Source organism: Mustela nivalis, assembly GCF_964662115.1.
Source record: "Mustela nivalis genome assembly, chromosome: 2".
NCBI lineage: Eukaryota > Metazoa > Chordata > Mammalia > Carnivora > Mustelidae > Mustela > Mustela nivalis.
In genome coordinates this window covers 167929095-167998885 of record NC_139021.1, presented here as the reverse complement: position 1 = coordinate 167998885, position 69791 = coordinate 167929095, and the positions used below count along the sequence as shown (strand labels likewise).

At 53.2% G+C, this 69791-nt stretch overlaps 5 long non-coding RNA genes across 6 annotated transcripts in view; 3 read left to right on the top strand and 2 right to left on the bottom strand.

The window, feature by feature from the left end:
* Positions 1–382: 382 nt before the first annotated feature.
* On the top strand, positions 383–6065 carry LOC309859479. The gene is made up of 5 exons (XR_014308724.1): positions 383–526; positions 1425–1508; positions 3040–3089; positions 3194–3343; positions 5562–6065. It is a non-coding gene; the product is annotated as an uncharacterized lncRNA (long non-coding RNA).
* A 10826-nt stretch (positions 6066–16891) lies between these two features.
* LOC309858815 lies at positions 16892–33968 on the top strand. Of its 2 annotated transcripts, none has more exons than XR_014308351.1 (5): positions 16892–18143; positions 18230–18331; positions 29329–29418; positions 31461–33271; positions 33306–33968. It is a non-coding gene; the product is annotated as an uncharacterized lncRNA (long non-coding RNA). The 2 variants fall into 2 exon arrangements; XR_014308352.1 differs by adding an exon at positions 18917–19000 and having other exon boundaries at positions 31461–33968.
* Positions 33446–36104, bottom strand: LOC309858816. Its single transcript, XR_014308353.1, has 3 exons — positions 36029–36104; positions 35655–35835; positions 33446–33681 (listed from the first exon to the last, which is right to left on the bottom strand). It is a non-coding gene; the product is annotated as an uncharacterized lncRNA (long non-coding RNA).
* Positions 36105–38632: 2528 nt separating this feature from the next.
* On the bottom strand, positions 38633–40557 carry LOC309858817. The gene is made up of 3 exons (XR_014308354.1): positions 40477–40557; positions 39550–39703; positions 38633–39143 (listed from the first exon to the last, which is right to left on the bottom strand). It is a non-coding gene; the product is annotated as an uncharacterized lncRNA (long non-coding RNA).
* Positions 40558–62226: 21669 nt separating this feature from the next.
* LOC309859477 overlaps positions 62227–69791 on the top strand; it is a 173127-nt gene continuing 165562 nt past the window's right edge. The window contains exon 1 of the long non-coding RNA XR_014308721.1: positions 62227–62568. This is a non-coding gene — a long non-coding RNA (uncharacterized lncRNA). The remainder of the gene's footprint in view (positions 62569–69791) is intronic.

Here is a 69791-nt window from a genome sequence, read left to right as displayed (position 1 = left end):
AAAAAAAGTGTTTGGTGTTTGCCTGAAACTCAGATTTAGTTGGGTGTCCCTTTTCCGCCCCCCAAGGCTGGCCATCGCAAACCTGGGGCATGCAGGAGAGGGAGACAAGGAGGAGGAGACATGGGAAGGAGCAGGGGCAGGACTTGGCCGGGCCCTGCTCTCAGTGGCCCTGGCACCCGGGCTCCACTCTGGGCCTCCTGGGTCTGAGGAGGGAGTTGCCTGGGGACCGACTGGAGCTTCCCTCCCAGACCCAGGCTCTGCCGGAGGAACAGGGCGCTGCTGCCAACTGAGTTGTTTGCACTTCACCCGCTCCCTTGGGCACAGACCCCTTCCTGCTTAACATCCTGGAGGGCAGGACCAAGCACAACAGCCCTTTTCCCCTGAGGGAGGTTGACATGCAATCCCAGGAGCCCTGTTGGTGAGGATTGGGCCTCTAAGGCCCACAGAAGACCAATCCCTCTTATTACAAGAGGGTCCCTGAGAAGCGAGGGGCCTGTCCAATGTCACAAGGGGAGTCTTGCTGGAGGTAAGCCTACACGGGGGTCCCTGGACATCTCAGTCCCATTCCTCCATGCCTCCCTGATTATCTTCCTGTGCCTGCTGGGAACAGTTGTCACCGGAACCATTTTTAATCCTCAGACTCAACAAGCCTCGAACTAGACCCATCCTCTCCCTTCTCCTCTTCCGCGCCCCGCTGCTGTGTGTGCTGCCGACCCACTGGCCACCCTGCCTCGCCCTACCCACCTCCAGGGCCCTCTGCCCCAGCAGCAAACGCAACACGAATCCGAGCGTGCCAGCCTCCACTCTCCCATCTTACAATTTCATCACTGGCTTCTTATTTTTAGGACCAAAACGGGCCTCCTTCGACGGCTTACAAACTTCTTTACCATCGAGGCCTGACTGCGTCTCCCACTGCTCTTCCCTCCCGTGGGAATCCCCCCCTCCACCATGCAGGGGACACCCACCTCCCTTCACCCCTTCCACGGACCAAGCTCTCTCTTGCTTCGGGGCTTCGCACGTGCTCGCCCACTGCCCGCCCCCCTCCTCCCAGCCTGCCTTCCTCGGCGAACCCCTACCTGTCCAATCTGTCCATCAGACCTTTGTGTAGGCTCCGTGTCCTTCAGAAAGCCTCCCCTCATCCCTGCCAACCTTCTGAGGCTGAGGCAGGGTCCTCCCCCAGGCCCCACGAGGGCAGGGCCCAAGTCTAGCATTTTCCTGGCTACATGTATAGGAACCAGTGTGGTGCCTGGCTCGCTAACCACGGCTCGCTAAACCACGGCTCGCTAACCGTGGCTCGCTAACCGTGGCTCGCTAACCGTGGCTCGCCGTCATGATGATAACTGCCTGGATCCTGCCAGATGGCAAACACTGGGAAGAGAAAGGAGAGGAAGGGACCAGGGAGCTCAGCCGTCTTTCCTTTTCAGCCACAAACAGATTTGCCTGGGTTGCTTCACAGAATTACTGATGCCCGGATATTACTCCAAAGACTCCCATCCTTTCCGTCGGAGGTGAGAGCAAGCATATGGGTATTTTTGAAAACTCTTCAGAGCTTCTGATGGGCAGCTGGGGCTTAGAGCCCTGGGTGAGTTCTCAGTCCAAGCGCGTGGTCTCAGCTCAGTAAATTCTGGCTGACTGGTGTCCAGGCCTACTCCTCCTTGTTGGGGGCGGGGCGGGGGGGTGGGGAGGATGTCTGCAGCCATTTAGCTCTCTGCCCTCAGATTCCCTTCCTTGAGGAATGGCTCCCTGGGCTGAAAACCACAAGTTCCCGTTCTGCCCAGCCCATATACACCCTCCTCATGGGGCCAGTCTGGCAACCCAATGTTGGGTCTGTGGGGAGAGAGCAGCAGGCTGGGTTCTCCCTCTCCTGCCAGAGTTGGCTCCAGGGAAGGTCAGCTGTAAATGTTTGCTGAGCACCCAGGCTGAGTCGGGTTCACTGCCAATGGCAGGGGAGCCAGTGAATCCCGTAACTGAGTCTGACTGAGGATCAGTCCCATGTTTGGCCCTGGGCAGGGGCTCGAAGAGAAACGGGCTGGGGAGTGGAGGTGGCGCTGGCTGTCATCACCATGAGTGCCTAAATCCACCTCCACTAGCATCTGAGCAAAGAGGAAGCTCTGGGAGCCGCGTCCCCACTCCTGCTGCCTTCAACATCTACTACAGCCCAGTGTGACTGGAGCTGTTGCATCCGAATCTCCTGGGAAGCTTGCTCAAAACACAGGTGCCTGGGCCCCAGCTCCAGAAATCTGATTTGGGAAATCTGGGGTGAGGCCCAGCGCTCTGCATTTTCAGCCAACTCCCCGAAGGATGCTAATGCAACAGGTGGTTGGCGATTTCCGTAGGGAGCTGCCTTTAAGCCCCACGACCATATCACTTCCCCAGACTGGTTGACGCCTTTTGGGGGAAGAAAGGGGGTGACAGCAGCTCAGGGCCCCAGCCCTACCGGGTTCTGACTGACTCGCTTCAGAGTTACCCTTCCCCAAGTTTCTACGAGTGGGCCTTGTGGGCACGGGGCTGCGTGATTTGTTTAATCCTCACCCCAACCAGGAAAAGCTGGTGTTATCCCCAATTTATAGACCATAAAAGGTCAAGTTACTTTTTAAGGTCACAGAGCAAAGAGAACTAACTTGGGGTTCTGGCTCTCAGGTTGCTCACAGATCCGGGGAGACTAACTTGCACAGACCACCAGCGGCTTCAAGCAAAATGAATCAATGGGTCAGGAGATGTAAATGCTAAGTGCTCAGCGAGTGCTGAGAAAGAAGCAGTTAATGCCTATCAAGAAATAGCAGGGGTGAGACCCCGAAATAGCAGAGGTGGAGGCACCGAGCTGGATCTTGGTAGATGAGCCAACTTTGATATTCAAAGAAGGAGGGGTGAAGGGCTCCCGGGTGACACAGTCGGTTGAGCGTCGGACTCCTGATTTCGGCTCAGGTCATGATCTCAGGGTCGTGAGATCAGGCCCTGCCATCAGGCTCTGTGCTCAGCACGGAGTCTGCTTGAGATTCTCTCTCCTTCTCCTTCTGCCCCTGCCCACCTCTTTTGTAGATAAATAAATGAAGAAGGAGGAGGAGGAAAACCCAGGCAGAAAACACAAGGTGAGTGACATCACGAGGTGAAGAAACTCACGACTGGGTGGACAGTGGGTGGGCTGATGGGCCACAGCGGAACGTGCCAGGAGGGACATGGGTGTGACCACCAGGAAAGGTCCACCAAGGCCTCTTTATGTGGTGGGCACGGCGGAATGACCAGAAAGGTCTGGATGGAGGAAATCACAAGGCTGATCTGGCTTCTGGAAGGTGATTTCAGAAGAGGAGAGGATGCTGACGAGGAGGCCAAGCACGCAAGCATGGTGAGCACCTCCACCTCTTTGGGTCAGTGGGTTCATCTCTAAAATGGAGATGATTGTCTCTCCTGGACATTTGTCTCGGGCTTGTTGTGAAGATGGAAGAAACTGGAAGGTGGGAGAGGGTGTTGGTGAGACTCCTGGCCCCGGGAAGGTCAGCATCAGGGGGTGGGGAGCCGTGTGGACAATGATGCACTTTGGCTGGAGACCCTAGTGGCACAGCCACATGGCACAGGGGCAGCCAAGGATGATGCACGACCAGTGTAGGAGGAGGCATGTGTCACCTGAATCCACAGAGAGAGAGACAGACAAAGAGAGGCCGAGACAGAGGCACACAGAGAGAGTTCAAAGGCCCATCTGAAGCAGGACAGCGAGCAGACCTGTTTCTCCATCTGAATAGACCTAATGGCCAGAATTTTGTTTCCTAGAGATCCTTACTGGCAGCAGCCTCTTCTCCAGCTGGAGAGACCTATGGGAGACACTGGGGCCAGAGGGGCTCAGGGTCCCTGGGCAAGAGTGATGTAAGGATGACCTGGTTCAGAGCAGTCACCGGAAGTGTCCAGTCCAACTTCCCACCTTGGCAAGAATCACTCCCGGCCTGTCCCCCAAGAGGGTTACCAACACCCCACTCTCGCCAACCCTGCCCCAGCCTCTGAGTCTCATCCCCCTTGGGACCATTGCTTAACCCATGGCAGCAGCTTTAAGCCTCACAACTCCAGGAAGTGAGTTTTTCAATCCTAATCTTCCCAGTGAACCAATAGCCTCAAGAAGTCCACACAACTAGCTCTTGGAAAAGCTGGGATTCACACCCAGGCCTTGGATGCCAATGGCTGGGCTTTTGCCCCTGTGTCATGTACCTACCGCTTAGACAGGGGCTGGGCTGTCCTTCATAGACTACACATCTGGAGGTCAGAGCGCTAAGAAGCCGCTTATGTAAGGCAAGGTGTGAGTTGGTGAGCTCCCGGGGAAATGCTTCCTGGAGGAGGCGGGTCATTGTGGAGGAGGGAACTAGCAGGCCAGTCCGTGGAGGCCTTGGCCTCTCTGGGCCCAAGCTCTGGGTTTGCTCCATTTCCTCAGGGGTAGGAAGTTATCTTTCCAGAGAGACACAGCCCTGACCCAGGCCTGTTCCCTCCTCCTACCTGGATTCCTTGTGGGTCTCTGGGTGTGCAGTTCCCAGGAGTCTGGAAGAACACACACTGTCCCGAGACCTTTGATATATCTACATATGTAGGCCCCTTGTTCTCCACAGAGGCTGGTGTCGCGTCATGTCCCTCAGGGCCTCAGGCTGCAACGTCCCCAAAGTCCAATGTGTGGGCCTCACAGTGGATGGTCGAGTCCAACAATTCATACTGCTCAATGACACACCGGCCCTCATGGTGGAAATTTGCCATTTGGTGGAGGGACCACACCTGCGTTTTACAGTTGTGTAACCAAAGGGCCCATTTGGTCATTTCCCCCCAACAAAGGGCAGGAGATTTCAGAAGAGCATGACCTTTTCTGTGGAACGACCACACTTTCTTTTCTTTGCTCCTTTATTGTTGTTTTTCTTTTTTTAACTCTCCCGCCTTCTCATATCTTCATCAGTCCCACGTGAAGCCACCATTCTTGCCATGTCCCTGCCCAGCCGTTGCCTCAGTTCAGGCCTCCTCAGCTGTCTCTGTTCCACTGACAAGGGACACCCCATCTCTCAGGCCCCTGTTCTCTGAGCAAATCCTGTTCCGCTCTGTCTCACCATACCCTGAGGCCAAAATTGTCCTTCTTGCTTTCGCTTTGGGTTTTACTTAATTTTTTTCTTATTAAACTCTTTTCTTTATTTCTCTTTTTATTTTATTTTATTTTATTTACTTATTTGACACGAGAGAGAGAGCACAAACACGGGGAGCAGCAGGCAGAGAGAGAAAGAGAAGCAGGCTCCCTGCCAAGCCAGGAGCCCGATGCGGGGCTCTATCCCAGGACCCCGGGATCGCAGCCTGAGCCAAAGGCAGATGCTTGACTGACTGAGGCCCCCAGGCACCCCCCGTTTTAGGAACAATTCTTGATTTCTGCCCTGGGAGACAAGTTCTTTCACTCCTCTGGGCATCATCTCCACTCCCTTCCTCTGAGCACAGCAATAGGTCATTTGGTTATGTCATTATTCACAGTTGACCTTTTATAACTATGTAAAACCTATGGCCAGCTGAGCCACATACGGGACTAGGATTCTTATTTTCCACCTTTTCTTTAGCTGTGGGTGGTAACCAGCTCCTGGGGAGGATCGGGCATTGCCGCCCAGTGACAATCCAGCTCCACAGCCTCAAGTCACTGACATCCTCACACCAGACCCCAATTTCTTCTCGTGAAACCTTTGCAGTCAAGATAATGGTGACTATGAAGAGGACATGTGCCCCAAACCCACTTGTGCCTCCTTGCCTTGTGGGTCACTAAGAAATCACTGCATGGTGCTCGGAGGTAGATTTCGGAGTCAGAGTGCGTGGGTTTGGATGTGGCATCTGCCCTCTGTGGCTTTGAGAATGTCAGGAAGTTCTATGTCCCTTTGGAGCTTCAGTTTCCTTATTTGTAAAATGGAATTAAAAGTCGGAACCATCGGGGCGCCTGGGTGGCTCAGTGGGTTAAAACCTCTGCCTCCGCCTCGGGTCGTGATCCCGGGATCCTGGGATCGAGCCCTGCTCAGCAGGAAGTCTGCTTCCCCCCTCCCCTCAATGTCTCTATGCCTGCCCGTCTGCCTACTTGTGATCTTTCTTTCTGTCAAATAAATTAAAAAAAAAAAAATTTTTTTTAACGTTTTAAAAAAAAATGTTGGGGGGCGCCTGTGTGGCTCAGTGGTTAAGCCGCTGCCTTCGGCTCAGGTCATGATCTCAGGGTCCTGGGATCCAGTCCCGCATCGGGCTCTCTGCTCAGCAGGGAGCCTGCTTCCTCCTCTCTCTCTCTGCCTGCCTCTCTGTCTACTTACGATCTCTGTCTGTCAAATAAATAAATAAAATCTAAAAAAAAAAAAAAAATGTTGGAACTACCGACTTTATGGGACTCTGACTGGGATAAGACGAGATGATACAGGCCACATAGCACATGGAAAGGCAAGCAAGTAGTGAGCTTTCTTATTGCTACCAGCTTGGTTATTAGTAGGTATCCCAGAATGAAGAAACCGCATGCCCTCAATTCTGTCCAGACTTGCACAGTGCGTAACAGTCACGCGCCTTGTCTCCGGGAGAGCCGAGGAGCTGCTCTGAGGAGCACAGTCCCCGAGAGCTATGTGCAGCCCCGGCCCAGTGCTGGAGGAGAGAGGTGTAGACTGCTAGGATCCCTGTCACAGGGAATCCTTCCACAGACCCCACTGCATTGTGGTTGGAGCACTGCCCCCCAACGCACGCCTCCTTCCTAGAGTCGTGCTCCCTCTCCTTCTCCCAGGAGAAGGCTGACCACCTGACCCGTCCCAGTTCCAGGATGTTAAAGCAGATCTAATATGTGCTAAATTTAAGAAATTCAAACAGAGGCGCCTGCGTGGCTCAGTGGGTTAAGCCTCTGCCTTTGGCTCAGGTCATGGTCTCGGGGTGCTGGGATCGAGCCCCACATTGGGAATTTCTATTCAGTGGGGAGCCTGCTTTCCCTCTGCCTACCTCTCTGCCTACTTGTGATCTCTCTCGCTCTCTCTCTGTTAATAAATAAATAAAATCTTAAAAAAAAAAAAAAAGAAATTCAAACAGTGCAGTGCAGAAGTCTATCACATACAATTAAACATCTTTTGGGGTGCCTGGGTGGCACAGTCAGTTAAGCATCTTACTCTAGATTTGGCTCAGGTCCTGAACTCAGGGTCACGAGATCGAGTCTTAGGGTCAGCCTCTGTAGTCAAAGCAGAGTCTGCTTAAGACCATTTCTCCCTTTCCCTCTGCCTCTACCTGCTATGCTAGCATTCTCTTTTTCTCTCTCTCAAATAAATAAATAAATCTTAAAAAAAAAAACTTAAACATCTTTTTTCCATCCTAGTGGTGGCTGCTGTAAACAGTTTTGTGCTGTAAACACAAATCCTGTGTTCTCCAGGATTTTCTTTTCTGTCCTTCAAAATGTGTGTGTGTGTGTGTGTGTGTGTGTGTGTGTAGAATTGATTCATACACCACACTCAGTTACATATTACAACATACATATAGTAACAAAATGAGATCACACCATACATTGAATTCTGCTACTTGCTTTTCACACTTGGACCACTTTCCAGGTTGATGTGGTTATCTTTGCCAGCATGCTGTATATTTGGGGAGGGGCAGAGGATTGCTTCCCATTTTTTTTTTTTTTTAAGATTCTTATTTACTAAAGAGAGAGAGAGAGGTGAAGTCCACAGCAGGGGAAGGAAGCAGGCTGCCTGCTGAGCAGGAAGTCCGATGTGGGCCTCCATCCCAGGACCCTGGGATCATGACCTGAGCCGAAGGCAGATGTTTAACCAACTGAGCCACCGAGGCGCCCCAGAAAGCCATTTAAAAAACTGCATGTTTAGAAGAAAACAATGTTGGAGAAAAGGATTTAGGAAGGTATTCCTTTTATCTTTCCTGAATACTTTACTTTCCCTACTTGTTAAAAAAAAAAAAAAATTAACATATAAGATATTATTTGCCCCAGGGGTACAGGTCTGGGAATCGTCAGGCTTACACACTTCACAGGATTGCTTCCCATTTTTACCAGGACAATCTTGTAACGAACACACTTTTGGGTATGTCTTTGCATATTTGCGCTAGGATGTTGTAGAGCAGAGCCCTCGAAGGTGGGTTTCTACAGAATGAAGATGAAAACAGTTCAGGAGTGACTCATCGGTGATTTCCTTATCCACCTGCAAGACCATCCTTCCAGCTTCCCCATCTCCCACCTCACTGGCCTCTACCAAGCCAGCACTTTCCTAGAGAATGTCGGATCTCGGCCAGGCCGAGACTACTGGAGCGCCTGTTGTATACGGCTGCGGTTGTCCAATCCTCCCTTGCTCTCAGTTCTTGTGGAAAACAAAGAGGTGGGGAACCCTTTGAGAGGTCGGGAGCCTGCGGAGCCTCAGCCCACGACAGAGCCTGCATCGTCCCTCTGCCTCCGAGGAGGCTAAAACGGCTTGCAGACCGGAAATGACTGCGTGCCCTCCTTTGGCCTTTCCACAGTTCTCCCAGTTTCGTCAAACGAAGAAACTGAAACCTAGAGAGGAAGTGGTCTGCACAAGGCCTGCCCCTTGACTCTGGGTCAGAATCTGGGTCTGAGGACATACAGGAGGCGTGGAGGGAGAGGGCAGGTGCAGGAACAAAGCTGGGGAGGGGAGCAACAGGGCAGGCCCTTCACCGAGTTATCCCAGGCAGCTCCAGTTGCCGTGCCATGAGATCCAGGCAGCGCTGTTCCCATTTTCCGGGGGAAGAAACTGAGGCAAACTCCTTGGGCGGGGCGTTCCTCCCTGGGACTCTAACCTCCCGCTAAACTCGATCTGTCAAACAATCGTCCCCTGTCCTCCTTCTTCCTTCAACCTCCAGAGGCTGGGCTCTGGACAGTAGCCTTCAGGTCTGCAGGCTCGAGAGAACCAACAGCCCTTCCAGCTGTTTCTCCCCACAGGGCTGGATTCCAGGAAAGACACCTGCTCTGTTCCCAGCAGGGCACACGCATGGAGTGTCCCAGCCAGGCTTCTGGAAGCCTCATCTTCCCACACACAGAGCCAGGGATACAGTCAGGCGGCCCAAGTGCTCCACCCCCCATAGGATCCGAACACGGGGATCCCTGGTCTCCTCATCCCTTGGTGGGCACTGCCGGTGACTTCTCAAACATCACAGAGCAGAACAAGATCCAACTGGCTGGAAGAACTTCCCATTTCCTCCTTCCCCTTCCCTTGGCCAGTAAGCCAGCTTGTCCCCTCTCGAGGAGCCTGCCTAAAGCAGGGGCTAAGGCAACCCCGACCTGGGCTCTATCCACTTGCCCTCTGGTCCATGGGAGCCGGGGACTCCTTGGGCAGGGCGTTCCTCCCTGGGACTCTAACCTCCCGCTAAACCAGCAGCCTCAGTTGCCAGGCACTGTCAACAAAACTGTCCCTACAGGCCAAGGCCTTGCTGGAGACCGAGAACAAGGGTGTCCAGGGAGCAGCCCTGGTTCCTGGGCTAGCTCTGAGGGAGAAGTGGAGCTAGCCGCCTTGGGGTCGGGAGCAGTCTTCAGGAAATGTGAGCACCTCCTCAGGTCTCCACACCTCCTTCCTCCCTCACACCTCTAGGAAGGGTGGGCTACCCAGGCAGAGAGAGAGCCCCCTTTGGACCCCAAGCAGCCAGGATGAGCCTTCTGAGGGGAAGCGGGTCTGGTGGATACCAAAACCAGCTCGTCCTCACCCGACCTGTCTGGCTTGGGTACAATTCATGGTCCCCTCAGTGGCCTCAAGCATCCACTCCTGCCCTCCCTCAAGCTGTTCTACGGTTTTACAATCCTCAGTACTTTTTTCCTGATGACAAAAGCAGAATAGGCTCATTATTAAAAAAAAAAAAAAAAAAAAAAAAAAAAAAAAAAAAAAGACCGACAGGTTTAAAGTAGCGGGTAAAGGGAGCCCCTCTCCCCGCCCTGGTATCCAGTAGGTGTGATAGGCTCACACGGCAGGGACTCGATCGGCAGCTGCTTCAAGGACGTTTCCTCGAAACCAAAACCCCTCATGTTGCCTCCATGCTGAAATCACCACACAACTTCCCTCCACTCCCAGATAAAGAACATTCCCTCCCTTGGCGACAGGCCCTGCTGCCTCTCCTGTCCGGTCTAGTGAGACCCTCCGCTCACTACCGTTCTGTCAGGTATCAGGTGTCATCTACACCGCTTTTCTGTCAGGCCCCTGGCCTCCCTCCCCCTCCTCTCTCTCTCCCTTTCCCCACTCCCCTACTTTCCTTCCTTTGCACAGCCCGTGTCCTGACCGTATCCCCACCTGGAAAGCTATTCACCTAGGGAACACCTGTTCCTTCAGATCCCAAGGGACTGCTTCAGAGAGCCCTTTTCTGAGCTTCCAGCCCATGGAAAAGCCCTGCGCTCTGCCATCACAGCAGGAATTAGAAATTTATACATGACTCTCTGATGGTCTTGCTCCCCAGCCAAGTCCAGGAGAGCAGGCATCTCTTCTGCTCACTATTGTCTCCCTGTGTCTGGCACATCATACAAGAGCAACAAACAAAACTGAATTGGTGGAGGGGTATGTTCATACTAGTTCAAAGGCTAAAATTAACAACACAGGAAACGACAGATGTTGGCGAGGATGCAGAGAAAGAGGAACCCTCTTACAGTGTTGGTGGGAATGAGAGCCAGTGCAGCCATTCTAGAAAACAGCGTGGAGGTTCCTCAAAAAGGTAAAAATAGAATTACCCTACAACCCAGCTATTGCATTTCTGGGGGTTTACCCAAAGATACAAAAATAGTGATTGAAGGGACACATGTGCCCCAATGTTTATAGCAGCAGCATTATCAACCATGGCCAAATTATGGAAAGAGTCCAAATGTCCATCAACTGATGAATGGATAACGAAGATGTGGTGTATGTATATGCCATGTCTTCCATATATATATGGAATATTACTCACCCATCAAAAAGAACTCAATCTTGGCATTTGCATGATATGGATGGAGCTAGACTGTATTATGTTAAGTGAAATAAGTCAGAGAAAGACAAATACCACATGGTTTCACCCATATGTGGAATTTAAGAAACTACACAGATGAATGTAGCAGGGAAGAAAAAGAGACACAAACCAGGAAACAGACTCTTAACTACAGAGAACAAACTGAGGGTTTCTCGAGGGGAGGTGGGCAGGGGATGGGTCAAATGGGTGATGGGGATGAAGAAGGGCACTTGCCATGATGAGCACTGAGTGTTATACATAAGTGATGAATCACTAAATTCTACTCCTAAACCCAATATTACATAATATGTAAACTAACCAGAATGAAAGATTTGAAACAGCAACAATAAAATCCTAGTTCACTCATGGCTTACATGGATCCGGGACTGTGCTGGGTCTGGGGGCTACTCAATGAAACAAGTTGAGGGCAGGTTCTCAAAGGTGGAGAGGGGATGGGGATGGGGGTGGGGGAGGCAAGGGCTTGGGTCAGTATTAGAATATCATTTTAAAGGGCTACAAGGGTGTGGATTTTGAGGTTACTGTGTGATATAGTTGTTATTGCCTCATTGTCTACTCTTCCCATTAAACACAGGGCCCTGGAGAGAGGGGCCTTTGCTTCTATTTCCCTCCACTGCTCCCTGTGTCCCTCCCCCTTCCCTTCTCCTCACATAGCCCAGGGCGAGGTCTACAGAGTGTGTTAAAAGGATGATGGATAGACGGATGGATGGATGGATGGATGGATAGATGGATGGACGGATGGATGAATCAAGGAGTTGAAAAGCAAGGAGGTCCTCAGAGATCCCTTATCCACATTCTGACTTTTACAACGAGGAAGCTGAAGTCTAGAGAAGTGGAGTGTATCTTTCATCACTTCCTCTCTTCCAGAATATCTGCTGATTTCTTCTCTTTGACCTATAAACATGTGGAAACGCCCTCCAACCCAACCCAACCCAACCCAAACAAAACAGCTCTTTCCCTCTTCCCTGCTCATTTTCCCTGAGCTAGGACTCCCCTCTTTCCTTCCTCTGCCAAACTTCTTGAAAGACTTATAAACTCACCCTCCATACTTCCTCATCTGCCACCCCCAGACCTCTCAGTCTCTGCCCTCCACCTGCATCACCACAGCAACTGCTGTGAAGTTGTCACTCACCAGGGACCTTTGGGCCCTGAGCCCTTCCTGGGCCCCAGGCAATGTTTGGGGCTGTCACCAACAATTCCTCCTAAAACCCCCAGGCCCTGCTTGGGGGAGGGGTGGATCTCTCTTCCTGTCTAGAAGAATGCTCTCTTCTGGGAAACTCTAATGGCTTCTCCTTCCCCCAGCATCCTCTGCCACAGTTTTAACCTTGGCCCTTTCGTGGCTCTCATTCTGAACTCAACTGTTATTGGGTGCTTTCTGTGTGCCCGGCACCATCTGAGGCTCTTAGGTGTGTCACCCCCGTGTAATCCTGACGCCCACCCCTGGCGTGGGTGTGTTAGTTTCATCTGCACTTTGCAGAGGGAGAAGCCCAGACAGAGTGAGGATGAGTAAATCGCTCAATGCCACATAGTTGGTAAGTGGTGTCTTTGGGATTCAACCGTGCTCTTGTTATTTGTAAGTCTGTGCTCTTAGCCTCAGATCCACACCTTTCTCCTACCTTCCTCACCTATACTCGGGACTCATTTGGGTTCTTACAACTCCCAACTTACTGTTTTCAGAGGTGACCTCCCTCTGAGGCTTCAGACCGCCTCTTCCAAACACATGAGATTTTTTTTTCTTACATCTTCTTCCAAAATCTCAAAGCCAGACTCCTCAGATCTCTTGCCAGGTGGGTCTTACCAGTCCTGTGCTCCAAACCTTGTGGTGGTTCCCCAGTGCCCATTGATCTAGGGGCAAAGTCTTCCCTGCCCCCACAGGCTCACCTGCAATATGGACCCCCCCCCCCATGCCCATCTGCCACCATCTTCTCCTGTTTCCTCCTGCTTCCGACTCTGTTTTTGGAAAGATCTAGTACTCCCCGCAGCTCAGAGAGGACCCTCCCCTGCCTGCCCTTCACTCATGCTCCCCTTGGCCACCAGAAACCCTTTGGATCTAGAAAATAGTCTGGCAGGAAATAGACTAAACATGAGTAGGGGTTACTTCCAGATGCACGGGATTCCAGGTGACTTATTTTTACATCTGTTTTCCAAATTTCCTGTAGTATGTTTTACTGTAGAATCAGAAAAGAACTTGTTAAAATAACTTCAAAAAAAAAATTCTTATTCATCCACCCGCCCACTTCCTCTTTCCTCTCTAAGGCTTCCCTAAAGGTCATGGGTGGGGCTGCCGTGGCTTGGGAGTCAGGTGGCCTCCTGTGCAGTGCGATCCCCCTTGGCCCCAGGGGTCCCCTCCGCCCCATGCTGAGTGTACTGGACACGGCAGAAAGGTAGGAGCAACAGAGTTAAGACAGACACGTTTCCAAGAATATTCATCAAAGGTTGCAGAACATTGAAGACTCATTAACTGCCTACCAGGGGGGTCCCAGTTAAATGGCTCCTGGTCGGTCTAGGGGCTTGTCTGTTAGTCTTTAGGTAAAAGGACATGGATTCCAGCTGCCATTATGAAATAATTTTGAAAATTTGTCATCATTAAGTGAAAAATAAAAGTTCCAGAAAACTGTATGTAGTTCGCTCACATTTACATAAAAAAAGGATAGAATCTCACACACACACACACACACACACACACACACACACACGTATATGCAGAGAGTATCTCTTGAAGGATGCCCCCCCAAACATTTGTTTCAGGGAAGGGACACAGGGGCCAGGAGAACTGGGTAAAAAGGATCAGGAGTTGGGATCAGTTGTTTCTGTTGGGTTTTTAAAAACTGTTTGCAGGAGCACCTGGGTGGCTCAGTGTGTTAAAGCCTCTGCCTTCAGCTCAGGTCACGGTCCTGGGACCAAGCCCCGCATCAGGGTCTCTGCTCGACAGGGAGCCTGCTTCCTCCTCTCTCTCTGCCTGCCTCTCTGCCTACTTGTGATCTCTGTCTGTCCAATAAATAAATAAAATCTTAAAAAAAAAAAAAGAAAAAAAACACAAGATTAAAAAAAAAACAACAGGGATGCCTGGGTGGCTCAGTTGGTTGAGCAACTGCCTTCGGCTCAGGTCACGGTCCTGGAGTCCTGGGATCGAGTCCCGCATCGGGCTCCCAGCTCCATGGGGAGTCTGCTTCTCCCTCTGACCTTCTCGCCTCTCATGTTCTCTCTCACTGTCTCTCTCTCAAATAAATAAATAAAATCTAAAAAAAAAAAAAACCACCACAACAAACGTGTTTGCGTGTACCTTTGACAAAGAAGGACAACTTATGAAACAAGACGAGAATTTTGAGCGCCCCTCGCCGGCCCCTGCGTTGAGGAAGTGGGTAGACTCTCAGCTTGGTCCCTCTTTCCGTCCTTCCCTCTGAGGGAGCTGGGGAGGAGCGTGGAGAGCCAACACCAACCAGCTCTACATCTGCAGATGGCAGGGGACCCCTACTCCAGCAAGGACCCTGGGCACAGAGGCCCCATGAGCTGTTGCTCTCCAGAGGGAGCTGGGGCTGTGAATTGGGAGCCTCCCCACCCAAAGCAGGTCATCTCAGGCCTGTTTGCGTGAAGTGGGCATAAGCCCCTGGGCCCTTTCCCCAGGCCAGGAGCACCAGCTAAGAACAAGGTGCTGTGAGCAGGCACCTGGCAGGCCCGCCCCCACAGGAAGTAGCTGTGTCCCGCACTTGGGGCGCACGGACATGTGGTGGGAAGGACAGCTGAACCCTGGCGTCTCCTCTGTGAGGCAGGACACCCTGGGCCAGGCCTGAGGCCCAAGCGCTCTGGGAACCATTTATCTTCTCCAGCCCAGAAATCACTTACACTTGGGCGGGGCGGGGGTGGGGGGGCGTTTATCTGAGCACTGCAAACCTCAGGTTTTGTTTGAGAATTTGGCTGGACCGAGAGTTTAGCCACCAAAGGAGAGGCAGGGCAGACCCTTCTACCTCATTCTGTCCTGCTCCTCATCGGGGCCCACACACCTACCACCTTCCTCAGCCCAGGCTTTGTCCCTGTGGACCTGCTATCAGCCACAGAGAGTCATAGACAGTCTTTGTCACCTAAGGAGACCACTTTGGCTGATAGCTAGAGCTCCCGGTGCCAGCTTCCCAAGCCTGTGGGCGGCGCAGCCCACTGCTCAGGCTGGGCGCATGGCCTGGGACTCAGCCGACCTGGGTTCTCATTGCTGCGGCCACTGAAAGGGCCCGTCCCTTCTGCCACCTGGGCCTCAGTCTCCTGACTGACAAAATTTGCCAGGGTTGCAAACCGTGCTCAACAAAACACTGGCATTTGGGGGTGGGAGAGCTTCATGGAAGCTCAATTCAAATATGGTTTCTAGAACGTATTTTAAACAACTCAAATATTGGTAATACGCATCAAAGTGTCGATTTAGAAGTGACACGTGATTTTCACACCTCGGAGCCCACTTGTCTTCACACCGATTTCATTAGCAGCGCGGTAATATGTTAGCAGTTCGAACTTCGAAAATTGAAATGAATGGAGGGCAGCTCTTGTCAACTGCCTGCACAGGGGCCCTGGGCTCCGTCAAGTTTTGTTCTGGACAAAGGATCTGACAGGCATCAAGCTCTGTCACCAGAGAGGGACAGGAGAAGGGATCAAACTAGTGCTTCCCTGCGGGATGCCATCTGTGTCTAGCCCCGACCCTGGGGTCAGGGTTGGGGGGCTCCCCAGGGGATGGTGGAACATCTTGAGATCCTAGTCAGAGCAGTATTCCTGACCAGCAGATTTGTGAGGCCAGTTCCGGAAGTCACTAGCAGGTGACAGCTCTAGGCTGATCTGGAAGAGGTAGGAATAGCTTTCAGCACCCAAGTGGAGGGACCAGAACTTCCCCGGAGCTGCTGTAAGCCATGGGTCAGGCCCCCAGGCCTGGGGCCAGAAGCAGAGACTCATAATGCCAGGGGACACTTCCGAGGTGCCAGGCACTGTGCTGCCCATCACCTCCCCTGTGAGAATGTCTTGTTTCTCACAATTGCATGAAGAGGCTTAGCCCCATTTTACAGATGAGGAAACTGAGGCAGAGCTAGGGTTTACACCCTCCAAGTCCTGCAGCAGTGCCAGGAGTCAAACCACAAGCCAGCACGGGGCCCAGGGACCTGCCTCTGCCCAGTAATTCAGGTGACCCACAAGGAAATCCTTCACTGCTTTGGACAGGGTTCCAGGTGCTGGGATACTAGGCTGAGGCACTAATACTTCTGACCAGTGGTGGCCTTCTCATAAGCATTTCCTTTCTGCTGACTTTTCATCCATGCGGTGGCTGTGGTTGAACCATGTCGGAGAGGGGTCTCTGACCCCTGGCACAGGCAACACAGGCAAGAACCCGCTCCTCCCTTTGCTTCCCTTCCCCGACCAGTAAAGGGGGGCAGGCTGGACTTGACAATGTCTAGATGTCCTTCCTGTTCTGACGTCCTTTGACCGATTGCCAGCCTGGGTGACGTGGGAGAGGTCAGGGGTCGGAGTGGGTCCGCCGGCTAGGGAGACGCACTGGCTTCATGGGTCCGCTGGTGTCCAGATCCCACAGTCTTAGCTTCCAAGCAGTCGCATCTCCGACGGCGAGGTTGTGGGAGAGACCGCACAGGCACAAGATGGGGTGTATGGTGCACAGAAACGTTAAAAACAACAATGAAGCCCACAGAAAGCGACGCACAGGAATTCTTCACAATGCCAGCGATCCAACGCTGCCCTCGGAGGAGGGGGCTGCTCTTGCCCCAGCACTGCCCCTCAGCCACACTGGGTTACCTGAGTGACTTGCCAGAGGAAGGAGATGGGGGTACCCTGCTGGGGGCGGCCCCCTGGGATGAGGTCCCCATCCAGTCGCACCAGCTGTGACAAAGAGCCACAAGGGAACGTGGTCTGGGTGACTGCGGAGCTCATTTACCTCGGGCTAAATATAGGTGCCTTCTCTGCAGCCGGTCGGTGACTCAGCGAGCCCCGGGAAAGCTCCTGGGCAGAGAAGACACGAGGCCCGGAGGCCTTGCTTTCCCCTGAGTGCCGGAGCTACAGGAAGGCTGATGCACGGGAGCAGAAAATGAGGGTATGTTTTGCAAGTCCTCCTGGGCTAGCTGAGTTCCTCGCTCCCCTCCCCAGACTCTCCGATCAAAAGCCGTGAGATTGCTGTTCCAGGCCCAGTCTTGTGCCAGCTTTCTCCCAAGGGCTTAAAGGGTGAGGAGAGCATGAGGGGTGTGTGTCGGTGGGTGGGTGTTCATCCCCCCCCCTGGCTGGGGCAGGGGGAGAGAAACAGGCCAGGCAGTGTCTATACCGTGGTCTGCCTTGGCCTCGGACTCCCACCCTGGCCCCCGCCCACCTGCCAAGAAGCGCAGGGAGGGGGCTCTGCTGATGCCCTGATCATTCTCTACGATGCTCTGTGCCCACAGAAACGGTGAGTGCTCCCTTCTTCCCGTCTCAGACTCTTCAGGAAGCAAGCGCAATCCTGGCCTTCTACATTCATCTCCAGAGGCTCTGCAGAAGCTGAGGAGTGAGGCAGTCCTTTGGAGAATGACGGGCAGCTGTCTGAGCAGACTGCTGGAATGGGAAGAGGCGGGACCAGGCACCAGGAGAGGCTTCTGCCAGGCATTTGCTGTGTGACCTTGAGCAAGTCCATTTCCTCTCTGGTCTCCAGTTTCTCCTCTGTTTATCCAGCTATGTAATCTCTTCAACAAATAGGTAGTAAATGCATACAGGATCTGTGTGTTCCATGCTAGACACGGGAAAATAACCATGATGAAGGATTTCAAAAGTCCAGGGAGTCTCCACTGCTCTCCCTATTGAACACTGGCACAGTTTCTCCATCCCCTAACTCTGCAATGACCTTGTAACTTGCTTTGACTAACAGGATGCTACAAAAGTGACCAGTGACTGTCGATCTCGCCCTCTCAGAGCCCAGCTGCCACTTTGGGGAGGCCTAAGCTAGCCCGCTGGAGTGGTCACATGGGAAGGAAATGGGGTGCCCACACCAAAAGCCTCAGGCAGCCGCCAGTCACGTGCGTGAGGCAGGTGGAACCCCCAGCCCCCAGCCCCCCGCCCCCAGCAGACTGACTGCCAACCACCGGCAGCAGAGACAAGCCATCGCAGCCCGGCCTTGCCCAACTCATCAACCCAGAGAACTGCGAGGCATTGAAGCATTCTAGTTTGAAGCCACTGTTATGGAGCAAAAGATAATCAAGGTAATTAACATTTTGACCTACGGACCACTGTCTACGAGCCAGGAGCTGCATTAAATGTTTTACTGTTTGTGATCTTTATTTCTCAGGTCAACCAGGTGAGGCAGACATGGTTACCTTCATTTACCCTTGACAGAGGAAAGCACTGAGGCACGAGAAAGAGAAGGAACTTGACCAAGATGGCAGAACAGGTGAGCGGTGGAGCTGGGGTTGGAGCCCAGGCAGGTCAGGCTTCAGATCCTGCGCTATTAGCCCCAACACTACGCAGAACCAAACAGCTGTGGTTCTTGCCCTCATGGGGTTGACAGTCTACGGGGAGATGGGCAGGAAACACACGGAAAGGAATATACAAGCACAAAGAGTGGGAAGGAGTGTGAAGAAAGTGGGTGCTATGTTTATTCCCAGGGAAGCCGTCTCTGGAGCACTTAGGATGGAAGGGAAGAGACTCTGCAAGAAATGCATGTTCCTGGGCCACACGGACCGGTTGGGAGCCTGGCCACCATCTTTCCTTTTTTTTCCTTTTTTTTTAATGTGCCCCCTGAGTGATTTTTCTCATCAGAGAAATTTGAGAAACCCAGCTCAGTGGAATCACCTGAGAAGATTAAAAAATAGAGCTGCCCAGCCCCCATCCTGTTATTGTGACTCGGCTGGTCTAGAGTGAGCCCAGAAATCAGTAGCCTTAAAAGCTCCTGAGGTGATTCTAATGTGTCGCATGGGATGAGAACTGATTCTGGAAGATTCTACAAGGTCCCAGACTGTTTTTGTATATCTCTTAGGAGCCACCAGGATTACCTGCTGCATATTAAACTGTTCTTTTGGTGATTTAATACTGTGGAGGGACGGCCTGAACTGAGCTTGAGGTAAATCTTTGTTCTGAGACTCACCCTCTTGAACGGACCACTCCTCACGGAGCCCCCTGACAGAAAACTTTCCCAGGGCCTCTGTAGGGACTCTCCATAGCTTCCAAGTTCCCTTTAACTTCAATTTGTTTTTAAAGTAGCGCATTCCTTTGACTGCTGGGAGAGGTTGTTTACTTCCCACAAACAAATGCCCTTCTGGAGGCTGGCAAGACAGACCCTTGGTTTTTTGATTGTTCGTTTTTTAAACAATGTATTTATTTATTTGAGAGAGAGAGAGAGAGAGGGAGCGGGAGGGGCAGAGGGAGAGAGAACCCTCAAGCAGACTCCTGGCCGAGCGTGGAGCCCCACGTGGGGCTCCATCCCAGGACCCTGAGATCATGACCTGAGCCGAAATCAAGAGTTTGACACTTAACCAGCTGAGCCACCGATGTGCCCCAGCAGCCTCTTGGTTTTCTCTCATTTTCTGACATCCCAGCTCAGGGGCCTCTGGGGCATAGATTCCCCACTGTGAGGAGAATGATGGCATCTGCGGTGTGGCCACGAGAGGAGACGTGTTGGGACACGGACAGTTTCTTGTCTGGTTTCTTACTCTTCTTCCAAATGAGGCAGGAAGACCAGGGGGGTTGCTCCTGCTTGGTTCAGACAGAAGAGTGTGAAAGAATCCACCCTTGGCTTGGGGCCTGCCAGGCTCAGGCCCGGAGAAGGCCTGCTGGAGGTTGGCGGGCAGAGAGGGACCGGCAGAGGCCCAGCCCGGGGCCGCCCTGGGGAGCGTGCCGCGTGGCTGGGCCGAGCGGAGGTGGTGTGCTGACAGCGCAGGTGTGAGCTGTGCCACCCAGGAGCCTCGTTTCCTCGTTCTGCAGTGGGGGTAGTGCTCGCGGCTGTGGGGGTGGAATGAGAACTCAGAGTTCACAGCAGGGCCTGGGCTCAGGAGACACAAGGGGTTTTCATTCCTCTTCTTTGGGACAGACCCAGAAATGAACTTGACACTCTTGAGGAAGACAGAGCTTGTTGGGGGAGACCCCAGGAGAGGTCCTTTAGGGGCTGGGACAGACCCTGGTGACTGTGGCCCATCCCGGAGGCCACACATCTCCCAGGAGACTCGAGGAGCTGGGAGGTCCACGCTGCCCGCCCGGCCTCACACTCAGAGGGCTCTCTGGGCAGCTCTGTCGGGGCACGGCCTGCACTTACATGGGGCAGATGGTGGCCCAGAGGAGGGGCTGGCAGAGAGAAGGGGTAAGGCCTGACCTGTGAGGAAGGAATGATGAGAACGAGGCTGTGACTCATTCCCAGGCTCCTGCTCTCAGAAAGAAAGGATCTGCTTGGGGGCGTGCCTGGGAGGGAGCCAGGCCAGAGGGCACAGTGAACAGGGCACACCAAGGCCTCTTCACTCAGGGAGAAATCGTCCTGGGAAGGGGCCAGTTTAAAAACACAACTGCACTGGTGTCTCTGCCTTCTTCTGAAGCATCCTTCCAGCTGGAGGCAGTGGTAGGAGGCCCCACCGGCCAGGTCAGGCACGATGCCTTCCCTGAGCCCTGGGCGGGGGGTGTGGGGGGTAGGGGTCCTGCTTGGGCACCGGCCCCCAGGAGGCAGGCAGAGCCAGCGTTTGCCATCACGTCTGGTTCTCTTGACCCCGTACTGTCTTCCCCTCCTCACTGAGCCGGCCGGGGGCTGCTACCAGGACAACTTCTTCTATACAGCGCAGATAGTTTTAAATAGTGCGGAGGTAGGGGTGCCTGGGTTGAGCGGCAGACTCGGTGTCTGCTCAGGTCGTGATCTCAGGGTCCTGGGGTCAGGCTCCACATCAGCCTCCACGCTCAGCAGGGAGTCCGCTTGAGGATTCTCTCTCCCTCTCCCTCTGCCCCTCCCCCCTCTGGGGCGCTTGTGCGTGAGCATTGCTGTCCAAAGTCCATCCATCCATCCGTCCGTCTGTCAATCCTTCAGTGGTACTTAGGGGCCAGGAGCAGTAGCTCTGGGTGTCAATTTGTATGTGTTCATTTGCACGGGGGCAGGTAGGGCTCTGAGGAGGAAGTGTGGTGAGTTGTAAGGGTGGGGCAGGGAGAGGAGCAAGGGGCCCAAGTCTGACCTTCTGTATCATTAAAATGTTTATTGGAAGTAATACAAAACCCAATGTTTTGCTTAATGCAAACCCAGAACATATTGGCCTTGGAAAGGAAGTGCAAGGGAGGGGGGTTGGCTTCTGACAAGGCTTTATCGGGAGCTCGAAACAGTTCCTCAAGACCTGGCGCTCCCTGTCGTCTCTGGGCTCAGCTCTTCTCCAGGGAACAGCCCCAGCAGGGGCAGGTTCCACACCTTGGGGGCAAGACGGCTGCAGAAGCTCCAAGCCTCACACCCTCTCCCCAGGGCAAAGAACCAGTCTGCTTCTCGGAGAGCCCAAAATTCTGGAAATAAGTTTCATTGGCTTTGATAGGCCTGACTTTGGTCATGTGCCCATCCCTTAACCAGTAACAGCCAGGGGGATGGTGTCTACTAAGGGGGGCGGGGCGTGGATCTGTGCGGGACAGGCAGCATAGGGAGCTTGGTCGTGGTGGGGCAGAGGCTGGTTCGCTGGAATCATGACCTGAGTAGAGCCCGTTACTGTGAGTGAGTGAATGGGGTCAGGCTGACAAGGAATACTGATCCTTTACTCTCTGCAGAAGGCTTCAAGGAACAGCCGAGAGGTTTCTCTGGAGTCTGGGCTGCAAACTGAGAGAGGGGCCTTCTGTCCATTTCGGCTCCGAGCACAGAACCGCACTGTGCTGGGGAGAACTGAGGGCCTGCCACCTAGGCCAGCTCCAGGGGTCATAGCCTTCCAGAGAAGGAGGGACCTCATAGAGTACCCCAGGCTGTGAGAGAGATGAGGTCCCTTCCCCAGCTGCCCGGTACCTAGCAGACAACAAGGAGGTCAGCAGAAGAGACACCCAAGGGACTTACAGAGATGATGGGGGGGTGGGGTGGTAAGGTCCACTGAGGTCCCCAGTGGGAGAAAAGGGCAGGCACCCTTGACCCTTCAATCTGGGGGTGAGAAGATTTGGATGCTGGTCACTTCCAGACTGTTTGTTAGCTATATGGCCTTGGGCAAGTCCGTCTCTCTTTCTTGGCCTCACTTTACTCCTCCATAAAATGGGAGTGTTATCAATCACCTCAAGAGTTGATGTGGGAATCAGGTGAGCCAGAGCAGATGAAATGGGGAAGTGTGCCTGTTAACCCTCTTTATCCTGATTGCTGGAGGCCCGAGGGGGACCCGAACATTTGTGCCTGGAGTCATTTGCATCAGGAGGAAAAACCGGGAAGAACAAGTCCCACATGTGCCCAGTGGAAGCTGGTGGCCGCGGAGACCCTGGGGGCCAGGCTGCCGGCCAGGGATGTGGGCGGCTCTCTGGGCCGCTCCCTTTCCCTGCCACTGAGTCAGAGGAAGGGACTCAGGCTGGGCATCAGCCCTGCAGGTTCGACCAGTTGCTGGCCGGAGAAGGGAGGGCTGGAGAGAGAAGGAAAAAACACAAACAACCTCCTCCCGTGGGCCTCCCCACAGATGCCAGTCCTCCTCTTCAGCCCTGGGGGAGTGTTCGTGGGCCCCAACCCACACTTCCTCCTGGCCTCTCCCCAGAGCCCAACAGCAGGGCCCCCTGGGTGGGGAATTGCCTGTTTCCCAGAATGCAGCTGGTCACGGGGACCCAGGTCTCTTCCCACCTCTGTGGGGAGCTCAGACCATCCACTCTCCAAGGCCTGGATTCCCCCTCTGTACTCTTCCCAAGCTGCTGTCCCTACCAGTCACTCCCACCGCCAGAGTCTGGCCTGCCAGATTCAGCCCCCTGGAGAAGCGATGGGTAGAAAGATCTCTCTGCCTTGGTTGGCCTTTCAGTCCACCTATGAATCAGCTGGTATTGGAGAGAAACATAAGTGCCCCAGGCTGGGCAGCTTACTGTTCTTTGCTGCAGAAAGACCATCTGTTTGGCCAGTCCTGGACGCCCCCAGGTGTCTCAGACTCCGTCCACAGGGAATAGTCATTTTGGTGGGAAAGGCATGGGGGATGGAGTCAGTTAGACTGGATTGTAGCACCTGTGCTGGTCAGTTATGTGATTTGGGACAAGCTAATTTACTTCTCTGAGCCTCAATTTCCTTATCTGAAAACCGTATGGCAATGCCCTGTGGGTTGCTGTGAGGACAGGAGATAAGAAGTGCAAAGCTCCTAGAAGGGGTCAACAGATCAACCTTCCTGCCCTTGCACACCTTATCACATGTTACTTTTATGTTTCATTCCCTTCTCGAGCCAAAACGGTCAGCGTGTTTGTTCTGCAATCATGTGTCGAGAGTCTACTTTGCACCGGGCGCAATTACCTTTATCTCCACAGCCCTGAGAAGTCGGTGCCAGGAGCTCATTTGATACAAGAGGCCACTGTGGCTTGGAGAGAGGAAGAGTTGGAAGGCTACCGGGTGACAGAGCCAGGAGTTGATGCAGGGCCTCCAAGAACTTATGGAAACCCCATTCCATGGGCTTCCATGGACCGTTGCTCTGCCTGGAACGGACTTCTACCTCGGTCTTGTTCTTTCCATCGCCGCCAGGACATCTTCTGATCAGGGAGGACACTTGTAGTTGCAAGTGATAAGAATTCCATCCCAAACAGGCTTAATAAAAAAGGGGGGGAGGGGGAAGGGCAAAGGGGGAGACAGAGGCAGAGAAGCAGACTCCTGCTCACCCTGGAGCCTTCGAATCTGGGCTCAAGCTCATGACCCTGAGATCATGACCTGAACTGAAATCAAGAGTTGGACACTTAACCCACTGAGCCAACCAGTAAAAAACCCCCAATAATATTTTTTTAGTCTAGAATCTTAACATGAGACATACATCAGGTGATTAGTTATATCCTCTGTCTTGTCTTTCTCTCATGACAGTGACTTTTTTTTTTTAATTAATTTTTATTTTTCTTAAGAGAGGGAGAGAGTATGAGCCGGGGGAAAGGCAAAGGGAGAGGGAGAGAGAGAATCTTAAGCAGGCTCCACATTCAGGGCAGAGCTCAGTGCCGTGCTTGATCTCACAACCTTGAGATCATGACTGAGCCAAAATCAAGAGGTGGATGCTTAATGAATGAACCCCCCAGGTGCCCAATAGTGACATTTTATTAATTTTTTTATTTGTTAAAAGATCTTATTGATTTATTTGAGAGAGAGAGAGAGAGAGAACTAGCAAGCAGAGCTAGGATTGGGGGAGAAGTAGGGATGGGGGCAGAGGTAGAGGGAGAAGCAGGCTTCCTTCTGAGCAGGGAGCCCCATGTGGAGGCTCTATTCCAGGACCCTGGAATCATGACCTGAGGCAAAGGCTGATGCTTAACTGACTGAGCCACCCAGGAGCCCCTCAACAGTGACATTTTAAGGCATCATTGCCAATTGTTTGAGAGACTGTCCTTTACATTGGATCTGACTATCTGAGTTAGAATCAGATCGAGCATTTCTGGAGGAGAGAATGGTGCATGGGTGATGTTCTCACCGCATCACACCAGGAGGCTTACAATGCCCCTGGGGTCCATTACTGGCAATGCTAAGTTTGCATGGTTGGTGGGATCCACCAGATTTCTTCATTTTAAGTATCTTTTCCTTAGAATTCTCTGGGAACTCTAGGCTGGGAACTAGCAAACTAAGGTCCAGGTGTCTAATGTCCATTTTATGGATGAAGAAATGAAACGTAAATACATGAAGTAGCCAGATACTCAGTGGCAGGACTGAGGCTGGCCAGAACCCAGGTCCTCCTGAGCGCCGCACCCCCCCACCAGCTCAGTGCCCACTCCAGGCCCTGCCTCTGACCCTATCTGCACAGATGCTAAGAAGGGTTCATCCTTGAGCCTTCCTTGGGTGAGGGTCTGTGTGTGGCATGTTCTCAGCCCAAGAGTCAGTTTCTGATGGGGGTAGGACTGAAACACCAAAGTTAGGCTGGGTGAGGAGCCACAGCCATGCTCCATAGACTCCAGGCCCCAAACACGGACATGAAGCAACTTCTAGAAGCCATCTAGCTCAACCCCAATCTCCCGAAGAGAAGGCGGAGGCCCCAGAGTCATGAAATGACCTGTCCACTTCTCTTTAACCCTGTAGTCAGCACCCTAATCTGGCCACCAAGGCCTCTGAGGGGCTTGGAGCAACAGTGGCCTCACTGGTCCCCAGGCCCCACCCACCCACTCACCCCCGCTCATGAACTCAAAATGCTTTGCAGTGGGTGGGGGTGCTTCGACCCTCTGCCTAGGAATTTCTCGTGGAAGGGCCGTGGGTGTGGAAAGGTCACAGCCTGGTTCCCAGAGCCCGAAATGATGTTTGTTGAGGAACCCGGAGGTGACTGTCATCTGGCCCTGGCTGATATTAGCCAAATTCTGGAGACCAGAGCCCAAACCAGAGTCCCTGGTACTGATGGCACTAGCAGGGGAAGAGTCCAGTGAGTCCGGCTTGTCCTTCCCCGGAGGCTGCTAGGCACACTTCCTTCCGGGAGGCCGGGGGCCACGTTTTTGTTCTTTGACTTTATTTCCTGTCCCCCCTGCAGACGAGTCCCTCTCCCTTATCCCCTTTGGCCCATTCTTTCTCCGAAGGGAAAGAACTGCATCAGTTGTTGGCCTGTGTCCTCACAGTTGTAAGAACTTACCCATCAGGTCGTTCCTGACATCTCGCACAGATGACCTTGTTTCGAGTCTAAGTGTTCCCAAACCATTTCGAACCTATAATCTCAATAGTCTCCGGGATTGGACTGTTGCAAAAGATTCATACAATCATTCCACCAAGTATTTGGGGACCACCTGTTAAGTGCCAGGCTCCAGGGACACAACGGTGAGCAAGATGATGAAGGACTCTCATCAGGAAAACCACGTTGCCAATGCAGCTTATATAGGGGACTGTAGCCGGGGGGCGAGGAGTGGGTGGGGCCTGGGGACCAGTGAGGCCACTGTTGCTCCAAGCCCCTCGGAGGCCTTGTGGCCAGATTAGTGTGCTGGCTACAGGGTTAATGAGAAGTGAACAGATCTAAGTAGACAATGTCAAGGGGCTTATTGGCAGACTGAGGCAGACACCACATACTACTTAAGAGCGCCCGGTCACCCACTATCTAGCAAGGTACGCAGTCTGTCCAGGCCTCAGTTTCCTTGTCTGTAAAATGGTGATGATAACTTTACATCCCAGGATAATAGGTTGAGGAGACTGAGCAGGTGAAGCCTAGCTTCATGGAAACCGGTGCTGCTCCTGAGTAGGAATTAGAGGAGGGACAGGGGACTGGAGGTAGGGGGTGTTCTATCCCACTGGGGATTCTGGGTTCTAAGGACCCTGTGTGATGCAGCTAACTGGAGATGCTCAGCAGGAGATTGGATGTTGGGTCCCAGGCTCCAGAGGAAAATCTGTGCTGGATTTTCCATTTCACTTAGACTTTTTCTGATTCCTTATTTTAAATGTAGGCTGTATGGGTCCCAGCCTCCCTGCATGGCTTACAGGCCAGTGATGGAGCTGGGGCTAGAACTCAGTCTCCTTTATCAGAAATCCTTCTGCTTCATCAGGCTGTGCCCTCTACTCCAAGAGTCAACAGCTTCTATATATCAACTCTTCCTACTATCGTGGGCTATGCGGAGCGTGTACCTGGATTTCTCCTTTGGACTTTGTAACTCCCTGAGATAGCTGTTATTATGGAGGAAAAAGCAGAGAGGGGCTTCAGGAAGTTAAGCGTGTTGCCCAGGATCCTGGTGTAAAAGGCCAAGGGTCTGCCCAGCTTCCATGCCCACACTTGGAAGCTTATATTCTAGGGCAGCACTGTCCAGTAGAACTTTCCGTGACGACGACGGAATGTGGTATTTGCACTGCTCAATAGGGAGCCACAAACGACGTGTGAGATAAGGAACCGAATTTTTAATTTTATGCTATTTAAAATAATTTAATAGTCACCTGTGGGTAGTGGCGGCTGCGTTGCACAGCTCTATCCTAGTCCTTCCTGAAGGTCAAGAAAGACCTAGAACTTCTCCTCCTGCCTTGTTGCCATCGAATGGTTCATAGTTAGGGACAGGATACGTCTTGTGCAAAGGGTCTGCCTCAGGCTACTGAGCTCCTCAAAATAGTAAGGCATTCTAGCCCTCGAGGGTTAAAGAGATATTTCCTGCTGCCCACGGTGTTCAGAGGCACCAGATGGGAAAGTTGGATGGTGTGGGAGGTGCGAAGGCCCCTGGTGGCTTCTGCGATGGGGAAGGGAAATGCCCTTTTGAGGCATCCTGGAATGCCAGCCTCCGGGCTGGCATCCCAAGCAACAGGCTGTTGCCTGGGAGACAAGGAGCCCTGAAGACATCCCCCGGGGTGGCCAGTCTGCAGCAGGGACCACCCCTGGGGGATAGTCACTGGACGCAAAGGGATGGCTGAGGAGAGGACCAGAGTGGGCTGGATGGGGCAGCAGGGGCAGCAGGTGGGGGGCGCTGGGACGGTGCCAGGCTCGGTGCAGATGGCACGGCTGGGCGGGGGGGAATGGCAGTGGCAGACGGCAGGCTGTTGGAGGGGGCGCTGCACAGAGAGTGGGGACCCAACAGGCTTGCTCAGAAGCGGTGCCCGTGATCCCTTGTCTATTTAGAAGTAAAGACCCTTCGTGTAAACTAATTGCCTGTGCCCTGCCACCGTCAGCAACAGCCTCATAAACCTGAGGGATTAGAGACCAAGAAGAGGCTTGTTACCGTGGGAGCAGCACCTGCTGCGGCTGCAGCAGTGCCACAGTTCCCCTCCTTCCCCCAGCAGGATGGTTTTCTAATTACATCCAGCCAGGAGCACCAAGTGTGTTTCCCACTGCATTTCATTTCCGGGCCTGTTGAATGCAGAATTGATTTTTAATCGCCCTGGAGGTGTTGAGTTTAATTACTTAGACTGAAAATGAGAAGGAGAACAAGATTTGGAGGGTAACCTTTTGGGGGTGCTTGTTGGGAATGGGGAGCACATGTATTTTCAGAAGGATGTGGAGGAGCATGTCTTGGCTGTCCAACAGGCCCGCAGTACTCCCACCTCCACAATAGACAGGGTCAGCAAGTGAGGTTTTTGGGAAGTAGACCACAGAGATATTAGGGGCAACTAGAAAAGTGACCCATGCATCAGGCTGTGGCAGGGGGTATGGGGCGTGGAGAGTAGTGTCCACTAGTGGCTTCACAGGCCTGTGGGGGTGGCCTGGTGTTGAATGACAGCAGCAAAGTGACTCCAGCTCTGGGTCACAGGGAACTGTGTGGCGGGGAGCCACAAAGACTGGACCGTGCCAAAGAGAGTCCTGGAGGGCAGGGACCGGGTCTGCAGTGTTTTCTGGGTTCCCTTCCCAGTGTTTCTGTAGCTTTGAGTACTGTGGTTTCCACTCCTAGTCTTCGATTCCTGTTCCCGATCTAGCCCCCCTGGCACCTGCCTACGGACAGTGGGGCAGATAGTCCGCCGGGCGGGAAGCTGCAGGAGGGCACGTGCTCTGGCTCAGAGCCGTGGTTGCTGAGGTTCACTGTGCCAGGCCTGGGGCCCAGCCTTGCGTATCCATCCATCCCCGCTTTATCCTCCCAACATCCCATGGCGGGGGGTGCTGTATCTGACGTGCTTCAGGTCGGCTGAGGACGTTCTGTGTGCCCAAGGCTGGAGACACAGCATTGACTTCACAAATACCCTTGCCTTCCTGCGGCTTTCATTCTACTGCAAGTGTCCGAGTAACAGCTCAGACTGGCCGGCACAGCGGGAAACACAGGTAGGCTTATATAACTAAGACAACAAAGGGTAGGTCTTAGGCATAAGGGGAGCCAGGAGCTCAGGTGAAGTCACTGAGAATCTTTTTTCTCTTAGGGTCTCTCACTTCTGCCTTTTTTTTTTTTTTCCCTTCCTTTGCTTTTTTTTCCCTCTCAGACAGGCTCTTCATGTGTGGTGACAACATGGCCACAAGCAACTCTAGGCTTGCACCCCAACAAGCAAAAAGAGAGCCTTTCTTTCTTAATGGGTCCAGCAAAAACCCTCAGCCAAATTCTCATTGGCTGGATTTAGTCACATGTACGTATCCCTGAACTCATCACTGAGGCCTGGAGAACAAGATGCTGTAATTGGCAAGGCCTGGGGCGTATGCTCACTCCTGCAGCTGGCAAGTGAGATCATTCCCAGGAGAACCAAAGGAATGGGGACTCGTGGTTTCCCCAGAGGAAGTCATGGTGCAGCAGAAAAACAGAATAGCTCTCCTAGCCCCCACAGGAGGGGAAACTGAGGTTACGAGATAGTAAATGACTTGCTCTAGAAAGCAACTGGTATATATGTCATCCAGAATTTGAACTCAAGTCTCTTTGACTCCAACACCTGAGCTCTAAACCCCAATCCTCCATTCTCTCCAGGGCCTCCTGGGGGTAGAGGCAGCGGGTGACAGCAGAGAGAGGGGCTCTGGAGTCGGTCGGACCTGGGTTAAAACCTGGCTCTGTCATTACGTAAGTAAACTCTCTGGGTCTCAGTTTCCACCTTTGTGAAATGGGTTTAATGACACTTACCTCACAGGGTTTGGGGGAAGATTACATGAGTCAAAGGATGTAAAATCCCCCAGAAGAGAGCCTTGCTCATGCTCAGCGGGAACTGAATGACTTTTAAAAAGCAAATCATATGGTAGGAGCTAAAGAAAATGTTTAATGGCTAAAAGGATGACATCTCTGAGCTTCCACATCCTTTCAGGCTTCCTCAGCTGTTAGATACGTCCCCGATCTCCTCGGTACTAGGGCGGGCAGAAGGGAAAAGCAGGAGAAAAAGGAAGTCAGGGAGAGTGGGAGGGCTTCTCTTCCTACCATGAGAATAAGACCCAATTTCCGGTCTGTCATTGTCAAGGGAAACGGAAATCCTGCTCCAGGGCCGGAGGGAAGCCCCCACCCGATCTCCACAGATGGGGGGGTGGGGATGTGCATTCCCATGGGGGGGGGTGGGAGGTGGGAGCTCCTCCTTCCTCCCTGTACCCTGCTCCTCTGATCTCTCATCCGGGTCCTCCCAAGAGAAGAGGCTACTGGAAAGCCTCGGGAGTGTGTAGACTTGGGTTTCTGTGTGGTGAGCCTTCTTGGTGACATCCTAGTCCTGATGCCTGATCACGTGCCTCCCCCCAGCCTTACCTTCACAGCGAGCCCAGGTCTCTGAGCAGAGCATGGCGGCCACGAGGGTAGGCTCTCAAGTTTGGATGGCTTGGGTTCAAATGCTACTGTGCTCCTGGTGCTCCCCACAGTACGGCCTGTGGGGATCGCCACCAGTCGCTCCTCTAGTACACCCTCCTCCCATCATCCCCAGGTGGGTGTTGGTAAACACACATATACCACACACACAGGCGCACGCGCACACACACACACACACACACACAGCACACCACATGCCAAACACACACCCTTCCTTGGAGGGACAGCATGTCCCACCCCAGGTGATGGATTATGACTGTCTAAGCCAAGGACTGGCAAACTACGAACTGAGAGCCAAATCGGACTGCCACCTGGTTTTGTATGGCCCATGAGCTAAAATGGCTTTCGAAAAAAAAAAAAAAATCAAAGAAGAATATTTTGTGACATATGAAACTGACGTGATATTTGAACATCAGTGTCCCTAAAGTTTTGCTGGAGCACAGCCCTACCTGTTTGCTCCCGGGTTTCGCACTGCCAAGGAGAGTGAAGTAGTTACAGCAGAGACCACGTGGCCCCCAAAGTCGAAAATAGTTCCCCTCTAGGCCTTCGCAGTAAATGGTGCTGATCCCTGGGTTAAGCCAATCATGGTAATCCCGCTCCCTTTTCCCAGCCTTTCTTGGGGCTCGCGGTGGCCACATGTTCCCATTTTTTCCAGAGAACAAAGCAGCAATCTGTTGGGGAGATTTGTATAAAAGCGTTGCTTTTCTGAGGGAAGGGAGTAGAAATGGCTGGGACCTCCCCCTCTTGGTACTTTCTGCCTGATGCGGGGGTGGACTGTCTGGAGCCCACACAGCCCTTCTCTTTCAGAACTCATTTCCTGCCAAGCGACAGGAAACAGAAGGTCACGAGTCCAGCCGGGGGCAGGGGGGGTGGTGGTGCTGGCTGGGGTCCAAGCAGGGGGGAGGTCCACCCTGGCCATCTGCCCAGGAGCCTGGGCTTCTTCTCACCTAGGCCGGGCTTGGGCCCAGAGGGGTGGCCAGTCACCTGGGCTGGGCTGAAGAGGGGTCAGCCCTTCCCAGGAGCTGGTCCGTGGCCCCAGCATCGCCGCGTGGAGCTGGATGATGGACTGAGGCTCCTCACTGTTGAGCCCTGGGTCTGTCCCCCTCTCCTCCTACCTCCCCCACAGTAGCTGAAAAAAAAAAAAGAAATTAAAAAAAAATGTTGGGTGGGTGAGCGGATGGTTGAGGGAGGGCGGGAAGAAGGAAGAAAGAATATAGTTAGGCAGAGGCCTCCACACGCATGAGCTGACAGCCACCCTGTGCGGTTCTGCCCATTTAGGAGAGGAGGAAACTGAGGCTCTCTAAAACTATTGACTTTCCCAGTATCACAAGAGTTGGGTGAAGCAGGGATCCCAGCACCGGAGCTGGCCCGAATCTCTGAGCATGATCCTCTCCTGCCTCATCCTCTTAGACATCAGCTTGGGCCGTGCCAGGACCTCGCTCCAGGGACACAGGCGCAGAACCCGCTGTCACCTCAAGAAAGCACAAAAGGAACTTCTGTGATGTGGGTCTGGGCAGCTGCGGGGCACGGTCTCTCATCCACACACCCCGGTTCTGCTCTTGGGATCACCAAGAACACGTCACTTCCTAGCGGGTGCTCAGGACATATTTGCAGAATGAATGAGCTCCTTCTATCAGTGCAAATTCCTCAGCAAGGAGTCATAGGCTGCAAAATCCTGGTAAAGCAGGTAAAATGGACATCGTGTCTCCTAGCTTTGCCATGGATTGGAATGTGTGTTCCTGGAGAAGAATAAGCTTTTTGCCTCCCCCTACAAGCGAGTGATAATCACGGCCATGATGGGTTGGGAACATTTAAGCTATAGGCTTGCTAGTGTGCCACTCGCTATGCCATGCATGCGAGGTCACTTGTCTTCCTTTAAACTTCCCAGTGGCCCGATGAGGTAGACGTTATTCCCATCCCTCTTTGTGGCTGAGGAATCTGGAGCTCAGAGAAGTTCACATCTTGACCAAGGCCACACAGCTCGTAGGTGGCAGGGTGTGATTTGACACCCAGGTCTTCACCTCCATGAAGAAGAGAGGAGCTGGCAGGGGATATGGGGATAGGATGGACCTAGAGGACTGGCTTAGGGCTGGGGGGGGGGGGGACAAAGCCCCCTGTAATCTGTAGGGAAGATGGCTGAGTCAGAGCCCTGAAAGGGAGGAGGGAGCTGTTCACACAAGCACAAGTGGGGGAGCGTTGCCTACAAGACTTGTCGTGCCTATTGGCCTTTCCCTGTTGGGGGTGGGCCCAGCCCTAGTGTGATCACCAGCAGGCAGAACTGTTTGTGTGCGTTGGGGGTGGGAGCTGTGGCTCAGGAGGGGCTGGGCTGGGCAGGGCTGGCCTGACTGACTCTCCCCCAGATCAGGTCCTCCTGGAGGTGGTGGTGACTCATTTACCCAGTCCGCGGGGCCTCTATCAGGGTGCCTCTATCAGGGTGCGACGTGTATTAAATAAGCCACAAAATGCCATTAGGCAAGAGAGAGATGGGAAGGGCGGGTGGCTCAAAGGGCAGCCCTCGGTCTCCTGCCAGACCTGAGTCTCATCCTGGGCCTGCCATGCTGGCCTCTAGGAGCTTCTGCGTGAGGCCCACCCAAGCCCAGGGCAGGGAACCCATGGCAGGAATCCTTTTCCTGCCTGCAAGCCATAAGGCGTGTTGGACAGCATGACGGCTGGACGTTCTGGGAAGTTCTAGGACCTCCAACCCTGGGCTGGCCCAGAGGTATCGCTACTACTTTACTCTCTGCTGTGGGCCTTGGTGCCCAGAGGTCACCCCTCTGCGGGCGTCTGAGAGGTGTGCGTGGGTGAATCAGCCCACAGAACCACTAACTGACACCACTCGAGGTCCAACAGGGTCCAACGGCAGACGTGGGATGGGCGCTCACTCAGTTGGGGTCTGCTGCCCAATTGAGAGATGGAACGGTCCAGAACTCAGAGGTCAGGGGAGAGACCGGAGAAGGCAGATCCTGGACCTGGGGGTACTGACAGCTTCACGCACATGTAATAACACAATGAACAGAATAGTTAAAGTGTTAAATTATGAGACTTTCCCTGGGTGCTCTGAGAGTTTATAATGGGAGCCAGGACCCATCCAGGAGGAGGGGGATTCGGGCTGGTCTGAGTAGGGATCCTGGAGGTGGGTGTGAGTGTGGAGGGGCTTTGAGAGAGAGGAACCTGGGGAGAAATGCAGTGATTGTATGATCCTCTAGAGTGGGACGTCCTTAAATATTGGGTCTGATGCCAACAAATTTGTAACAGTGCTTGGCTAGGAGTTTACCCGGTGTCAGGAACCCACTAAACAGACGACTTCTTACTTAATCCTCATACAGACCCTATGGAGGAGGTGTCCGTATTGTTCTCATTTTTCTAGTTGGAAACAGGCTGTCACAGGATCCATAGAATGCTTAAAGCCACCCGGATATAGGACGCGCCTGGGTGGCTCCACTGGTTCAGTGTCCCACTGTTGATTTCGACTTTGGGTCCTGATCTCCAGGTTGTGAGATGGAGTCCCATGGTGGCTGCTTGAGACTCATTCTCTTCCTCTCCCTCCAAAAAAAAAAAAAAAAAAAAAGTCACCAAGTGGAGGAGAGAAAGCACTGGACGGATGTTATCTAATATGGTAGCCACTAGCTATGGGTGGCGAGTGAGCCCTCAAAGAGTGGCTAATCCGAGCAGACTGAGACTCTAAGTGGAAAATCACACACTAGATTTCAAAGACTTCGTACAAAACAAAGAATATAAAACATTTCATTAACAGCTCTTTTAGGGCTTATTGCCAATTGAAATGATATTTTGGGTATATTGTAGGAAATAAAATATACGATTAAAATTAATTTCCTTGATTCTTTTCTTTTTTAAATGTGGCTACTAGAAAATTGAAATTATGTAGGTGGTTTGCATAATTTGTCCACAGGACTATTGCCTGCCAAGGGCTGTCAGCCTCAGCTCCAGCGCCTCTAGAGACAGGGTATTTGTATCCGAGCTCAGCCCTCCCAAGGTGCCCCAGACCCAGGGCTTAAACAACAGAAATGTGCAGTCACGGTTCTGGGACCGAGAAGTTTGAAGTCAAGGTGTCAGCCGGACTGGTTCTTTCTGGGGCCGTGAGGGACTCTGCCTCCGGCCTCCTCCCTAGCTGCTGGAGGCTGGCTGGCGATTCTTCAAGTTCTTTGGCTCCAGCTGCATCCCCTCATCTCTGTTCTCATCACGTGGCTGACCTCGTGTGTGTGTGTGTGTGTGTGTGTGTGTGTGTGTACACGCACGCACCCAAATGTCCCCTCTGTTTAAGGACACAGGTCATATTGGATGAGGGGCCCACACCCTAGTCGAGTACGACCTCATCTGAATTTAACTAATTACCACATCTGCAAAGACCCTTCCTGCAACTGAGGTCATCCAAAGTACCGAGGGCTAGGATTTCAATACGTGAATTTGGGGGGCACACAATTCAAGGCATAACAGATGGGGTTCTCGCTCCCTCTTCAGTAGCTCATTCCGTATTCGAGCTCCCTAATGATCATCATCTGGGGCCAGCCCATAGACCCTCTGAGCAGTCCTCTTTCAAATCACTTGCAAATGCTCAGCTCCCAGCCCCCACCGGGAGGGGGCATCAGGTGCCAGGGACACCCACATTTCATTCCCTGGAGCCCAGGTGTGACTGACCCCGCCCTGGGTGAGACCGTATCTATTACGTAATGACAGCAACTGGAGAGCAGAAAGGAGAAAACTGATAAAGGAGAGGTTAAAAATAACCAAGGTGGGGGGAGGTGGTGCTGCCCAAATGACCTTTGTCCCTCGTAACTTTGATTTACAAACAGCAGCGCCAGGAGGTAACCCCAGTCAGCTGTAAAAAACTGAGCACACCTCAGAGGACACAACCCTTTGCCTGGGGGACCGGGGAATTTCCAGTCCCAGGAAAATGGGACCGTAGCAGGGTGGGCCGGGTTCTGGGGAGTCCTTTAGAGAGACAGGTAGCTGGGACCTGGCCCAACTCCTCGGCACAGGTGTGACCTAGGAGAAGGGCAGAATTTCCTGGAGCCTCTGTTTCGTCATCTGCAAAACAGGAAGAAGGTGCAAGGCTTGTCCTGTGCGCCTCGGCGGGTTATGGTGAGGGACGATGCGAGAGGCACAGCCGGGCCCAGGGTGCGGGGAGGCCTGAGGTGGGCACCAAGTGCCATCAGCGCATTGGGGCCCTCGCTTGTTGCCAAGTTGTCGGCTCGGGGCAGGTGTTAGGGGGCATTAGGGCCCTCCCCACTCAAAGCGGCCTCCGCCACTCCAGTGGAACAGCAGCCGGGGAACTTGCCAGAAAAGCACACTCTCAGGCCCCGTCTCCGACATTCTGAGGCAGAACCTGCATTTTGACAAGATCCCCAAGAGATCTGTGTGTCCATTGAATTTTAAAAAGCCCTGCGTTCATGGACATTGTTTGTGTGTCCCCTGGGTCTGTTCTCCCTCCTTTTGGTAAAAGTGATCTTATTTTCTTTGGAGAAGCACGCCCCACTCCCTCCCTTCCTCGGTTGTACCTGCTTCCGTGGGGCTTAGCTGCTTTCCAGATACTTGAGGGGTATGACAGCTGGTTCTGGCCGATCAGAATGAATTCCTGGGACTTTGCCGGCTCTCTTGGGCAAGAGGACTCTCCTTCTGCAGACTTTATTCCCCCATAGGACGGAAGGCAGGAGCTGGGTGTTGCCATCTTGGTCACCACTGTGGAGAATCGAAGAACAAAGGCCCCACAGAGAGGAGAGGGGTGTGTATGTGTGTGTGTGTGTGTGTGTGTGTGTGTGTGTAACAAAGAGGAAGGTTCTTGATCATATTCTTTGCGTTTTTAGCTTTGTCCAAAGCCAGATCAACGCCTCTTGGTTTTCCGGTCCATATAGGCCAACCCATTCCCTTTTACCTAAGCCAGTGTGTGATGGGTTGCTGACACTTAGAAGGAGCTCTCCTTTTCATGGTGCTGCTGAACTGAGGAGAAGTCAAGGTTTGCATCCTTGTGGAGCTCACCCACCGACTACTCCCCGGGAAGACGAGAAAGGGCCATTATGATGGTGAATGGGTAATGGCCTGACATAGTGAGGCTCTTTGGGGGAGAGGGGTCAGAGAGGGCTCCCTGGAGGAGATGGCCCCTGAGTTGAGTGTGAAGGACTAATGGAGTCAGCCAGGTGGGCAATGCAGGCAAGAGGATTCCAGGCAGAGGGAAGCATGTGACTCAAAGCCGGGTGGCAGGACACAACATGAGGGGCCCAGGGTCCTACAGAGATTCTCAGGTAGCACAGGGCGTAGGGAGAGGCCAGATGGAGAAGAAAGTGGAAGTGCCACTTTCTTCTGGAAGTGGAAAGTGCCACCCACTTGGTGGGTGGCAATGACATGAAGCTGGGCTCTGTTGCCAGCAACCCCTCACCCCTACCCCGTGTGTTCCCAAAGGAACTGATGGTGAAGGGGACGGGGAGGGGCATTTGGGGGGAGGGGGTGTCTTATTAACAAATAAAGTAGATGTCCATGGTGGCCATTCCTGAGGGACAAATCTCACCCATGCTCAGCTCCCTGTCCTTGGGAGCCCTGGGGACACCCTGGCCTGGGGGGTTCAGGGGGTTAGCGTCCTGGCCAGAAGATCCGAGCAGGAATCTCAGTTGTGTGATCACGAAGTTATGTGACCTGGAGGCGCCCCTTCACGTTCCCGGTCCTCATCTATAAACCACAGAGATTCAAAATGCCTACGCCCAAAGGGCTGCAGTGAGAATTGAAATTACGATAGAAAAGCTTCTTAAATCTGCCCAACAAGCGGTTCTGCAGCCTGCCGCTGGGGAGGAGACCCTTACAGGCTGAGGCCCTGGGGTCGGGGAGGTGCAGGGAGGCGTCTCTGTGCTGCAGGTAGGACCCCCAGGCTTCCGTGCCTTCCTCCCCGCCACACAATCTGCTCTCCACCAGAGGGGCGGGGGTCAGGAGGCCCAGGGTTTAGCCTCCTTTGGCTCTAGCTGGCCAGGCTCTGGGCAGGAACGCAGCTTCCCTGAGGCTCTGGGGAAAGACAAGGGCTAGGGCTGCCCACCCAGAGGTTCAACGATTCCTGTGTGGGCCAGGGAGGGACTGAACATGCACATGCGCTTTATTTATTCTCTACCCCATAGTATCCCCATTTTAAAGATGAAAAATGGTTCAAAGAGATACAGACACCTGTCCAAGGTCCCACAGCTACCCGGTGGCGGGACAAGTTCTGGAGCTTGGGGAGGGGGAGCGGGGTCTGCCTGAAAGCCAGCTCCGTCCTGTAAGCCGCAGGGTCGCCATGGAATGCCTGACATTTTCAGCAAAGGGCATTGGAGGGAGGATTTATTATTTTCTGGCTCCTTCCTGCCTCTCCTGCCCAGCCATCTCACCCTCCTCAGGCTGGAAGAACAGGACGGAGGCAACCCAGGGGGGTGATAACCTCTGCAGGAGGGAGGGAGGGGCTGTCTGACCAAGCAGGTGACGTCTTCAAAACCCAAAGGCTTTACCGGTGGGATAACAGGCAACAGGTGACATTTCGGGGGGGGGGGTAGTGCTTGAACGTTCCTTTCAAAGTGTGTCTGTGGGGCAGAGCTCTGCTCCCGGAGCTAGGCCTGGCCTGCCCTCAGGCTTCTTGCTGGAAGCTCTGGGCCCCATCAACCGGGTGGAATCGGGGGGGCGGGTCAGCTTGTGCACGGAGTTGCCCGAGCATGTCCCTGTCTGCAGGCAGGAGGCCTCAGGAGACAGGAACTAGTTGGTCAGGGATGGAGGACAGCAGCTGGGGCCCAAGGCCCCCCTACATGTTATCAGCCTGTAAGTGGGGGACAAACTCAAGGGAAACGAGTGGCCTCCAGGCAGAAGCTGTTGGCCAGGTGTTCCTTCACTGAGCCATGCCCCAAATGGGTTCCCCTAGATGGGGAGCAACCCTGCTGGCTGGCTCAGGACAGAAGGGTTCCTAGGTTACCAGCAGACCTGCGTGCGACAGTCACCTACTCTCCTGAGGTTTCCAGAGCTCTTCCTGAGGCCAGCAGTGCTTGGTGGGGTAGGAGTGCAGGTGGGGGTTGGGGATCAGAAAGCCCCTGCCTCCAAGGAGGGGGAGGGGTGAGGCTAGCTTCATAGAAGCCCAGAGCATCCTCACCACCCAGAGGGCTTACCCTCGGAGGGCGTGAGTGTGCCTGCATGTGCCTGCATGGGGCGGGCCAGCGGCTTTGCGTGTGTCTGAGTGGCCAAGTGAGGGCCCGTGTCTGGCATGAAGCTTCGAGAGTCCCGGTCTGGGGAGGGCAGGGTCTGAGAGCGGCGGGGGTGCTGGGGAAAGTGGGGGCTGGGAGTCATCTCTGCATCTGTGGCCGGGGGTGCAGGTGGGTGGAAGCGAGAGCTGCAGGAGGTGCGGGTGGAGAATTACCCGTTGCCCAAGGGGGCCGTGTGATGTGTGAATGTGAAGCGGAGGCTCAGTCGGATGTGGGGGTCTCGGGGCAGCGAGGAGCCGAGTGGTGGGCGAATGTGAGTGGGCGGGTTACCTGCAAGACGTGTGAGCCCAGCGTGCAGGTGCCCACGGTGACGTGAGAGGAGGGTGTCCAGGGCCAGCCCGTTGCGTGGATGGGCAGAGCGTGTCCACCAGGCGGGTAACCTGCTAGACGTGTGAGCCCAGCGTGCAGATGCCCACAGTGACATGAGAGGAAGGTGTCCAGGGCCAGCCCATTGCGTGGATGGGCAGAGCGTGTCCATCAGCGCTCACGACTGCCCGAAGAGCAGGAGGTCCAAGCCGCGGGTCACTGTCCCCAACTAATTCCCAGTTAATACTTGTTAATAGTGCAGCCTGAGGGAGCCCAACGTGTCCCCTTGGGCTTCTTCAGAGCGAAGGAAGCTGCGGTGCGCCCGCAGCACAAAGCCCCAGGGTCGCGGTTACCACTTTTTTACGAGGAAAATCGCTGGTGACACTTCCGTTCCAGAGAGTGGCTTTCGTCGCAGATGCGTCTTCAGGCCAAGGACCGCGTCTCGGAGCACCTGACACTTTCTCAGCATGGTGGTCATAAAATCTGGGAAATATTAGAATAATAGAGCCATATGGCCAAGAACCGCCTGTGCCTTTGCGTGGGGCTGGGAGGAAGTGAGGCAGGAGGAGGCAGGAGGAGGCAGGGGGAAGGGGGGGAGAGGCAGTGGGGGAGGTGGGGGGAGGTGAGGGAAGAGCAAAGGAGAAGCTTGAAGGGGAGGGGCAGGCGGAGAGGAGCTCTGGGCCTGGGGCGTGGGGGGGAAGCAGAAGCCTGGGGGCCGCCAGTGAGGGGTTGGGGGGTCCCCTAGGTTCTACTAAGAAGCTGCAGTGGGAGAGGATCGGGGGGGCTTCGCCTTCCACCCAAGTTCCTCTTGGACGCTCTCACCTGCATGGCAGTCGTAAGGCTAGAATTAAAAGGCCCCACTGGGTGACATAACCTGGGGGGACCTTACCTGGCTTTAGCCCCCACCTGCTCCTAATTCCTCCAGCGTCTGCCAGAGACCCCAGCAGAGTCTGGCGTCGGTGCTCCTGCACGCCTGGGAGGGCCGGCTCGCTCCAAGACAGGACGGAGTGCTTTGAGGCCTTATCTGGAGTCCAGCCACACGTCTTAAAATACAAAGGCCAACTTGGGAGACGGGGCGGCCTCCCCCAACCCCGTTGCTGGTCCTGGTCCCCGGGCAGAGCGTTGCCAAATGACTTTCTCCTCCTGAGTTCCGCTCAGGGAGGCTGTGAGGAAATACGTTTCCTCCCCCTGTGCTGTGGATTGACTCCAGCTAGCTTCCCAGTGGCCCATAGAATAATAGTAACATTTATTGGGTACACGTTTTGTGCCAAGAGCTATTAAGGGGATCTTAAAGAGAAGCTATTAGCAGCTCCATTCCTGAGAACAGAGAGAGTATGTGACTCTACCAAGCTCACACGTACTAGGAAATCCTGGAGCCAACACTGGAGCCCCGGCAGCTGACTACCAGAGCCTTGGGACTTAACCACCAGACACCACCCTGCTTCTCAGGAAAAGGCGGATTTGTGAAATGCAGTGAGGAGGGGACAGAGAGGCCTCTCAGGGGCCTGGGTGACTCGTCCCAGGGAAGCTGAGCCATAGGGCAAGAGTTCCTGGGGAATTAGCCAGGCCCCAGAATGGACTCCCCGAGATGGCACAGCCAGGATCTGGGGAAACCTGATCACAGAGAAGATATTCCCCGAAAGAAGGAGCAAAGTCTTGGCTTATCCTGAGGTTATGAGTCAGGAGAGAGGAGCAAGGACCAGCTGCTACATGGGGTGGGGGCCCCTGGGGCCTGTGCCTGGTGCTCCAGGCTCCCTGGCTCTGTAGGCAAAACCAGCATTCGAAACAGCCGAGCTGGGCAGGCGAGAGAACATACCAGGGATGGCGGCCCTCGGAAGGCTGTGATCTGGAAGACCAGTCTTTGGAGGACGAGCTGGCTGACCTCCTTACGCATTTCACAGCTGCATGGTCCTCTGATGGGTGGACGGCCCATCATGGATTTGGCCACTCCCATCCTAGAGGGCCTTTTGGTCGCCAGCTGCTATTACAACACACCTGTGGGTCTATCTGCTGGATACATTCCTAGGAGACTCGCCAGGTCAGAGTACAAGGTAATTTCCCAACACATTACTGCCGGCATCATGGCTGTATGGGTCTGCATGACCCCCTATCCCCGTGTTTTTGGTCTTTCCCAAAGTGACAGGGGAAACCTGGCATTTAGAGCAGTTTTAGTTTCCATTTCTCTCTCTCTCTCTCTCTCTCTTTTTTTTTTTAAGATTTTATTTATATATTTGACAGAGAGAGATCACAAGTAGGCAGAGAAGCAGGCAGAGAGAGAGGGGGAAGCAGGCTCCCTGCTGAGCAGAGAGCCTGATGTGGGGCTCGATCCCAGGACCCTGGGATCATGACCTGAGCCGAAGGCAGCGGTTTAATCCACTGAGCCCCCCAGGTGCCCCTCCATTTCTCTTAATAGGAGATCAATGAGCACCTTTTCTCTGTTTAAGTGCCAGTGGTGTTTCGTGCGGGATTCCAATCTCTCTCAAGGACTTTTCTCGTTTAAACCACTAACTGTTGGGTGAAAGCCATCGCTCAGCATGGTCATGGCGCCTTTAACCTGATTAATTAGACTTCCGTTTTCCCAGGGACCAGATGAAGACCTAAACAAGAGTTCTGTTTGTTGGGTCTTTTAATGCAGAAATGGGGTCGCTGGGCAGTCAGAACCCCAGGTCCTGTACTTTTCCAGCTCGGGTTGGATTTCTCATCCAAAGGCGAGGAGCTAAGACCCCTGTGAGCCTCACAGTCCGTCCAAGCAGCTCCGTGGGCCTCACTCAGCCTTGGCATCTCTGCGCTCCCATCCAGTCGGCCACCGTGAGGTGAGCTGCCTGCCAGCTGCTGGTGGCTAGGTTGCCCCCGGAAGCACGAGGAGGTCCTGCTCGAGGGTCCCCAGCAGAGATGCCATCCTGAGCTCCAGCATCTGCCCATTGGATCCCCCTGGCACTGTGTTCTCAGCTTCGGTGGTGGCTGCGTGGAAGCAGGAGCGGTGTTTGCAGACCTGCCCCAGGAGAGAGAAGGTCCAGCTACGGGTTCTCCCTCTGGCCCCTGCCTGCTTGCCTACAAAAGGGCAGCTTTGGGTAAGGTGCTTGAGACTTTCTGCTATAAAATGTGTCTGTCTTTCCCCTGATTGAGCATGGGTCCCTTGGTCGTGCGGTTTCCCCTGCTAGAAACTTCTTCCTTTGGATCTTCACACGCTGATGCTTCTCATCAGCCCATTGCAGCCCAGAATCGTGGCGTGATATCCCCCCTTCCAGAATCACTGACTTACTGACTTTCTTTGTTTATGATCTGTCCCAGCCAAGGCAGGAGCCACGTCTGTGTTGCTCCTTGTGTCCCAGGGCCTGGCGGAGAGAGGCTGAGGTTATAAGACTGGAAGGTCTCTGACGGCTGGGAAGGAGCAACTCATCCCAGGTGTTCTAGAAACTCAGGCGGGTGAGGCTGGACTTCAGGAGGGAGGCAGGGAGCAGCCAGACCAGAGGAAGGGGCTTCATGGTAGGGTTCTGGGAGCTCAGCATTTGGGGGCTTCTCGGTCTTGCCCGTCAAAACCTCTGGGACATAGGCAGCCCCTTTACAGGAACTACAGTCTCATCTAACAGCAGGAAAGTGCTCTTGAAAATGTCATTTTTTGGTGCTCAATCAAAGTGAATAAACTTTAGTGTATAGTCTGGAGACAGAAGAAGGAAGACATCCCCAACTCACCTCCCCCCGACACACACACACACTCACCCGGAGCCTAACGTACAGGGGCCCTGTGTTTCCCTCCCTTTCTCGGCCACACACTTTTGGTCAGTGTGTCCCTCTGTTGCCACGACGTGACCCAGTTCTGCACTTCACCTCCTTGTGAGGGGAGTCAGGGGGGTACACAAGGTCTTGCGGACAACAGTCTCAGACTTCCCACTCACTGCCCGGGGCTGGATATGGACGCAGCCATTCCTACTCATCCTAAGGCCCCATGCGACTGCCCCCCACCCCCCACCTAAGGCCTCTGCTGGCATGTCTGTTGTGGCTCGAAACAAGCAAGATTAGTCCAAAGTACGGGTCCAGCGATAGGGAGCAGATTAAGCGAACCAGGAATCCTCTAGATTGGGTTTCTCAAGCTCAGCACTACTGGCTTCTTGTTGGACGCTGTCCTGCACAAGGTAGGGACTTCAGCAGCAACCTGGGCCTCCACCCGCTGGGTGCCCCACATCACCTTCCTCCCAGGGTGACAACCGTGTCCCGGGACAGAGCAGATCACCCAGCTGAGAACCCAACCCACGGGTCTATAAAGAGAATTCCGTGCAGCCATTGAGAATGACAAATAATAATAGAAATAATTAAAACTAACACTTCTTGCGGGCACACAATGTACCAGACTAGGTTCTGAGCTTTACATAGAATAACTTCTTTAATCCCCAGAGCATCCCCATTTCACATATGAGCAAACTGAGGCACGGAGAGTTTGAATAACTTTTGTCAGTTCACATAGCCAGTAAGATGCTGATGACCTTGACATATTGCTAAGAGAAAAAAGGTAAGAACACAGTACAGGTAGTAAAATCTTTCTTTCTTTCTTTCTTTCTTTCTTTTTTGGTTTAAAAACACATGCATTGAGGTGCCTGGGTGATTCAGGTGGTTAAGCATTTGCGTTTGGCTCAGGTCAGGATCCCAGGGTCCTAGGATCAAGCTCCACACCCGGCTCCCTGCTCCATGGGGAGTCTGCTTCTCCCTTCCCCTTTGCCTGCTGCTTCCCCTGCTTGATCTCTCTCTCTCAAATAAATAAATAAAATATATATGTGTGTATATATATTTTTTTTTTTTTAATTTTTTTTTTTAAAGGGACTTGATCCCAGGAGCCTGGGATCACGACCTGAGCTGAAGGCAGCAGCTTAACTGACTGAGTTACACAGGTGTCCCTAAATAAAATCTTTGTAAAACAAATAAAAGCACATGCATTATCCAACCCCCGGCCTACATATATATTTGTATCACAAAGTATATGTTAATTATTCTTTCTAGGTCACGAAATTTCAGGTGAACTTTATTTTACTTCTGTGTCCCTGTAGCCTCATATTACATTATTGATGTGAAAAGAAAAACGTTGCTGCTGTCTCTAGTCTTACAGCCTTGGAGATATGGTGTCTTCAGCCCCATTTCCAGCCCTAGTGACCAGGTAGGGACTCCACTGTGTTTGGGGTGTCTCTGGGGCCTTGTCTAGAGTTGGAGGTTGGAACAGACCCACCAGGGACCAGTGGGGCACGTTCCCAGAAGCCTCTGGGAAACCCATCGGTCCACACTTCCCAGAGAGTGGTGGGGTGAGGACACTTCACCCAGTGATTGGCACCTAGGGGATAAGCAAGGTCTCAGACCAGGCTGAGCTGCCCTTGAGACCTATGGACAGGAGGACAACAGCCCACATGACCCAGGGCAGCAGGGTTGGGGCCGCTGTGGCCCAAAGGTGCACCTGATTTTCTAAAGAACAATTTAAGTAACATTTGAAAGATCATTTTACAAATAAATGATGTTATAAATAGCATATCTTATTGTTCCTAAAATACCCAAGTGACTCTACATGTCTAAGGGGAGTTTTGAAATGTAAAACAATTATTTTTTTAAAAAAGATTTTATTTATTTGAGAGAGAAGGAGAGAGAGTATAAGCAGTGGGCTGGGGGTGCAGAGGAAGAAGCAGGCTCCTCACTGAGCAGGGAGCCAAGTGTGGGGCTCGATCCCAGGCCCCTGGGATCATGCCCTGAGCCTTAGGCAGACTGAGGCCACTCAACTGAGCCACTGTAAAACAATTATTTTTAAGGCTAGACAAAAATAAATCCAAATATTTACAGTAGCAGAATAGAGGCTAAAATAGAAACGTGCTCTTGAAGCAGAAAACCTGAGCCGATGTGCTCACACCAGCCCTTCACTTCTGGCTCAGTTCCTTTGGTCCTCGAATGGGCTCGTGTCTATGGGAAGGGTTGGGGGCTGGAGGGGAGCCCTGGCGGACGTGGGGTTCACCCTCGGTGACTAGGAACTGTCATCACCACAAGGTGCTGGCCTTGTAGTTGGCTTTGAGCTTTTCTCCTCTGGTCAGTTTGCTGGAGGCCTAGTATTTTTAGAATCAGAAAAAGGAAAAAAAAAAAAAAAAAAAAAGACAGCCTCCTGAAACCAAAGAAGGGGTCGGAGGGAGAGGCGAGGAAGGACCTCGAGGAGCAAAGGGCAGAGGGTCAGATGCTCTTTAGGAACGTTGGCCTGGAATTTCACTTTCAGCCAATGAGGCTGAGAAGCAGGTGGGCACACCCACAGGTTTCCTGACTGAGGACTTCCTGCCTTTGAGCCCACCCACGAGCCCACCCACTTGTCCGCCAGGCAGAGGTTTCAGGGAAACCCCAGGGTCACATGCTCCTCTGCACACACCCACTCCTGGTGAACAGGCCTGCGGGCCCAAGTTGGGGCTTCCGGAGCCCACCTGGCCTCGCCTTCGCCTTCCGGGGCTGCTCTCCTGGGCTGTGCCGCTGGGCTGGGGGGTCTCACAGGCTGGGAACAAAGGCTGAGGCCCACAGAGTCTCTTTTGTTCCACTGTCTCTGCCTCTCTTCCTGGTCTTTCTTTTCCTTTCTTTTCTTCTTTTTTATTGTAAATATTTCCAAAGTAATTCCTTCAGCTACTTCGGGCTTTATGAAGACTTAAAACATTGTGCATCCTAGGACACAATCACAGAGTAAAAAGGCAACTCACAGGATGGGGGAATATATTCACAAATTAAGATACCCACATCCAGACTATATATAAAGAGCTCCTAAAATTCAACAACAACAAAGCAAACAGACCATTTCAGAAATAGGTGATGGATGCGAGTAGACATTTCTCCAAAGATGCATAAATGGCCACCAAGCCCATGAAAAAATGCCCAACATCACTAATCATCAAGGAAATGCAAATTGAAACCACAGTGGTGTACCACTTCACGCCCCTTTGGTAGCTATGAACAAGAAAGCAGAAATGACAAGTGTACACAAGGATGTGGAGAAATTGAAACTCTGTGCATTTGTTGGTGGGAATGCAAAATGCTGTAACCTCTATGAAACCTCTATTTCTTTGAGACTCCTCAAAGAAATTAGTGACGGAATTAAAATACCATCCAGCGGTTTAACCGCTCGGTGTAAGCACAAAAGAACAGAAAACGGGGACTGGAAGAGAGATGTGCCCCCCAGTGTGCATGGCAGCACCATTCCCAAATCGCCACGGTGGAGACAATTCTGATGGCTGCTGGTAGAGAAACAGAGGAACAAAGGTGCCCTACAGTAGGATGCGATTCTGCCTTCGGGAGAAATGGAGTTCTGACACGGGCTGCAGCACAGACAAGCAAAGACATGATGCTGAATGAAATAAGCCAGGCCGAAAAGGACAAAAAAATACGATTCCATTTATGAGACGCCTGGAACGGACGCATTCATAGAGACGGAAAGCAGAGCAGTGGTTCCCAGTGTCTGGGGGGACAAGGGAATGGGGAGTTAGTGTTTAATGGGTGCAGAGTTTCCACTGGGGATGATGAGAAAGTTCTGGAGATGGAAGATGGTGATAACTGCACAACAGAGTGAACATACTTAATGCCCCTGACCTGTACGCTCAAAAATGGCTAACACCATAAATTTTATGTTACGTGTATTTTACCACCACCACAAAATTTTAACGGAAGGAACATCAACTGTCTCCTAGTGCAAACCCTTCGTTTTGCAGAGAAATCAACTGAGACTCAGAGAGGCGCAAAAAAAAAAAAAAAAAAAAAGCCATTCGTTTCAAATCCTTTTTACTACCTGAAGCGTAACAGGTGTTCTTGCATTTAGATGATCTAAAGTAAAACCCCCTTTAGGCGACCTTCCTTAACCACATCCCTCCTCCAGGGGTAACCACAGTGAAATCACTTTGTGTGAATGCTTCTAGATCTTCTTTTGTAGGCTGACAGAAACGGAACCATTCTGTCCTATTTTGCGACTTGCCCTTTACACTTCATGCTATCTGCTGCAGATCTTCCCATGTCAGTTCCTGTGAGCTCCCCCGTTCTTGTAAGGGGCTGCGCTCTATGTCGTATCCGCGCACACCACGGTTCAACGTTCCCCCGCTGTTGGGCACTTAGGCTGTTTTCACTATTTGGCTCTCACAGACAACTCAGCGTGAATTCCTCTTTGTGCATACGTCCGTAGAAGTGTTTCTTTAGAAAAACTCGTATTTCCTTATTAAAGCTACAAGCATACATGCGTGAATGTCAGTAAAATAGTTGCCACGTTTTGCCTCTCGGGGAGTGTGAAGTCTTTTCTGTCATGATCCCACGTGCTGTCATGCCTTCAATGAATCCCATGAGCTGTCCTCACCGATGAAGGAAAGGTCCAGAAAACTCGGGTCATTTGTCCCTCCCTCTCATCTTAGGGCCCATGAGATGGTCCTAGGCCTTCAGGTCAACTTGGCCTAAGTCTGTGATCTTTTTTCAGATCAGGACTTGGATCTCTTCCCTGCTGTGTCCCTGCATCTGACCCAGGTCATGGGCATTAACAGATGTTCCTTGAATATTTTGAGCAAATGAAAGAACAGTTGGGTGTGGGGGATCCTCATGGTGGCTCTCGACCCTCTGTGGCCAGCATTTGCCAACATCCACTCACCTGTGCCTGACCATGACCCCTGCCTTCGGGCCCATCAGGAAAGGTGGGTTGGACCACAGACCCACCAGGGGCCTCCTCATATAGGTAACCTAGAAATGTAAGTGCTTTGAGAAGGAAGAACCTTGGACAAGACCACAGTGACTCCATGAAGAGCTGGGGTCACCCCCATCCTGAAGCATTTGACAAGGGCCCATCATATACCCCCCGCCCTCAGCCCATGAGGAAGGCACCGGTTTGACTCAGACCTAGGCCCCGCCCTCATTTGGCTGTAGGGCACTCAGACATGGAAGACATAAATGACGGAACCCCGTGGTAAATACACAAGTAAAATGTGTACACACACAATTCAGCAATAAAGACAAATAACTGAATTTTTAAAAATTTTTATTTATTTATTTGACACACAGAGAGAAATCACAAGTAGGCAGAGAGGCAGGCAGAGAGAGAGGGGGAAGCAGGCTCCCTGCTGAGCAGAGAGCCTGATGCAGGGCTTGAGTCCAGGATGCTGAGATCATGACCTGAGCCAAAGGCAGAGGCTTAACCCACTGAGCCACTCAGGTGCCCAAATAACTGAATTTTAAAATGGGCAAAATGGGTGCCTGGGTGGCTCAGTTGGTTAAGTGTCCAACTCTTGATTTCGACTCAGGTCATGATCCCAGGATTGTGAGATGGAGCCCTGTGTTGGGGGCTCAGTGCTGTGTGCGGAGCCTGCCTAAGATTCTCTCTCTCCCTCTCCCTCTGGCCCTCCCCTTGCTCTAAAGGAAGGGAGGGAGGGAGGGACGATGGGAGGAAGAAAGGAAGGAAGGAAGGGAAAATAGGCAAAGGATTTGAATAGACATTTCTCCAAAGTAGATATATAAATAGCCAACAGCACATAAAAAGATATTCGACATCACGAGTCACTAGAGACATGCAAATCAAAACCACAGTGAAATACCACTTTACACTCACTGGGATGACTATACGCAAAAAGGCAGATAAAAACAAGTGCTGGAGAGGGTGTAGAGAAATTGGGGTCCTTGTGCTTTGCGGGGGGTGGGGACATAAAGTGCTGCAGCCACTTTGGAGAACAACTGGCAGTCGGTCAGAACGTTAAACGTGGAGTTCCACATGACCCAGCAATTCCACTCTCAGGTGTACATACACCCAAAAGAAAACATAAAACGTGTACACAAATGTTCTTTGCAGAGGTTTTCAGAATGACCCCAAGGAAAAAACCCAAATGCCCCTTGAATGATCTCAGATAAGTAACGTATGGTCTGTCCATACAACAGAATGTTATTCAACCATAAAAATGAGTAGAGTGTATCCAACTGGTCATGGTGGGTGTATGCAGTGAGTTTTTCTTTTTTCCACTGTGGGAAATGTAGAGCAGTTAATTTTTAAAAAATTAAAGTTACAAAAATATGGTGGGGGAGTTATGAGTAAGTGAAATTTTGGAAAAGAAAATAAAACCCAAGACTTTAAATTGAAAATGTAGTCTCTTTTTCCCTCGTAACAGAAAAAAAATAGAGTTAAATATTTTAAATATATGTTTATCCAATTTCTATTTTTATGTACGTCAGCCTTCCGTTGGATTGTTTTTACTGTACTTCCGGTTTATCTTAGAAAAAGAAAATCCACACAGGTAAATAAATGAGAGCACTGGGAATATCAGAGGATTGTCTATGAAGAAGACTTTTTATTCCTTGTTTGTTCATTGTTCATTGTTTTCTGGTTTGTTTGGGGTTTTTTTTTTTTTGCCTTTTTATTTTTTCAACTTGAATCTTCCACTTAGATCATTTTATTTTGATCATTTTATCATGAGGTTAGTAACTATACTGAGAATTTATTATTCCTCCTATTTCTTTGGTGACCAAAGAGTTATAGTGGAAGTCATCCATCTGATAAGTCCTAGGAAATACAGTTCTTCACAAAAAGCCTTTGAAGTATCCTTTTCCTGCCTTCTTCTATCATTTCCTGTCCCTGAAGTCCAAGAAAAGTTAGGTGCAGAAACACATGGAAAAATGTGATGGTGAATTAATATTTACAAAAACAGGAGCATGTGTTCAAAGCAGATCCTGGTCTCTGGAGACTGTACATATTTTCTGTGAATTCAAATTGTAATACTTACTTACAATTTTATCAGTCTCTATATACAGTGAAACAACTGTATAGAAACCAAATCATTACCCAGGCAGGAAAGGATAAAAAGTTGTGAAATGGATGTAAAATTATTTAACCCGATACTTAATTTGTTTATAACAGTAAGACTTGCTAAATAAATCTAGAGTGATTCATTTTTAATAGGAAGCTATTATTTTTCTATTGTGTAATAACTACCTGATTTTGAAAAATAGCTTGGTCAAATAATAAGATACATTGTGTTGTAAAAAAAAAAAAAAAAAAGGAAAGTATTTACGCATGTTACAACATGGGTGAACCTTGAAAACATTATGCTAACTGAAAGAAACCAGACACAAGAGGACAAATATAGGATGATTCCTTTTATATGACACATCGAGATAGGCAAATCCATAGAGGGAGAAAATAGTTTAGTGGTTGCCAAGGACTAGGGAGAGAGGAGAAAGAGGAATGCCTGCTAATGGGTATGGAGTTTATTTTGGAAGTGATGAAAATGTTCTGGAATTAGATAGTGGTGATGGTCCACAATTTTGGAAATATGCTAAAAATACTGAATTGTATACTTCAGAAGAGTAAATGTTCCGGAATGTGAATTACATACCAACAAAAACCTAATAAAGGCAAATATGCAACAGCACAGAGGTAAGAACACAGAGAGGGAAGGAGGAGGGTCCAGACCATTATGCCTCTGTGGGGAGGTTTCCCAGAGAGAAGAAACCATTGGAACCTGGTTTTATAGAGCCAGCAGGATTCACCAAACAGACTAAGGGGAAGAAGGGCTGGCTTTCTAGGCAGAAGGAACAGCACGTGCAAAGGTCCGGTCTGAAGACGGGAAGCAGTGTAACTGATCAAGTCCTCTGGTCCTTGGGAGTATAAACCTTGGTGCACAAACTCAGAAGTCATTTTTTGTAAGCGGAATTCATTTCTGACTCTGAGCTCCATTCCTCCAGGCTGCAGAAAGTGTCACCCCCCTCAGTTCTGGTGTCTCTAGGTTTGTGATATGTTCCAAGATCCTGTCCTGCCCCAGAACACGGGGTCAGCATTAGTTTCCACGATTTAGCGCGGAGATGCAGTCCTGCGTGTCTTCGACTCCCCTGACTCTGTGCTGAGCCAGAGTCTTTGTCAAGGCTCTGTCAATGCTGGGGTTCCACAGTCCTGAGGTGCTGTGAGGGCCATCCCTCCCTGGATCTTCCTGTCTGCAGGCACCCTGCCCCAAAGCATGATTGGTGCTCCCGCTGCTGAGAGCCCCCCCCGGCCGGCCCGCGGCACCCCCAATCTCCGGACGGAAGTGTGTTTCTCTGATCTCACCGCCGGTGATGCAGGGGGAGGCTGCTCTCCACCACTGCGCTGGGACATTTGTCCATCTCAGTAGATTTTCTCCATTGATCTCCTCTGCAAACTCCCTAAATCATCCTCAATTTTTGAGCAAAGACCCAGCAAGACAGTCAAACTACTCCTGTTGAAGCGGGAGGAATAAAAAGAAGATCCCGCATTGAGGAGAAAGAAAAACTAATATTCTAAAATACCCCGGTTCTAAGTGACCATAGTGTCTGAGGAGTCATTGTCTGAGGGTCATTCCAGTCACAAGGTGAAGGTGCACCTCCAGGGTCCCTCTGAGGAGCAGAGGCCCAGAATCACTCCACCCCTCAGCCGTGTGCCCCTCCGTCACTAAGTCTGTCTGGGGCTGTTGCCAGGAGCTCAGTGGGCTGCAGTTCCTGGTCCTCAGGAACATCCGGGTCATGCAGATCCCGTCTGCCTTAGGGCAAGGAATTGGAGAGGAGGCTGTAAAGCTGAGGCCCTGAGGGTAGAGGCGGGGCAGCAGGTCCAGACACAGTGTGGAGACAAGGTGGGGATGAAATGGAGGGTCGGTGATCAGAAGCAGGAATGTTCGGACTCTCCAGGCCAAGAGGGCCAGGAGGCCAGCCCAGAAGGGCAGTGAAGAGGAAGCACCTTAAGCAGGAGGCCAGTCTGGGTTACTTGTGGCCTTTGATGAGTGGTGCGGCTGGAGCTACTGCAAGGGTCGGAGGGAGCGGGAGCAGGAGCTGGAGACTGCGCACAGCAGGTAGGGGTGGCACTGGGCAGGGGAGAGCCAGGGAGAGAGGGCCCGGAAGGCCAAAGCCAAAGCGGAGTGAGGGCCCAGGGCCCCTCGTGCATTAGTCCCCAGTCTGTTCCCACACATGGGTGCGAGCGCAAGGGGAGAGCAGGGGACGGGGAGCGCAGAGGTGCCAGCAGTGGCGGGGTCAGCCAGCCTGGCCACCGACTTCACTTTGTGCGAGGATGTTTATTTAAGGAAAATCACTATGTTTACTCAAAGCTTTGGGCTGCAGCCCTCAGGGGTGGAATTATCAGTGAAAGCTGGGCTATTAATCAATTGTGGGGCCTGGCGACAGACCTTCTACCCTTCCGGAGAGTAGGAGGGACAGAGGAGTTAGGGAGGGAGCAAGAGGGGCTGACCCAAGCCCAGGCCAGTGTGGGAATGACTCTGATCCCGGGAGCAGGAAGGGTGCTCGGGAAGTGGCCTTGAGGTGGCGCCTGGAGGGGGCCGAGGGGGGCGTTTCCATGGCACAGCAATCATGGGACCGAGCTGGACGGAAATCACAATCTGGGATGTTCCCTGGCCAAGGCCAGGTTGCCCGGGGAGGCAGGACAAACTTCCTGGATGGACACCCGGAGGCTGAACCCCTGGGAAGAGGGCAGGGTGGGGGCGGAGGTGGTGCTGGGCCAGTGGGATCCCCCCATGCCATTGGCCAGGACCTTGCAGAAAGTCTGACCTAGCTTGCCCTTGGGGATGCAAGCAGGGTGGGGGGGCTGTAGCCCTCGGTAACTTCCTGCTTGCCCTCAGCTCTGCTGGGAAGCCTGGCCGGGGCTGTGGGGTGGGGGGATGTTGTGCCTGGCCCCCTCTACCCCCACCACGGTGAGCCGACTGGACAGGCAGAATAGGGGCTGACGGGGTGCTGGGTGAGCAATGCCCTGACTTGAGAGTCCGCGTGGGAGGAGGAGCCAGGAGGCTGAGACATCAGCTGGTCCAGGAGGGCTCAGATGGGGGATGGAGACACTACCCATGTGCGCATGGGGCATCGCGCAGCTGAGGTCACATCTCCTGAATGCAGCTCCCGGAAGGTCTCTTGACAGCAGAATCCAGCCAGAACAGGGCTGCTCTTGTTGGGTGTCTGGACCATTGTCTGGGGACAAGCACCCTGTGCGGGGTCAGGAGTGATGAGTGAGTGAGTAGAGGAAGGAAGGAAGGAAGGAAGAAGGAAGGAACGAACTTACTCTCTCATCACGTCTTGGTGACAAAGGACATAACAAAACACCAGGCCCAGGATGCATGAAGGGTGCAGTCAATGCCTCTGATATTAGGTGATCCTGGGAGAAAAGGATGGTGAAAGTAAGACAGGAAAGGAGGAAGAGCCCACAGAAGGGTGTGTTATCAAGGTGGCCTCTGTAGGAAATCAGGGTTCAGCTTCCAGGAAGCCCCGGCAAGTCTTCAGAAGGCCGGTCAGAATTGTCTCCTTGTGGGAGGGAGGCCACTGCATTTTCCCACTGTCTCTGTCCCCCACTGGTGGTGGGGTGCCTTGGGGGAATGAATTTCTGCGCACTGTCTTGTAGACCCAGCAGGCCCCTGCAGCATGGGAGGGAACCCTGGGGCAGGGAATGAAAAGGTGAGAAGGCATGCTGTTGGCTTGCTGGGCTCCGTGCTTACACAGCCGTGGCTGGAAGCAGGGTGGGTCCAGGGTGTGTGTGACAGGCATCAGAGACATCCCTGCAGAATCCCTAGAGGGTCGAGCTGTGTTCTGTCCATCTTGGTGTTCCTGGTAGGTGCTTAGTAAATGTGGAATGACCAGGACACCAGAGTACAGAGAGCCCAAGGGAACCAGCCGTGGTTGGGGTCTCCAGCTGAGAACTCTAGACTCCTGACTTTCCCTCCAGTGAGGCTGGGGGAGGGTTCCTCCCTGTAACCCATCCCTGTAGCTACTTCTCAGCTAAGAGCGTCTTCCGACATCAGACACCAGGGGAAAGTGGAATTTCTGGGACATATAGGATGCCTCCCTTGGGCAGGAAAGGGTGGGACACTTGAGTGGACAGTCCCACAAGACAATCTGACTGGAGAAGGGTATTTCTCAGAGCAAAATCTGGGTGCCATTACCTGCAGAGTGTTGGTGGGGAGGACAGCCTAAAACCGTAAGTATAACATTGAGATACAAGCAAACTTCTCCATGCCATGGAGCTGTGTCACTCCCACAAAATCACGTGTGGCAGAACTTCGAAAAATATGAGGCCCTCAGTAGAAGGTCCTCATGAGACCACAGAGTATTGACTGGGAAGAAAAGAGCTGGCCATGGTGCCAGGATGCGGCCAGACCTTCCTCTGAAGACTGCACAAACGGAGATGTCCTGGCCAGCACCCAGGAATCTCTGCCCACATCCTTAACCAGGAGCTGCCTCTCAGATATGGTAGCTAACTGAGCCATACCTCAAGACCGACTTCTCCCTCCACCATATTTTTTTTTTTTTCAGTCCTATTAATTCCTTCTTTGAACACCAACTTTAAGCCAGGTCTGTGGGTCTCCAGAGGAAGACTTCCCTGCCTTCAAGAAGTAAACGGCCCAGGGCCAGAGATCAATGAGCGACTATTTCTGTAACGTAAAATGTGGTGGTTTCTGGAACATAGGTAAGCACAAAGCCCGTTGTAGAGGAGGGAGAAGGAGTCGGCTCATTCATTTACTCAATAAGAATTCAGTAAGGGACCACGAGGACCCTGGCCCTGCACTGGGGTCAGGAGAGTCCAGCGAGTGGTGTAGACACGGTCTCTCTGCTCAGAGCATGCGCAGCCCAGCCTGAGCCTCCCCCAGCCCAAACCAGGAATCTGCCCCCTGCCCCCGGGCCTTCTGCATTCTGCTAGGAAGGGCTTCCACAGGCCACCTCCTCGCTGAGCCCATTCTGACTCCTTGGCCCACAGAACACTTCCAGCTAAAGCTGGGGTAGGCCGGGTCCTCTGGGAAGCAGACGAGGAAGCAGGAGTGGACATGCCAGGGGTTGCCTTGGAGAAACCTCTACGTGAGAAAGAAGAGGAAACGAGAAAGGGTCGGAGGGTGGTCCAGCCTCCATGCAAGTCTCACCCGAGGAGGAACAGAGGGAAGTCAGGACGTGTGAAAGCGTCCCAGGCCGTCGTGGGGTGCGAGAAGGCCTGGCAGGGCCACCGGGCGTGCTTAGCCCTCAGAGGGTTCTGTCTCCGGGAACCGGCCTGTGACAGTCGCCTGCGACAGTCCCCTGCTGCCCCGGCAAGTGTGGCCTCCGCAGCAGTGGGTCTGAGACCCCACACTCCCTGGGGCCGGAGGTCTGTGTGGCTTGGCCACTGGCCTCCCCAAAGCGCTGGGCTCCACATGTCACATCACCCAGGAGCCCCCGCACGGCTTGTCTCCTGCCCTCGAGAACGGCGTCAGGGGAATCTTGACGTCTCACCTGGCCTGTGTGTGAGGGGCTCAGGACAGGGATGACATCATCGTTCTCCAGCCATCCATCTGGCTACTGAGCCATCCATTTAGTGTTTCCATGGCCCTGGGCACGAAGGCGGTGAGCAAGGTGACCCCAGAGAGCCTGCAGCGGGAGAGGCATTAAGGGACCCATCACAGCGTCAACAGGGAGTTTCTAGGTAAAGGTCAAGTGAGTTTCTATTTCCCCTTTCCCCAAGCTGGAGGGGGTTTTCTCTGAAAGGGCAGCTGTCCCCAGGGCACGGGTCCTGCTCTGGGGACATGAGTCAGCCCAGGGCCAGGGAGAACATTAGGGCCTGCGGGAGCAGCGGTGACAGGGCCCTGGACTCTCCCCAGGAACTGCTTTTCACCCCTTCCCTGGACCTTGAGGGAGCAAGAAAAGAAAACATGGAGGGCAGTCCTGCTTCAAAGAAGAAACCACTCCCTTGCTTCCTTCGGGGCAAAGGCCAGCTCTTCCCTCCCCAGGGAGCTTCTCAGGATGCTCTCCGGGAAATGCTGAGAAATCAAGTCTCTTCCCTGGAAAGCCTTGGAGGAGGCGTATGGTTTTCTCTCCCAGGAGCACAGCGGGCTCTGAGCGAAGCCCTGTCCAAGGCCTTCCATGAACCCCAGGCCACGGTGGTGAGGAGCCCCACCTCACAGAGGCTGGGGGGGGGGGGGGCGAGGAAGGGGCTTGCCCAAGGCCACAGCACTGGTTGGTGGTAGAGTGGAGACCTGCGGCCACACGGCGCCCCTCACCCCCGCCACACCGCCTCGAGATGCCTGCCCTGAGGCCTCTCCTCCAGCCCTGCAGGCGGAGCCGGACCTCAGTCCCTGGCAGGAGCCTGGACTTGCAAGCGAGGCCTCGGTGCTCCCTTGCCCTGTGTAGCTGGCGAGCTGGTCTCCACACGCGGCAACCCCAGTGTGCCCCCACGCCGTGGAGCTGATGGCAGAATCAGAGTGCTGACCCCTGTGCGGGGTCCCTTGCAGTTCCTTCTAAGCGGGGAGAAGGTTCCAGAACCCGGAGAAAGCTAGTACCTCATTTTATTTTCATAAAACAGTTTTAAGAGCTAGAGGGCAAGAGAACCAGGGTAACTACTATCACAAGGGGGCAACCGAGGCCCGGGACACGCGGCTGACCGGTGGCCACACAGGTTAGCAGGCTCGGGCGCAGGTTGCAGAGTCCTGTTCTTCCTTCCGGCAGAAGCACGAGGCTCTCCTCTTTCATGGTTTTTCAAGTGTTCTTTGCGAAGAACAGGACATTCGGCAATAGTGAAGTGTGGAAGGTGGTTGTGAGCGCCGCGCCTCACTGCTCCATTAGCTTTCCGCTGTTAGGTGCCTACCGAACGTAGGTGCTTCCAGTGTTATCACAAGGAGTTACGTGCGACCCAAACCCATGGGAGCCAGCGTGCTCCAGCGGTGCCATCTGAGGCAGCAGATGGGATGGGGGCTTTTAGGCCATGGGGTCATCCCTTTCCGCGACTACATGGAAGCCTTATAGCTTAGACTCCGCGGGAGACCCACAGGGGAAGCGTGAGAAAATTGGGCAGGATCTGAGTGCCACATGGTCATTCTGAGCAGCCTGTGCGAGCTAACCCACCTCCCTTGATTGCTCGGGCCCCCGCCCTGTCTAGTGGCCTTTCCAGATGCCCTGATCCTTGAAGAAATGCTCTACCTCTAGAAACACCAGCTTTGGGGCCCTCGGTCTGCTGAGGCTGACCCCCGGGGCCTGGCTGCTGGAGGAGGCCAGCGTGCCCTGGGGTGCGCACAGGCTGCGGCCTCTGGACCCTGCTTCCCATGATCAGATGGGGAGTAGCCTCAGAGGAAAAGAAGAACCTAGAAGATGGGCCCCCCAGGTGTGGCCACGAGGAGCAGCCAGCTGTGAGCCCAGCCTGCAGTGAGGAGCCCAGCCCAGGGGAGCCCTGGGCTGTGGCCCTGGAGGGTCCACTGGGGTCGGGGTGGCCGTGGAGGGTGGGGTGAGAGCTCCGTGGCCAACAGCCTCTGTGAGGAGATCCTCATCGCTGGTGAGTTTCCAGCACGCGTCCCGGCTCTGCCCAGCCCACACCCGCTCCCTTGGGCTCCAAGTAGAGTCGTGCTACTATTCACAAGCTGACTTCTGTTTTCTTTTCAAAGCCAAAAAAGACATCAAGCTGTCAGAGAGACTTCTCCCAACATTTGGGCTGGGTGGAGATGTTTGGGGAGAGTCTTCCATTTCTTTGCACCATGGGGAAATGACCAAACACAGGGTTTTAATTCATCCTTGGGGTGGAAAAATGGGATCCTCTCTCAGGGGTAGCAAAGAGCCTTAGATCTCCGAACAGGAAACAGATCGCCCCCACAGCCCCTGCATCATTTCCCCTAGAGAAGAGGACAGCTTTGAGTCAGAGCTCCTCCCATGTCCTCGTACCTTGGGCACCTGTGTGTGTGGGAGGGGTGGGGAGCAGGGAACAGCCAGGATGCCACCAGCAAGAAGACCTAGCACGGATTAAGTGCTTGCTGCCTTCCAGGAAGTCTGTTGGACCTTTACATCAATCATCTCTTTTCATTCTTCCAGCACAAGGAAGGTATTGTCATCTGCCCATTTTATGGAAGAGGAAACTGAGGCCCGGGGGTCCTACAGCTGTAAGCTGCAGAGCTGGGATGTGGATTCTGGTCTGAGTCCACATCAGAGTCTGAGCGCTTGGCCATGGAACCAGGGTTCTCACAGTGGCATCTGGAAACCACCTGCCTGGGGAATTCCCAGGATGCCGGATAAAAATGTGGAGCCCGGAGTCCTGCCCCGTTTACTGAACCAGAACCTCAGGGAATGGGGCTGGAAGCTCTGACGATCTTTCAGTCAGGTTGTTCTCATGCTTGCGAACCCCAGTGTGCTGGGCTCCACCGTCCACGTAGCGGGGAGAAGGGTGGAGTGTGCGGGAAGAAGACTCCAGGTACAGAGCGTCCTCTGTGACACACTAAACAATCTGGAGTTACTTCAGTGACAGGGGCATCCCTCCGAGAGCTCCCCCAGGCCCTGGAGGCTGTCCTCTCATCCCGCCTGTGTTAGCTGGGGCCTGGCCAGTTAGCTCCCAGCCCCAGGCCTGAACTCTCCAGGGCCATAGGAGGCCGGGGTGGGTTTCTATGATGTTAGCCCAAGTTCTTGCCAGGACTGTGGCCCACTCATCCCCAGGGTAATTCAGCTTCCGACCCCACTAATCTGCCCATTATGAGAAACTGCCCCCAGAAGCCTCCCCTCTCTCCTTCCTGAGAACCTTCTCTCCACCGGCCCGTGCTCTCTGCCCCACTCCTCCAAGCAGGATGATCACTCGAGTGACAGCTACTAGAGTCAGTGACAGCAATGTCCCGGTGGGGGTGTTAGGTGGTCCAGCCATCTTCTGGGGCACGTGGCAAACGGCGAGGAGTGACACACGGTAAGCCAGCAGGCCTTCCTGACTCACTGAGGCAGCAGCAGGAGCCCTCGCAGGTAGGGCAGGGAGAGGCTGCTGCTTAGAGCCGGGGCTCGTGTGTCCCTCCACAGACTCTCTGACCTGCTCCTGCCCCCCAACATGCCCCTGGGAAATGTGTGGGACCCACTTCCTCTAAGCCCTTGTGACTCAGCTGGCCTTCACAGCTGCTCTGGATGTTATTTTTAACTCCACTTCACCTGGGTGGGGCGGGGACCAGATCTGGGACAATTCCACTCACCAGGCGGGTCCCAGGCAGAAGAGGAAGAGGACAAACCCCGCTTTCTGGCACTTCGACGAGCCTCTCCCCTGGAAGCCAGCGCCACGGAACCCACCTGCAAAGCCACCCGCCTCGCCTGGCCCGCCACGCTGGGCCCCAGGGCGGCTGCTGGGCCCGCCTCGGGCTGGTGTGTCCGGGCTGGGGCAGGGGGAGGGGGAGGCAGCCGAGAGGCCGTAGGGTCACCAGAGATGGAGGCTTCTGAGCAGGCCAGCAGCCGCCCAGATCTCTTTCCTTCCACCAGCTGAGTCCCCTCCTCGTCGTCCCCCCACGCCACCTCCTCACGCGTCCTCCAGGAGAAGGGCGACACAGATGGACAGGAGCTCCGTCTGGTTGGCGGTGGCTGGTCCAGACAGCAAGTCCTGTTCCTTCTCCATCTGGCTTTGTCACTGAACTTTCTGCTGAATTCCTTCCAACCCTGTCGGCGGCCCTCCTGCCAGGAGGAGCCAGTGCCAGGGAGAGCAGAATAATTGCCTCTCGTGTTGTGCATGCAGAGCCTTCATTAACACGCCCCGGAGCGGCATTTGCAGCCCTGTCGCAGCAGCCCCCATCGGGGAGCTCGCAATTCATCACCCCCAGATCCTCCACTGTCTTGAAGGAGCCCATGAGGCCTGTGTTTCTGCCTGTTTCTTCGGCTCATTTGGAAAGTTACGTTGTTGGTGCTGCTGTTCCTTAAGGAGAGGAAGCCTCTCGGGGGCCTTGCTCACTCAGTGGCTCACGTAAGGGACGTGGCCCACTCACTCCGCGTTCTTCTTTTGGGGCACCGGGAAGCAATGCTCGCATTCCGCAGAGGACACGCAAGGAGGAGCACGGGAAGGGGGCAGGAGATTTGGGTTTTGGGTAATGGCTCTGCCCGTGGTCAGGGGTGTGATCTTCAGCAAAACATTTCCAAACGCCACTTTCTTCACTTACAAAATCAGCTGCTGGCGTGGACAGGCTCATGGAATCTTAGAGCTCATCTAGTTTACCTGTCATTTTGCAGATAGGTAAACTGAGGCGCAGGGTGGCCATTCAGCTCACCTACAGTCATGTGGGGTAGGTGGTGTTAAGACTTGAGACCTTGGTTACAGCTTTCTGTCTCCTGAACTTGTGTGGGATTGGAGGAAAACAGGTAGCAGTCAGGAGAGCAAAGACACGGTGACGGTGACGGGAGTCCAGGCTTTGAGCATGTAGGGAGCTGCAGAATGGGTGACCTCTGCCTAACATCAGAGTCCAAGGCTGAAAGGAGTGGTTCTCACCCAGGGGCCCTCTTTGCCTTAAGGGACATTTAGCAAGTTTCTGGAGACATTTTTGGTTGTTCCAGTGGTGGAGGGGCGGGGTGGGGAGACATCTAGTGGGTAGAGTTCGGGAGGCTCCAAGCACAGGACAGGGAGTGATCTGTCCCCAAATGTCATCAGTGCTCTGGCTGAGGCTCCAGCTGGACACCAGCTCCTTTCTCGACTGCCACCTGTCCCAGAGTTTTCATAATTCTCCTTTCCTTGTCTTCAGCTTCAAAGGAACTCTCTTTTCCTGACTTTGCTCTTAATGCTGATTTGAAAAATAATTACTTTCTGGCATATAAAAGTCATCCATGCTCCTTTTAGAGAATTTAGAGTATTCAGAGAGGTACAAAAATAAAAATCAGTCCAACCACACAGAAGTCACTGTAAGAGTACTTCGAAGTTGGGTATGTTTTCCACGTTACCTGAGATTGCCCAAGCACACTCCGCCGCTTTCTTCTGTCTCACGGCTTTTCTCAGCAAGCCTCTCTGCCCTCTCTCCAACCCCCTCAACTGCTGAAAGCATGTTTGTCATCAAAGTCACTTCAAACAGCACCTCCTCCAGGAAGCCCGCAGGCTATGAACAACCCCACTGAAGCCGGAAGTGGATTCCCCTGTTTCTCTAGGTCTCGCAAATGCCAAATTTGACATGCTTTCCTTTGTTTTTGTTTTGGTGCTTCAGTTCTCTGTAAATGCCTTGAGGATGGGTATTACATTTTAGTCTGCTGAACGTGGGTCCCCTCCCCTTCTGGCGCAGCACCTAAGCTGGATCTGTCCTCTTTCCTCGCCTGACATCACCGTCCTCTGACTTCCAGACTAAATAACCATCCTTAGTCACACAGAACATTTCAATCAGTGGCTTTTGTTGCCCCATCTTTGGGGATTATTCTGGAACTCTTCTTTCCAACTGCATGGATCTTGGAGACATTTAGTATTATAATAAAAATCAAAAGCTTTATTTATTTGTTTATTTATTTGACAAACAGAGATCACAAGCAGTCAGAGAGGCAGGCAGAGAGAGAGAGGAGGAAGCAGGCTCCCCACTGAGCAGAGAGCCTGATGGGGGGGCTCGATCCCGGGACCCTGGGATCATGACCTGAGCCAAAGGCAGAGGCTTTAACCCACTGAGCTACCCAGGCGCCCCTAAAAATCAAAAGCTTTAATGGAAGACTCGCTACTATGTTTCAGGCATCTGGATGGATGCTTATGTCAATGTTCTGATTCACCCTAAACTAGTGACAAGGCATTGTTGACCCCTTCCTACAACTGTGAATGCCGAAGTCAGCAGGGTGTTAGAGTTTTGCCCCAGGTCACCTGGCAGACCAGAGGAGGCACTGGGCTTTAACCTAGAGCTACCTGGCTCCACAGCTATGGGCCCCTCCTTGGAGTTTCTCAAGTCCTGTGCAATAAGCTTGCTCCTGCCCATTTCTGTTTTGACAGGGAGAGGCAGCAAGCAGGTGCATCAGTGCCTCTCGTCTGGGTGGCTCCAGGCAAGGCGTCTTCCTAAAGGGAGGTCAGAGAGCCCAACCCTCCCTGGCCGTGGGAACCTCTGGCTGGTGGTAGGGTGACCTGCTGGGGAGCCTGGTGGATGGCTCCAAGTGCAATCCAAGGTCCCTGGAGGCTGAGCCTTCCTGGGCTTGTGGCATCCGGAAGTCTAGCCTCTTGCTCTGGTATTTCCTGGTGCCTTGTGCTAAGTGTCTTGCACAGGAGGTTAGCGATAGGTGGCTTGCCCTGCAAACATCGGTCTGCTAGGAGGGCTGGTGAGACACCTGTCTGCCGGGTGGGCTGGTGTCCCCTTTCTCTTTGTCAGGGGGCTGATCAGCTGGTCCAAGCAGGGGAGGTCTGGGGCTGAGCTGGACCAGAGGAGGGCACGCTCTCCTTTCCTGGCCATACCATCCTTCCCAGATCAGTTCAGCTCCCCTCTCAAGGCCCCAAAGCTGTTTCTGCTACTTCTTCGGAGTTCTCTCCCTTCGTGGGCGGAGGACCAAGTACAGGCTCCAGATCAGGGTTAGCTTTGTCTCAAGCGCAGCTGTGCCAACAAAGTGATCTTGTGCAAGTCACTGGCTTTCTTGGAGCCTCAGTTTCCCCATTTATAAAATGGAAAGAATGACGCCCAACCTCAGAGGGCTGGGATGAAGATTCAATGGATGAGGCAGAGATAATGACGTGTTGTAGGGACTCAAAAGTCTCTCTCTTCCTTGCTGCTGGACAGTGGAGGACGGTGGCTGGAAAACAGAAAGGGAGGGAAAGTGGGCTGAAATGAGGCGGCGGGGGCAGGCAAGGGAGGGCCCGGGGCCTCCTGTTTGTTTTTCCACTGGGATCCCTGGTGGAGGAGAATCCCTCAGCTGGTTGCCGATAGTCTTGCTTAAACCGCCATCGGCAGGGATGAAGGCAGCTGTTCGGAACCTCGGCGTGGGCTCAGAATCAGCCTCCCTCCGTTTCCATGCGGCAGTGGATCACAACAGTTAGAGCCATCTCCAGGCTGCCCAGCACACAGGCCCTGCCACTGTGTGATCTTAGGCAAGTGGCTTAATTTTATTTTTTGTTTAAGATTTTATTTTTTTATTTGACAGACAGAGATCACAAGTAGGCAGAGAGGCAGGCAGAGAGAGAGGGGGAAGCAGTCTCCCTGCTGAGCAGAGAGGCCGATGTGGGGCTTGATCCCAGGACCCTGGGATCATGACCTGAGCAGAGGCTTTAACCCACTGAGCCACCCAGGCGCCCCAAGTTGCTTAATTTTAGAGCTTCAATTTTCTTACCTGTAAAATAGAGATGTTAATGCCTGACTGGGTTGCCTGGGATGATGAAGTTCGATCCGGTAGGGGCTGTGCTGGGCTGAGCCTGGTGTAGGGGTCTCGTGTTCATCAGCCCGCTATGACTGTTCATTTTGGTGGTGGTTGTGATCACTCCTGGCCACAGACTGTGCCATTACCCTGAGCTGCCTGAGTTGGAGGCCTGCGCACTGGGAGAGCGTGGCTGGTTCACCAGAGAGCCCCTGGCCTCAGTCATCGGCTGGGGCACGGGTGAGCCAGCTGGGATCTGGCAGCCCAGGTGTCAGCAGGGGCTGCATTCCAGCGACATTCCTCCTTGGCAGAAACTTCAAAACCAGAGGAAGGTATTACTCAGACAGATTCGGAAGGCATTCCAGGATGTCAAACGCAAGGCTTATGATGCAGACAAGCTGATGATAATATGGAGTGCTACATTCGAGAATCCTGGACTGTCGCCTGGCAGCCCGGAGGCTGAGGGTGGGTGTGTGTGCGTGCGTGTGTGGGGGGAGGCGGGGGGGGGTGCCCAGGATGGAAACTGACCACGACCCCTCTCCATCCCAGGCCTTGCACAAAGCCCCTGAAGACAGAAATCTGATTCCTGCCAGCAAGAAGAGACCTCCTAAAGCTGTGACTTCTTCCTCCGGCTCCTGCCCCTCCCCCTTACAAGGAAGTCACATGGGTGGGGGTGGGGAATCAGCCACCCTTTCTGAGGAATGTTCTCTCCTGGGAGGAGGAGAACTCCCAGAGCCTCCGTGTTGTGATGGGCAGGTGGGCAGAGGCTGGGTCCTTCAGTTGGGGACTTTCAGTGGCCCCTGTTGTGGATGTGACCCCAGGCTAGGTTTACTGTGCCCCGCTGGAGAGGACACTGGGGGAGATGGTAGTGCAAGCGGAGGGCGGTGCGGGCTGTAAACAAAGCAGACAGAGTCCATTGAGTCGGAGAAACAGCGTCATGCCCGTGAGAGCCGAGCAGGTGGGAAGTGGTGGCTGGGGAGCCGGTCAGAGACAGAAGACCTGGCAGAGTAGTAGGTCTGGGCAAGAAACAGGGGACCTAGATGCAAAAGCAAGGGGAGCCCCAGGCCCTGTGGCTGCTGCACGTGACGGGGAAAGGTAGCTGTCAGGACCCCGGGGTGGGGCAAGGGGGGGACAGCACAGAAGAAGAGGAAGGGGAAGAGGAAGAGGAAGAAGAAGGGGCTCAGAAAGAAAGGAAAGAGGAGGGAGGTGAGGAATACGCCTTGAGCACCTCAGCCAGGCCCTGGGCTAAGGAGTGTTCCTTTAATCCTGCAAACATCTCTCCGAGGTGGGTGTAAGAGTCCCCCCCAAACAGGAAGGTGAGGCCCAGCCAGCATCTGTGACCCGCCCCAGTTCTTAGGCTGCAAGTATCCAGCTGTCACCCCAGGCCTTCTGTCCGCCAGACCCATGGAGAAGAGCCCCGTGCCTTTGCAGAGCGAGCGCAGCCTCACAGGAACTCCCCTGCTGCCTGACATGATGCAGGCCAACGCTGCCTCACATGACTTGTAGATATTTTCACTTATTTACTTCTTCTAACTCAGCCAAGAACTTCAAGGGAGCATCATTCCTGGAGGATTTGTTCATCGATGTGTCACAGTCTAGCTACTGAGTCCATGGGCAGGAAGGAAATGGGCAGGTTCAGAGACCCAAACATCTGTCCCCTGTGTGTCTTGTAACGTTGGGGAGCTGGGACTCCCCCAGCCCTTGGCTGGCACCCTTGGCTACCCTTCATTTGGGGTGGGAGAAACGCCAGCCGGGGACACATCCAAGGTGGGAAAGGGCTCCAAGAGCTCGGGCCTGCGGTGGGACCAGGGGCTGCGCCATCTTCCCCAGTGCTTCTTGCCACGCTGGCCTGAGATTTGCACGGGTCTCAGGGGCGCACCCGGTTCCGCTCCAGTCCCGAGAGCAGCACTTGTGCCTCTCCTCCAAGTCTCCACCGGTTTGAAGCCCCGTTCCGTCCTGCTATGGCTTTTTCCCTCTGTTTCCTTTTTCCCTTCTTCTTTAGAGCTGGGTCGGGGCGGGGGGGGGGGGCGGTGGGGAGGGTTGGGAGAGCAAAGGTGGAGATGTGCTGTTTTGCACAAGTGACTTGCCTGCACGTCATCCAAAAGCCGCGTTCCGTTCACAGAGGAAGTGAGAGGTGTCCGATTCGGTCACGCAGAACGCAGCTGGGCGGCTTGAAGCGAAACACAGTGGCCACTCTGAAGGAGGTGTTGTCCCTGGGCTGCTACGGGGTTGAGTCACAGCAGGCGCCACTCCCACGTCAAAAATACCGGGCCATTGTCCCAGGGAGGTGGGCCCCTCGCTCAGGTCATTTCCGATCCACTCCCTGGAATCACATTAAAGGAAAGGGGAGCCGAGGAAAAGCAGCAGAAACCCGGATGGCTCAGCAGGCCGGGAAAGGGCAGAGCAGCCCCTGATGTGGGACTCCCACCGCCACCCCTCTGGGTCATCTCATCTCCCCCCTGGTCACATCCAGGACCAGGACCTGGGAGCCGACTGCGGTTGTGTGGCATCCACAGACCAAGAACTGGGGGGGGCATTCCTTAATAAAAAGAACACAACATTCTGAAAACCAAGTTAAGGACAAAAGTGAGTATTTAGTTAGTTGCGGGGGCGGGGAGCGCGGTGAATTGCTGACATCCCACAGATGCAGGGCTGTTTCCTCAGAGACCTCCTTAACCAGGTTATCAGAAATGCAAATGTAGAAACACTTCCTGTTTGTACCCTGAGCCCCTTCCCTGCCTGGGACACTCCCAGCCTCTCGAGGCTCTGAGAGCCCCAGAAGCCAGTGTCTTGTCAACTTTACGGTAAGTGCTCCTCCGACAAGACCTCAGCGTTGACAATCCGACAACTGCGGGAACGGGTAAGCACACAGACATCGCCCAGCGCAGCTGCTCCTGACCATTCTGGGGGGCCTGGTCTCCTTTGAGAATGGAATGACAACTATGGACCCTCCCCCAGAAAAATGCATAATACTCGTATCCACTACATTTTATATGCCATTCCAGGGATCCTTGGACCCCCCCGAAAGCTTACCTACGGATCCACGTTAGGGGTCCCCTGACCTAGTGCAATCCATTCATTTCACAGATGGGGCAACGGATACCCAGAGTGCGTGGGGGGGTGATTTGTTCAAGGTCGCACATGGTCCGTGGGGAGCAGAGTCAGGACTCGAATCCGGCCCCCGCTGGAATCCACCTCCCATACTGTAACAGCTTTGCCTCCAGCACTGGATAGCATGGGGTCCCTAGGGATAGAAGTCCCAAGTTAGGGCCCTTCGGAGTGTCCTTCTCTTGTCTTCTGGTATCTATCCTTGACATATACTTTTGCTCAGTGTAGCTCAGAGAGGGCAGAAATGATGGCACTGAAACAGACACGGACGGCGATGGGTCGGGGAGCTGCAGGCTCTGGGTGTAAATGCAACGAGAAAGATGAAGTCGAGGGAGGGAGAGAAACAGTAAGTAAACAACATTTGAGTCCCCTGAGAGAGGGCTGGTGCTGCTCTGTTCAGTGCCCGGAGGGCTGAGCCCTCGGGAAATGCTAGCAAAATCACAGCGGACTGCCCCCTGCCTGAGTCTTCTTCCCAACCTACTCTCTCCCCTTCTGCCCAGCTTGGTCACCAGTGGCCCCTCCGTGGCCCAAGCCCTGTGCTTCGCAGGTGTGGTTCCTCCTGCCTGTGCAGCTGCCCTCCTGCAGCCACAGCAGCCCACCCACCACCACGCCGGACGCTTCCTCTGAGCCCCCAGCTGACTTAGGTCTCCTGGCACAGGTCCCTCTCAGCACCTGGGTCATCTCTTTCAGAGCCCACAGCGTCACTGTCACTCACGGTTCTGTATTTATCTGTTTCAGGGCTGTGTCCCCCAACTAGCCATTAAGCCCAGAGTGCGCAGAGGCAGGGCCCTTGGTGCCTCTGGGCCCTGGGCATGGCCTATGGAGGCTCTCCAGAGTTACGTGCTGATTTCAGTAAATGGCGGCATCTGCTGGTTTGGACCTGGGCACTTGGGACGAATGCCTTTGGGCCAGCTCATTCCTGAGCTCCTGGCCAGAACTGCGTGCAGCTGGGAGCTTTAGCTTGAGGCACAAAGGGAACAGGAGCAGGGGGCCAGTACCACGAATGGTGCCCAGCCTCTCAGAGCAGAGGCACCAGCCAAGCGGAGGCTTACAGGGACGGAGACACAAGCCGGACTCTGTGTGCCTTTGAAGTGGATCCGGGTGCTCTGCCTTTTTCTCAAGAGCCCACCCCTTTGAACTCTGAGAGTCCCCCGGTCCCCCGCCGGCGAGCTCACCAGCCGTTGTGCTATGGACTGTCTGCGGAGGTCATGGGCAGATGGCTGAGGGGGACCCCTCTCCTGAGGGCTGCAGCCCCCCAGGAATGAAGAGGAAACTCAGAAACGGTTCTCTCCTGCCTTCTGGGCTCACCTCCAGATGATGGAGCTATCTTGAGAGGGCATATTCAAGGGTGTTTTCTCTCATTCCATTTTGTTTGGGGTAGAGTATACGCTTTTTTTTTTTTCTTTTCAACCTGACACCCAGGACTCCATGACTGATGCTGTGAGCAAGGGCCGAGAGCCTTGATCAATTCTTTATTCTTCTTCTTCTCAGGAGGGGAGGGGTTTGTGTGACAGAGAGGCACAAGGTGCCCCTCCCAGGCTTGCTGCCTGGGGAGCAGTGGTTGGGGTAGAGGAGCTGATACTGACTCTAGAAGGTTTCTCTTCCCACTCCCACTTCCCAGCCACTTGGGGGTGGGGGGGTTGGAGGGCAGGCAGCTAGAGACAGGTGCATCCACCGCTGTGAATGGGCACCTGCCCCATGTCCCCCTTGCTTGCTCTTAAACATACGCCAACAGAGCACCCCTCCCCTCCCCCCAATCCCGGATGATATCATCAGTATGAAATTTTGTGTCTCGGTTTCTTGTACCAATCAATCACCTTTGAAGGGGGAAGAGAAACAAGCCACAATAGGATGCTAAGGCCTCTGAGCGAAGCTGATTGGTGCGCCTGGGCCAGGGTCCCATCCTGGAGCTAGCTGACTTGACTTCGTTCTCCAGCTTATCACGCTATGGCTTGCAGGAGAATCCTACGGCCTCCGTGGATGGAAAACATCCTCGTGGCCGAGGTGACTAGTCTCTGGGCAACACGACAGGGCCCCGCAGCCTCCCTCCCTTCCTTACTCAGCTGGTGACTCTGTCTTTGATCATGGCATCATGGCTTTAGCACTTTGTCTCTGTCTTGGAAAAGCCTTTACGTTTGCTCTGTCATAGCTTCCCTAACCTCCCCAGGCCAGTGCATCAAAAGAGAGTCACCAGGCTGCCAACAGTGCTCCTGCTCCCAGGTGAGTGGCAGGGTGTGTGTGTTGGGGGGCGGGGGTCTGTCGGGAAAATGGTAGCTACTGCCTGAGCAGAAAGAAACAGACGGCAGCCAGCGCCGGCCTACATCACAGCCGGGCTCTGGACATTCTTGTCGAATGAATGAGGGAATTCCCAGGATTCCTAAGGGTGTGAGGAACAATGTGGAGGTGATTCCACACACAGTCTCTGGTGGCTACTACCCGGCTCTGAACAGTGGCTGTGCCTCTCCCTAGCTATGCACACTTGGGCATGCTAATCGATCTCTCTGGCCCTACTTCCTCAGCTATAAAAGGGGGATGATGATGATGATGATGATGGCCACAATCATAGTAATTGTTGCGATGTGTAAAGCAGTTAAAATACTGCCTGGCACATAATAGATACAACGTTTAAGTGTTGGCTATTATTATCAAGACCAGAAATAGAGTTATTCCAAGGTATTGAATATTACTTTTAACCAGAAGCTATGGATTTCCTTATCTTGTAGGCAATCTCCACACCCACAACTCCTCCCATACACATGGAACCCTATGTGGCAGGGGCCAGCAAGCTTTTTCTGTAAAGACTCAAATTGTATTTGACTTTGCAGGCGATACAATTTATGTAAACAGCCACACACAATAGGTGAATGAGTGAGCAAGGCTGTGTTCTAATAAACTTTATTTATAAAAATAGGAGGCTGTGGCCTGTAGACCACAATTTGCCAACCCCCAGTCTATTGGGATTCTATCATTTTACAAAACTCTGCTTGAATTCTATCTCTTCTAAGATTCACCTTCTTCTCCCTGAATTCCCCAAACACTGGGTCAGGAAGGAACTTAATATCATGGAAAGAATGAGCAGGAAACCTGGGTTTATGTTCTGCCCTACTGCATGACTTTGAGCAAGGCACTTATGATCTGAGAAGCCCCAGCTTACTTACCTACAAAACAGGTGTAAATGTTTTGCTTTACTTACTTTCTAGGGTGGCGTGAAGCTCAAATAGAGAAGGCACATGGATGTGATTTGCAAACTCTAAAGCACTACATAATGGCAGTGGGTCTTCATGCTGTCCCTGCGCTTAGGACAGTGCTTGGCACTTGGTCTGCTTTGATGGCACCAAATCCCAGTAGTGGTGTTAAGTACCATTTTTTTATAACAGACATACTGGTATATGTCTATATCTCTGTATTGGTTTTCTTGGGCAGTTGGAGAACTCAGCGGGGGACACAGGACCAGGAGAGTGAAAGGACACCATTTCCTGGGGTAGAAGCTACGGAATGCTTGTCAGCTTGAGATGTAGGTTGGCATCAGAGAGCAGCAGGTCTGGACTGACATGACAGGGAGTAAGGTTTCTAAGGCAACATATGGCTAGAAATCTGTATTAGTTTCTAGGGGCTGATGCAACAAATTACCACAAGCTTGGTGGCTTAAAGCAAGAGCAATTTATTTTCTCACAGTTCAGGAGGCCAGAAGTCTGAAATCAAGGTGTCAGCAGGGCTGTATCCCCTAGAGAGGTTGTAGGGAAGAATTTGTTTCTTGCTTCTTCTTTCTCACAGTTGCTAACATTCCTTGACTTGTAGACACGTCACTCCAATCTTCGCTTCCATCTTTATTTTTATTTATTTATTTATTTTTAAAAAGATTTTGTTTATTTATTTGACAGACAGAGATCACAAGTAGGCAGAGAGGCAGGCAAAGACAGAGAGAGAGAAGGAAGCAGGTTCCCTGCTCAGCAGGGAGCCCTATGCAAGGCTCGATCCCAGGACCCTGGGATCAGGGCCTGAGCAGAAGGCAGAGGCTTTAACCCACTGAGCCACACAGGCGCCCCAGCT